The following is a 72,089-nucleotide window of genomic DNA, read 5'->3' as shown; positions in this document are numbered from 1 at the left end:
AGTATTACATGAAATTATGTCTCTCCACATTCTCAGTTCTCAGAGATAACTGTGTGTGAAAGCCGTCCTTCACTTAGCTTTTTGGAAACACCATTTTTTTTTCAGTGGGAAATTACAGTACACACTTATATACAGGTAGGTACAAGTTCCAACACGGATTTTCAGTGAAAAAGGCAGGAAATACAAACCGGCAAAAGGAAACATAATTAGATACCAGAGAAAGTGTTTCTACTGCAACCCATTCACTTTGTGCTAGATGAATTAACGTCACTCCACATGCTCAGTTCTGACACAAAACTGTGTGTGAAAGACAAACTTCACGTAGATTGTTGGGAACACAAAGTATCTTTTCAGTTGCAACTTGCAGTAAAAACATATAAATGGGGAGGTACTAGCCCCAACTACATTTTCCAGTGAAAATTGCAGGAACTTCCTACCGGCACTAGGAAACAGACTGTGAAACCAAAGTAAGTGTTTCTCTTGCAAACGGTTCCGTTTGTGCTAGGTGAACGAACATCTCTCCACATTCTCATTTCTCAGAGAAAATTGTTTGTGAATGCCGTACTTCACTTAGCTTGTAAGGAAAACAAAGTTTATTTTATGTTGCAAATTATAATAATTACATATATATGGTGAGGACATGCTTCAACAATTTTTACAATTAAAACTGCTGGAACTTCAAATCGGCACTCAGAAACAGACCGAGAAAACAGAGAAATTGTTTCTCCTGCATCCCATTCCCACTGTGCTAGATGAAGGAAAATCTCTCCACATGCTAAGTTCTGAGAGATAAGTGTGTGTGAAATCGGTCCTTTAAATAGCTTGTTGGGAACACAAAGTTTCTTTTCAGTTGCAAACTACACTTCATACATATATAAGGAGAGGTACTAGTTCCAACAAGTATTTACAGTGAAAACTGCAGGAGATTCAATCAAGCACTAGGAAACTGACTAAGAATGCAGACAAAATTTTTCACCTGCTATACGTTACCTTTGTACTAGATGAACGAATATCTATCCACATGCTCAGTTCTCAGAGGTAAGTGTGTGTGAAAGCCGTACTTCACATAAATTGTTCGGAACACAAAGTTTCATTTCAGTTGCAAACTAAATTACATACATATATTTGCGAAGGTGGTAACTCCAAATCGGTTTTACAGTGAAAACTGCAGGAAATTAAAACAGGCACTGGGAAACAGACTGAGAAACCAGAGTCTAAGTTTCTTCTGCAATCCATTCCCTTTGTGCTAGTTGAACGAAAGTCTCTGCACATGCTCAGTTCTGAGTGATATTTGTGTTTCAAAGCCGTTCTTTAGCTAGCTTTTTGGGGAAAGAAAGTCTCTTTTCATCTGCAAACAACTCTTCATACATTTGTATGGGGAGGTACTAGCTCCAGCTCTGTTTTACAGTGAAAACTGCATGAAATTCAAAGCGACACTTGGAAACAGTCTTAGATACCAGAGTAGGTATTTATGCTGTAATCCATTCTCATTGTACTAGATGAATGAACGTCTATCCACATGCTAAGTTTTCAAAAATAAGTGTGTGTGAAAGCCATTCTTCACCTAGCTTGTAGGGAACACAAAGATTCTTATCAGTTGCTATCTATACTGCATAAATATATATATGGGTAGGTACTAGCTTCAAATCGGTTTTACATTGGAAAATTTAGGAACTTTAAACCGGCACTAAGAAACAGACTGAGAAAACAGAGTAATTGTTTTCCTGCAACCCATTCCCTTTGTGTTAGATGAACTAACATCTCTCCACATGATCAGTTCTGAGAGATAACTGTGTGTGAAATCCGTCCTTTAACTAGCTTGTTTTGAAAACAAAGTTTCTTTTCAGTTGCAAACTACTCTTCATACATATATAATGGGAGGTAATAGCTCCAATGCAACTTTTCAGTGAAAACTGCAGGAACTTCAAACCGGCACTTGGAAACAGACTGAGATAGAAGAGTATGTGTTTCTCCTGTAAACCGTTCCATTTGTCCTAGATGAAGGAACATCTCTTCCCATGCTCAGTTCTCAGATTTAAGTGTGTGTGAAAGCCGTCTTTCAACTAGCTTGTTTAGAACACAAACGTTCTTTTCAGTTGCAAAATACACTACATACATATATTTGCGGAAATAGTGGCTCCAAATAGGTTTTACAGTGAAAACTGCAGGAAATTCAAGCCGGGACTAGGAAATGGAGAAATCTGAGAAATTGTTTCTCTTGCAACCAGTTCCTTTTGTGCTAGATGAAAGAATATCTCTCCACATGCTCATTTCTGAGAGATAATTGTGTGTGAAAGCCGACGTTTTCTTATCTAGTAGGGAAAAAAAAATTTCTTTTTTGTTGCAAACTCTATTACATACATATATTTATTGTAAGATACAAGGTTCAACTCGGCTTTACAGTGAAAACTGAAGGAACTTCAAACCTCCACTTGGAAACCGACTGAGAAACCAGAGTAATTGTTTCCCATTTAACAAATTCCGTTTGTGCAAGATGAACGAACGTCTCTCCACATGCTCAGTTCAGATATAAGAGAGTGTGAAAGCCGTCCTTCATCTAGCTTTTTGGGAACACAAAGGTTCTTTTCATTTGCAAACTACAGTACATACATATATAGACAGAGGTACTTTCTCAAACTCGGATTTACAGTGAGAATTGCTGGAACTTCATACCAGCACTATGAAACAGACTGAGAAAACAGGGTACATGTTTCTCCTGCAAACCTTTCCATTTGTGCTAGATGAACGAAAGTGTCCCCACATGCTATGTTCTGAAGGTTAACTGAGTGTGAAAGCCGAACTTCACCTAGCTTGTTGGGAACACAAAGTTTATTTTGAGTTGCTAACTACAGTACATACATGTATATAGGGAGGTACATTCTCCAACTCGTATTTACCGTGAGAACTGCAGGAACTTGAATCCGGCACTGGGAAATACTCTGAGAAACCAGAGTCAAAGTTATTCCTGCAAACCATTCCTTTTGTGCTAGATGAACGAACGTCTCTCCACATGCTCAGTTCTGAGATATAAGTGTGTGTGAAAACCGTACTTCACCTTACTTGTTGGGAAGACAAAGTTTCTTTTCATTTGCAAACTACACTTCATAAACATATATGGGGAGGTAGTAGCTCCAAAACTGCTTTTCAGTGAAAACTGCAGGATCTTCAATCCGGAACTTAGAAACAGACTGAGAATCCAGAGTATGTGTTTCTCCTGTAACTCATTCCTTTTGTGCTACATAAATGAACGTCTCTCCACATGCTCATTTCTTAGAGAGAAGTGTTTGTGAAAGCCGTCCTTCACCTAGCTTATGGGAACACAAAGATTCTTTTCAGTAGCAAACTAAACTACATACATATAAATGGGTTGGTACAAGCTCCAAATCTGTTTTACAGTGAAAACTGCAGGAACAAAATACCGGCAGTAAGAAACAAACTGAGAAACCAGAGAACGGGTTTCTCCTGCAACCCGTTCCCTTAGTTTTAGATGAATGAACGTCTCTCAACATGCTCAGTTCTGAGTGATATGTGTGTGTGAAAGCGTAACTTCACATAGCTTGTTGGGAGAACAAATTATCTTTGCAGTTGCAAATTACAGTACATATATATATATCGGGAATTGCTAACTCCAACTCGGTTTTACAGTGAAAAATACAGGAACTTAAAACCGGAACTAGGAAACAGACTGAGAAAGCAGAGTAAGTATTTCTCCTGCACCCGTTCCCTTTGTGATAGATGAACGAAATTCTCCCCACATGCTCAGTTCTGAGAAATAATTTGGGTGGAATCCATTCTTCAACTATCTTGTTGGGGACACGAAGTTTCTTTTCAGTTGCAAACAACACTACATACGTATATACATGTTGGTACAAAATCCAACACGGTTTTACAGTGAAAACTGCAGGAAATTAAACCGGCACTACGAAACATACTATGAAGCCAGAGTAACTGTTTCCCTGCAACAATTTCCCTTTTTGCTAGATGAAGGAACATCTCTCCACATGCTCATTTCTGAGAGAAAAGTGTGTGTGAAATCCGCCTTTAACTAGCTTGTTGGGAACACAATGTTTCTTTTCAGTTGAAATCTACACTTCATACACATATACGGTAGGTAGTAGCTCTAAATCGACTTTGCAGTGAAATCTGCAGGAACTTCAAATCGGCACTTGGAAACAGTCTGAAATAACAGAGTAAGTGTTTTTCTTGTAAACCGTTCTCTTATTACTAAATGAAAGAACGTCTCTCCACATGCTCAGTTCTCAGAGATAAGTGAGTGTGAAAGCCGTCCTTCACAGAGCTTGTTGGGAACACAAAGATTCTTTTCAGTGGGAAATTACAGTACAAACTTATATAAGGGGAGGTACTAGCTCCAAAACTGTTTTACAGTGAAAAAGGCTGGAAATTCAAACCAGCACAAGGAAATATATTTGGATACCAGAGTAAGTGTTTATCTTTTAATCCATTCCCTTTTGTCCCAGATGAACGTACATCTCGCCACATGCTCAGGTCTCAGAGGAAATTGTGTGCAAAAGCCGTCCTTCACATAGCTTGTTGGGAACACAAAGTTTCTTATCAGTTGCAATCAACAATGCATACATATATATGGGGATGTATCAGCTTCAAATCGGTTTTACACTGAAAACTGCAGGAACTTTAAACCAGCACTATGAAACAGACTGAGAAAACAGAGTAACACTTTTCCTGGAAACCATTTCCTTTGTGTTAGATAAAGGAACATCTCTCCGCATGCTCAGATCTGAGAGATAATTGTGTGTGAATTTCGTCCTTTAACTTGCTTGTAGGGAACTCAAAGTTTCTTTTCTGTTGCAAACTAAACTTCATACATATATAAGGTTTGGTACGAGCTCCAACTCATCTTTACAGTGAAAACAGCAGGAACTTCAAACCAGCACTAGGAAACAGACTGAGAAATCAGACTAAATTTTTCACCTGCTAAACGTTACCTTTGTACTAGATGAACGAATATCTCTCCAAATGCTCAGTTCTCAGAGAAAAGTGTGTGTGAAAGCCGTAATTCACATAAATTGTCCGGAACACAAATTTTCAGTTCAGTTGCAAACTACACTACATACATATATTTGTGAAGGTACTATTTTCATCTCGGTTTTTCAGTGAAAACTGCAGGAACTTCAAACCGGCACTAGGAAACAGACTGAGAAACATGAGAAAATGTTTCTCTTGCAACCAGATAACTTTGTGATATGTGAACAAACATCTCTCCACATGCTCATTTCTGAGAAATAATTGTGTGAGAAAGCCGTACTTCACTTAGCTTGTAGGAAAAACAAAATTTCGTTTCAGTTTGAAAACTATAATACATAAAAGTATATGTTAAGGTACAAGCTCCAACTCGGCTTTACATTGAAAACAGCAGGAATTTCAAACCGCCATTTGGAAACAGACTGAGAAAAAGGAGTAAGTGTTTCTCATGTAACCATTTCCATTTGTTCTAGATGAATGAACGTCTCTCCACATGCTCAGTCCTGAGAGATAATTTGTGTGAAATCCGTCCTTTAACAAGCTTGATGGGAACACAAGGTTTCTTTCCATTTGCAAACTACAATACATATATATATTTGGGGAATTACTAGCTCCAAATCGGTTTTACATTGAAAACTGCAGGAACATCAAACCGGCATTAGAAAGTAGACTGAGAAAGCACAGAAAGATTTTCACCTGTTACTGTTCCATTTGTACTTGATGAATGAAATTCTGTCCTCATGCTCAGTTCTGAGAGAAATTTGTGTGTGAAAGCCTTCCTTTACTTAGCTTGTTGGGAACACAATGTTTCTTTTTATTTGCAAACTACATTACATACATATGTGTGGGAATTACTAGCTCCAACTCTGCTTTACCATAAAAACTGCAGGAAATTCAAACCGGCACAAGGAAACAGACTGAGAAACAAAACATGTATTATCCTTCTAATAGTTCATTTTGAGCTAGATGAACGAACGTCTCTTCACATGCTCAGTTGTGTGAGGCAAGTGTGTGTGAAAGCAATCCTTCACATAACATGTTGGGAACACAAAGTTTCTTTTCAGTTGCAAACTACAAATCATACATAGATATGCTTAGGTAGTAGGTCCAACATGGTTTTACTGTGTAAACTGCAGGAACTACAAACTGGCAATAGAAAACATACTGAGAAAACAAATTAATTGTTTCAATTGGAACCCTTTCCAATTGTGCTAGGTGAATGAATATCTCTCCACATTTTCTTTTCTGAGAAATAATTGCATGTGAAAGCCGTCCTTCATTTAACTTGTAGATAAAAAAAAAGTTTCTTTTAGTTAGCAAATTATTTTACATACGTATATATGGTGAGGTACAAGCTTCAACACGGTTTTACAATTGAATCGTCAGGAACGTCAAATAGGCACTAAGAAACAGACTGAGAAAATAGAGTAAGTGTTTCTCTTGCAAACTTTTCCGTTTGTGCTAGATAAACGAATGTCTCTGCACATGTTCAGTTCTGAGAAATAAGTATGTGTGAAAGCTGTTCTTCAACTAGCTTGTTGACTACACAAAGATTCTTTTCATTTGCAAATTACACTACATACTAATATACGGGGAGGTACTAGCTTCGACATGGTTTTACAGTGAAAACTGCAGGAACTTCAAACCGGAATTACGAAACAGACTGAGAAAGCAGAGAAATTGTTTCTCCTGCATCCCATTCCCTTTTTCTAGATGAATGAACGTCTCTCCACATGCTCAGTTCTGAAAGATAAGTGTCTGTGAAAACCGATGTTCAACTAGCTTGTTGGGAATACTAGGTTTCTTTTCGTTTGCAAACTAAAATACATAAATCTATATAGGGAGGTACATTCTCCAACCCGGTTTTGCAGTGAACACTGCAGGAATTTCCAACCTACACTAGGAAACAGACTGATAAACCAGAGTAAAAATTTCTCCTGCAAACTGTTCCTTTTTTGCCAGATAAACGAACGTCCCTACACATGCTGTAGTCTGAGAGATAAATGTGTGTGAAAGCCGAACTTCACCCAGCTTGTTGGTAACACAAAGTTTCTTTCCAGTGGCAAACTACACTTTATACATTTATATGGGGAGGTACAAGCTCCAAATCTCCTTTACAGTGAAAACTGCAGCAACTTCAACCCGGCACTTGGAAACAGACTGAGAAACCAGAGACAGTGTTTCAACTATAACCCGTTCCATTTGTGCTAGATGAACGAATGTCTGTCCACATGCTCAGTTCTCAGAGATAAGTTTTTGTGAAAGCCGTTCTTCACCTAGCTTGTTGGGAACACAAAGATTCTTTTCAGTTGTAAGCTAGACTACATAAATTAATATGGGGATGTACTACATCAAACTCGTTTGTACAGTGAAATCTGCAACAACAACAATCCGGCAATAGGAAACAGACAGAGAAACCAGAGGAATTGTTTCTCCTGCAACACATTCCCTTAGAACTACATGGATGGACGATCTCTAATTGCTCACTTCTGAAAGTTAAGCATGTGTGAAAGCCGTCCTTCACCTAACTTGTTATGAACAAAAATTTTCTTTCCAGTTTCAAACTACACTACATATATATATATGGTGTATTACTACCTCCAACTCGGTTTTACAGTAAAAACTGCAGGAACTTCAAACTGGCACTAGAAAGCAGACTGAGAAAGCAGATTAACTTTTTCACCTGCTACCATTCCATTTGTACTTGATGAACGAACATCTCTCCACATGCTCAGTTCTGACAGATAAGTGTGTGTGAAAGCCTAACTTCAATAAGCTTGTTGGGAACACAAAGTTTCTTTTCATTTGCAAACTACATTACATACATATGTATGGGGAATAACTAGCTGAAGTTCGGTTTTACAGTGAAAACTGCAGGAACTTCAAACTGGCACTAGGAAACAGACTGAGAATGCAGAGTAAATATTTCTCCTGCTACCCGTTCCCTTTGTTATAGATGAACGAATGTCTCTCCACATGCTCAGTTCTGAGAAATAATTTTGTGTGAATGCCTCCCTTCACCTAGCTTGTTGGGAAAACAAAGATATTTTTCATTGCAATCTTCACTACATACGTATATAAAGGGAGGTTCTATCTCCAACTCGGTTTTACTGTGTAATCTGCAGGAACTTCAAACCGGCTTTAGGAAACAAACTGAGAAACCACAGTAATTGTTTCTCTTGCCACCCATGCAAATTGTATTAGATGAAGATAAATTTCTCCACAAGCTCTGTTCTGAGATACATGTGTGTGTGAAATCTGCACTTTAACGAGCTTGTTGGGAACACAAAGATTCTATTCAGTTGCAAAATGCAGTTCATACATATATATGCTTAGGTAGTAGGTCCAACTCGGTTTTACAGTGTAAACTGCAGGAAATTCAAACCGGAACTTGAAAACAAACTGAGAAAACAAATTAAGTGTTTATCTTGCAACAAGTTCTATTTGTGCTAAGTGAACGAATATCTTTCCATATTATCTTTTCTGAGAGATAATTGTATGTGAAAGCCGTCCTACATTAACTTGTAAAGAACAAAATATCTTTTAAGTAGCAAATTATAATACATAGATATATATGGTGAAGTACAAGCTTCAACTCGGGTTTACAATTGAATCTGCAGGAACATCAATTAGGCACTAGGAAACAGACTGAGAAACCACAGTAAAAGTTTCTCCTGCAAACCGTTCCTTTTCTGCTAGATGAACAAACTTCCCTACACATGCTGAAATCTGAGAGATAAATGTGTGTGAAAGCCGAACTTCACCTAGCTTGTTGGTAACACAAAGTTTCTTTCAAGTGGAAAACTACACTTCATGCATATATATGGGGAGGTACAAGCTCCAACTCGCCTTTACAGAGAAAACTGCAGCAACTTCAAACCAGCACTTGGAAACTGACTGAGAATCTAGGGTCAGTGTTTCTGCTGTAATCTTTTCCATTTGTGCTAGATGAACGAACATCTCCCACATGCTCAGTTCTGAGAAATAAATATGTGTGAAAGCCGTTCTTTAGATAGCTTGTTGAATACACAAAGTTACTTTTCATTTTCAAACTACACTACATATTTATATACGGGGAGGTACTAGCTTCAACGTGTTTTTACAGTGAAAACTGCAGGAACGTCAAACCGGAACTACAAAACAGACTGAGAAAGCAGATTAAGTGTTTCCCCTGCATCCCATTCCCTTTTGGCTAGATGAATGAACGTCTCTCCACATGCTCAGTTCTGATAGATAAGTGTGTGTGAAAACCGTTCATCCCTTTGCTTGTTGGAAACACAAGGTTTCTTTTCATTTGCAAACTAAAATACATACATCTATATAGGGAGGTACATTCTCCAACTCCGTTTTACAGTGAACACTGCAGGAAATTTTAACAGACACTGTGAAACAGACTGAGAAACCAGCGTCAAATTTTCTCCTGCAAACCATTCCTTTTCTGCTAGATGACCTTAAGTCCCTACACAAGCTGAAATCTGAGAGAAAAATGTGTGTGAAAGCCGAACTTCAACTAGCTTGTTGGTAACACGAAGTTTGTTTCCAGTGGCAAAAAACAATTCATACATATATATGGGGAGGTACAATCTCCAACTCGCCTTTACTGTGAAAACTGCAGCAACTTCAAACCGGTTCATGGAAACAGAATGAGAAACCAGAGTCAGTGTTTCTCCTGTAAACCGTTCCATATTTGCTAGATGAACGAAAGTCTCTCCACAACCTCAGTTCTCAGAGATATTTGTTTCTGAAAGCCGTCCTTCACCTAGCTTGTTGGGAACACAAATTTTCTTATAAGTTGCTATCTACACTGCATAAATATATGTGAATGTACTGGCTTGAACTCGGTTTTACATTGGAAAATTTAGGAAATTTAAACCGGCACTAAGGAACAGACTGGGAAACCAGAGTAATTGTTTTCCTGCAACCCATTCCCTTTGTGTTAGATGAAGTAACATCTCTCCACATGATCATTTCTGAGACAAAACTGTGTGTGAAATCCATCCTTTAACTAGCTTGTTTTGAACACAAACTTTCTTTTCAGTTGAAAACTACTCTTCATACATATATAATGGTAGGTACTAGCTCCAACGCATCTTTTCAGTGAAAACTGCAGGAACTTCATACCTCCACTTGGAAATAGACTGAGAAACCAGAGTAATTGTTTCCCATTTAACAAATTCCGTTTCTGCTAGATGAATGAACGTCTCTCCACATGCTCACTTCATAGATAAGAGAGTGTGAAAGCCGTCCCTCTTCTAGCTTTTTGGGAGCACAAAGATTCTTTTCAGTTGCAAACTACTCTTCATAAATATATAATGGGAAGTACTAGCACCAACGCATCTTTTCAGTGAAAACTGCAGGAACTTCAAACCGGCACTTGGAAACAGACTGAGATAGAAGAGTATGTGTTTCTCCTGTAAACCTTTCCATTTGTCCTAGATGAAGGAACATCTCTTCCCATGCTCAGTTCTCAGATTTAAGTGTGTGTGAAAGCCGTCTTTCAACTAGCTTGTTTTGAACACAAACGTTCTTTTCAGTTGCAAAATACACTACATACATACATTTTCAGAAATAGTGGCTCCAACTAGGCTTTACAATGGAAACTGCAGGAAATTCAAGCCGGCACTAAGAAAATGAGAAACCTGAGAAATTGTTTCTCTTGCAACCAGTTCCCTTTGTTCTAGATGTAAGAACATCTCTCCACATGCTCATTTCTGAGAGATAATTGTGTGTGAAAGCCGACGTTTTCTTATCTAGTAGGGAAAACAAAATTTCTTTTTAGTTGCAAAATCTATTACATACGTATATTTATTGTAAGATACAAGGTTCAACTCGGCTTTACAGTGAAAACTGCAGGAACTTCAAACCTCCACTTGGAAACAGACTGAGAAACCAGAATAATTGTTTCCCATTTAACAAATTCCGTTTGTGCTAGATGAACGAACGTCTCTCCACATGCTCAGTTCAGAGATAAGAGAGTGTGAAAGCCGTCCTTCATCTAGCTTTTTGGGAACACAAAGATTGTTTTCATTTGCAAACTACAGTACATACATATATATAGAGAGGTACTTTCTCAAACTCGGATTTACATTGAGAACTGCTGGAACTTCAACCAGCACTACGAAACAGACTGAGAAAACAAAGTTCATGTTTCTCCTGCAACCCTTTACCTTTGTGCTAGATGAACGAAAGTGTCTCCACACGCTGTGTTCTGAAGGTTAACTGAGTGTGAAAGCCGACCTTCACCTAGCTTCTTGGGAAGACAAAGTTTATTTTTAGTGGCTAACTACAGTACATACACGTATATAGGGAGGTACATTCTCCAACTCGGATTTACTGTGAGAACTGCAGGAACTTGAATCCGGCACTGGGAAATACTCTGAGAAACCAGAGTCAAAGTTCCAACTGCAAACCATTCCTTTTGTGCTAGATGAACGAACGTCTCTCCACATGCTCAGTTCTGAGATATAAGTGTGTGTGAAAACCGTACTTCACCTTACTTGTTGGGAACACAAATTTCTTTTCATTTGCAAACTACACTTCATAAACATATATGGGGAGGTAATAGCTCCAACACTACTTTTCAGTGAAAACTGCAGGATTTTAAATCCGGAACTTAGAAACAGATTGAGAAACAAGAGTATATGTTTCTCCTTCAACCCGTTCCCTTAAATTTAAATGAATGAACGTCACTCAACATGCTCAGTTCTGAGTGATATGTATGTGTGAAAGCGTAACTACACATAGCTTGTTGGGAGAACAAATTATCTTTGCAGTTGCAAATTACACTACATATATATATATGGGTAATTACTAGCTCCAAATTGGTTTTACAGTGAAAACTACAGGAACTTAAATCCGGAACTAGGAAACAGACTGAGAAAGCAGAGTAAGTATTTCTCCTGCACCCGTTCCCTTTGTGATAGATGAACGAAATTCTATCCACATGCTCAGATCTGAGAAATAATTTTGGGTGGAATCCATTCTTCAAATATCTCGTTGGGGACACGAAGTTTCTTTTCAGTTGCAAACAACACTACATACGTATATACATGTTGGTACAAAATCCAACACGGTTTTACAGTGAAAACTGCAGGAAATTAAACCGGCACTATGAAACATACTGTGAAGCCAGAGTAAGTGTTTCTCCTGCAACACTTTCCCTTTTTCCTAGATGAAGGAACATCTCTCCACATGCTCATTTCTGAGAGAAAAGTGTGTGTGAAATCCGCCTTTAACTAGCTTGTTGGGAACACAATGTTTCTTTTCAGTTGATATCTACACTTCATACACATATATCGGTAGGTAGTAGCTCTAAATTGACTTTGCAGTGAAATCTGCAGGAACTTCAAATCGGCACTTGGAAACAGACTGAAATAACAGAGTAAGTGTTTTTCCTGTAAAATGTTCTCTTATTACTAGATGAAAGAATGTCTCTCCACATGCTCAGTTCTCAGAGATAAGTGAGTGTTAAAGCCGTACTTCACATAGCTTGTTGGGAACACAAAGTTTCTTAACAGTTGCAATCTACACTGCGTACATATATATGGGGATGTATCAGCTTCAAATCGTTTTTACACTGAAAACTGCAGGAACTTTAAACCAGCACGATGGAACAGACAGAGAAAACAGAGTAACTCTTTTTCTGCAAACCATTTCCTTTGTGTTAGATGAAGTAACATCTCTCCACATGTTCAGTTCTGAGAGATAACTGTGTGTGAAATCCGTCCTTTAACTAGCTTTTTTTGAACACAAATTTTCTTTTCAGTTGCAAACTACTCTTCATACATATATAATGGGAGGTACTAGCTCCAACGCATCTTTTCAATGAAAACAGAAGGAACTTCAAACGGTCACTTGGAAACAGACTGAGATAGAAGAGTATGTGTTTCTCCTGTAAACCGTTCCATTTGTCCAAGATGAAGGAATATCCCATTCACGCTCAGTTCTCAGATTTAAGTGTGTGTGAAAGCCGTCTTTCAACTAGCTTGTTTAGAAAACAAACGTTCTTTTCAGTTGCAAAATACACTACATACATATATTTGCGGAAATAGTGGCTCCAACTAGGTTTTACAGTGAAAACTGCAGGAAATTCAAACCGGTGCTAGGAAACTGAGAAACCTGAGAAATTTTTTCTCTTGCAACCAGTTCCCTTTGTGCTAGATGAAAGAACATCTCTCCACATGCTCATTTTAAGAGATAATTGTGTGTGTAAGCCGACGTTTTCTTATCTAGTAGGGAAAACAAACTCTCTTTTTAGTTGCAAACTCTATTACATTCATATATTTATTGTAAGATACAAGGTTCAACTCGGCTTTACAGTGAAAACTGCAGGAACTTCATACCTCCAATTGGAAACAGACTGAGAAACCAGAGTAATTGTTTCCCATTTAACATATTCCGTTTGTGCTAGATGAACGAACGTCTCTCCACATGCTCACTTCAGAGATAAGAGAGTGTGAAAGCCGTCCCTCTTCTAGATTTTTGGGAACACAAAGATCCTTTTCAGTTGCAAACTACTCTTCATACATATAAAATGGGAAGTACTAGCTCCAACGCATCTTTTCAGTGAAAACTGCAGGAACTTCAAACCGGCACTTGGAAACAGACTGAGATAGAAGAGTATGTTTTTCTCCCGTAAACCGTTCCATTTGTCCTAGATGAAGGAACATCTCTTCCCATGCTCAGTTTTCAGATTTAAGTGTGTGTGAAAGCCGTCTTTCAACTAGCTTGTTTTGAACACAAATGTTCTTTTCAGTTGCAAAATACACTACATATATATATTTTCGGAAATAGTGGCTCCAACTAGGTTTTACAGTGAAAACTGCAGGAAATTCAAGCCGGCACTAGGGAAATGAGAAACCTGAGAAATTGTTTCTCTTGCAACCAGTTCCCTTTGTGCTAGATGAAAGAACATCTCTCCACATGCTCATTTCTGAGAGATAATTGTGTGTGAAATCCGAAGTTTTCTTATCTAGTAGGGAAAACAAAATTTCTTTTTAGTTGCAAAATCTATTACATATGTATATTTATTGTACGATACAAGGTTCAACTCGTCTTTACAGAGAAAACTGCAGGTACTTCAAACCTCCACTTGGAAACAGACTGAGAAACCAGAGTAATTGTTTCCCATTTAACAAATTCCGTTTGTGCTAGATGAACGAACGTCTCTCCACATGCTCACTTCAGAGATAAGAGAGTGTGAAAGCCGTCCCTCTTCTAGATTTTTGGGAACACAAAGATTCTTTTCAGTTGCAAACTACTCTTCATACATATATAATGGGAGGTACTAGCTCCAACGCAACTTTTCAGTGAAAACTGCAGGAACTTCAAACCGGCACTTGGAAACAGACTGAGATAGAAGAGTATGTTTTTCTCCCGTAAACCCTTCCATTTGTCCTAGATGAAGGAACATCTCTTCCCATGCTCAGTTCTCAGATTTAAGTGTGTGTGAAAGCCGTCTTTCAACTAGCTTGTTTAGAACACAAACGTTCTTTTCAGTTGCAAAATACACTACATACATATATTTGTGGAAATAGTGGCTCCAACTAGGTTTTACAGTGAAAACTGCAGGAAATTCAAGCCGGCACTAGGAAAATGAGAAACCTGAGAAATTGTTTCTCTTGCAAACAGTTCCCTTTGTGCTAGATGAAAGAACATCACTCCACATGCTCATTTCTGAGAGATAATTGTGTGTGAAAGCCGACGTTTTCTTATCTAGTAGGGAAAACAAAATTTCTTTTTAGTTGCAAAATCTATTACATACGTATATTTATTGTAAGATACAAGGTTCAACTCGGCATTACAGTGAAAACTGCAGGAACTTGAAACCTCCACTTGGAAACAGACTGAGAAACTAGAGTAATTGTTGCCCATTTAACAAATTCCGTTTGTGCTAGATGAACGAACGTCTCTCCACATGCTCAGTTCAGAGATAAGAGAGTGTGAAAGCCGTCCTTCATCTAGCTTTTTGGGAACACAAAGATTGTTTTCATTTGCAAACTACAGTACATACATTTATATAGTGAGGTACTTTCTCAAACTCGGATTTACAGTGAGAACTGCTGGAATTTCAACCAGCACTACAAAACAGACTGAGAAAACAAGGTTCATGTTTCTCCTGCAACCTTTTCTCTTTGTGTTAGATGAATGAAAGTGTCTCCACACGCTGTGTTCTGAAGGTTAACTGAGTGTGAAAGCCGACCTTCACCTAGCTTCTTGGGAACACAAAGTTTATTTTGAGTGGCTAACTACAGTACATACACTTATATAGTGAGGTACATTCTCCAACTCGGATTTACAGTGAGAACTGCAGGAACTTGAATCCGACACTGGGAAATACTCTGAGAAACCAGAGTCAAAGTTCCACCTGCAAACCATTCCTTTTGTGCTAGATGAACGAACGTCTCTCCACATGCTCAGTTCTGAGATATAAGTGTGTGTGAAAACCGTACTTCACCTTACTTGTTGGGAAAAAAATTTCTTTTCATTTGCAAACTACACTTCATAAACATATATGGGTAGGTAGTAGCTCCAACAGTGCTTTTCAGAGAAAATTGCAGGATCTTAAATCCGGAACTTAGAAACAGAATGAGAAACCAGAGTATGTGTTTCTCCTGCAACCCGTTCCCTTAATTTTAGATGAATGAACGTCACTCAACATGCTCAGTTCTGAGTGATATGTGTGTGTGAAAGCGAAACTTCACATAGCTTGTTGGGAGAACAAATTATCTTTGCAGTTGCAAGTTACACTACATATATATATATATGGGGAATTACTAGCTCCAAATCGGTTTTACAGTGAAAATTACAGGAAATTAAAACCGGAACTAGGAAACAGACTGAGAAAGCAGAGTAAGTATTTTTTCTGCAACCGTTCCCTTTGTGATAGATGAACGAAATTCTCTCCACATGCTCAGTTCTCAGAAATAATTTTGGGTGGAAACCATTCATCAACTATCTCATTGGGGACACGAAGTTTCTTTTCAGTTGCAAACAACACTACATACGTATATACATGTTGGTACAAAATCCAACACGTTTTTACAGTGAAAACTGCAGGAAATTAAACCGGCACTACGAAACATACTGTGAAGCCAGAGTAAGTGTTTCTCCTGAAACACTTTCCCTTTTTGGTAGATGAAGGAACATCTCTCCACATGCTCATTTCTGAGAGAAAAGTGTGTGTGAAATCCGCCTTTAACTAGCTTGTTGGGAACACAATGTTTCTTTTCAGTTGAAATCTACACTTCATACACATATATCGTTAGGTAGTAGCTCTAAATCGCCTTTGCAGTGAAATCTGCAGGAACTTCAAATCGGCACTTGGAAACAGACTGAAATAACAGAGTAAGTGTTTTTCCTGTAAAACGTTCTCTTATTACTAGATGAAAGAACGTCTCTCCACATGCTCAGTTCTCAGAGATAAGTGAGTGTTAAAGCCGTCCTTCACATAGCTTGTTGGGAACACAAAGATACTTTTCAGTGGGAAATTACAGTACAAACTTATATATGGGGAGGTACTAGCTCCAACAATGTTTTACAGTGAATAAGGCAGGAAATTCAAACCGGCACAAGGAAATGTATATAGATACCAGGGTAAGTGTTTATTTTAATACATTCCCTTTTGTCCCAGATGAACGAAAGTCTCGCCATATGCTCAGGTCTCAGAGGAAATTGTGTGCAAAAGCCGTCCTTCACATAGCTTGTTGGGAACACAAAGTTTCTTATCAGTTGCAATCTACATTGCATACATATATATGGGGATTTATCAGCTTCAAATCGGTTTTACACTGAAAACTGCAGGAACTTTAAACCAGCACTATGAAACAGACTGAGAAAACAGAGTAACTGTTTTCCTGCAAACCATTTCCTTTGTGTAAGATGAAGGAACATCTCTCCACATGTTCAGTTCTGAGAGATAATTGTGTGTGAATTTCGTCCTTTAACTTACTTGTAGGGAACTCAAAGTTTCTTTTCTGTTGCAAACTACACTTGATACATATATAAGGTGTAGTACGAGCTCCAACTCATCTTTACAGTGAAAACAGCAGGAACTTCAAACCAGCACTAGGAATCAGACTGAGAAAGCAGACTAAATTTTTCACCTGCTATACGTTACTTTGTACTAGATGAACGAATATCTCTCCAAATGCTCAGTTCTCAGAGAAAAGTGTGTGTGAAAGCCGTACTTTTCATAAATTGTCGGTAACACAAAGTTTCACTTCAGTTGCAAACTACACTACATACTTATATTTGTGAAGGTAGTATCTCCATCTCGGTTTTACAATGAAAACTGCAGGAACTTCAAACCTGCACTTGGAAACAGTCTGAGATACATGAGAAAGTGTTTCTCTTGCAACCAGTTATCTTTGTGATATGTGAACAAACATCTCTCCACATGCTCATTTCTGAGAGATAATTGTGTGAGACAGCCGTACTTCACTTAGCTTGAAGGAAAAACCAAAATTCTTTTCAGTTTGATAACTATAATACATACATGTATATGTTAAGGTACAAGCTCCAACTCAGCTTTACATTGAAAACAGCAGGAATTTCAAACCGCCATTTGGAAACAGACTGAAAATAAAGAGTAAGTGTTTCTCATGTAACCATTTCCGATTTTGCTAGATGAATGAACGTCTCTCCACATGCTCAGTCCTGAGAGATAAGTTGTGTGAAATCCGTCCTTTAACAAGCTTGTTGGGAACACAAAGTTTCTTTCCATTTGCAAACTACAATACATATATATATTTGGGGAATTACTAGCTCCAAATCGGTTTTACATTGAAAACTGCAGGAACATCAAACCGGCATTAGAAAGCAGACTGAGAAAGCAGACAGTTTTTCACCTGCTACCGTTCCATTTGTACTTGATGAATGAACTTCTGTCCTCATGCTCAGTTCTGAGAGAAATGTGTGTGTGAAAGCCTTCCTTTACTTAGCTTGTTTGGAACACAAAGTTTCTTTTTATTTGCAAACAACATTACATACATATGTGTGGGAATTACTAGCTCCAACTCTGTTTTACCATAAAAACTGCAGGAAATTCAAACCGGCACAAGGAAACAGACTGAGAAACAGAATAAGTATTATCCTTCTACCCGTTCATTTTGTGCTAGGTGAACGAACGTCTCTTCACATGCTCAGTTGTGTGAGGCAAGTGTGTGTGAAAGCAATCCTTCACATAAAATGTTGGGAACACAAAGTTTCTTTTCAGTTGCACACTACAAATCATACATAGATATGCTTAAGTAGTAGGCCCAACTCGGTTTTACAGTGTAAATGGCAGGAAATTCAAACCGGAACTTGAAAACAATCTGAGAAAACAAATTAAATGTTTCTCTTGCAACCCGTTCCAATTGTGCTAGGTGAACGAATATCTCTCCGCATTCTCTTTTCTGAGAAATAATGGTATGTGAAATCCGTCCTTCAATTAACTTGTAGATAAAAAAAGTTTCTTTTAGGTAGCAAATTATTATACATATGTATATATGGTGAGGTACATGCTTCAACATGGTTTTACAATTGAATCGGCAGGAACTTCATATAGGCACTAAGAAACAGACTGAGAAAATAGAGTAAGTGTTTCTCTTGCAAACTGTTCCGTTTGTGCTAGATGAACAAATGTCTCTGCACATGCTCAGTTCTGAGAAATAAGTATGTGTGAAAGCCGTACTTCAACTAGCTTGTTGACTACACAAAGATTCTTTTCATTTGCAAATTACACTACATACTTATATACGGGAGGTACTAGCTTCGACATGGTTTTACAGTGAAAACTGCAGGATCTTCAAACCGGAACTACGAAACAGACTGAGAAAACAAATTAAGTGTTTCTCTTGAAAAAAGTTCCATTTGTGCGTGGTGAACGAATATCTCTCCACATTCTCTTTTCTGAGAGATAATTGTATGTGAAAGCCGTCCTTCACTTAACTTGTAAAGAACAAAATTTCCTTTAAGTAGCAAATTATAATAAATTCAGATATATAGTGAAGTACAAGCTTCAACTCGGGTTTACAATTGAATCTGCAGGAACATCAGATAGGCACTAGGAAACAGACTGAGAAACCACAGTAAAAGTTTCTCCTGCAAACCGTTCCTTTTCTGCTAGATGAACGAACTTCCTTACACATGCTGAAATCTGAGAGATAAATGTGTGTGAAAGCCGAACTTCACCTAGCTTGTTGGTAACACAAAGTTTCTTTCCAGTGGCAAACTACACTTCATGCATATATATGGGGAGGTACAAGCTCCAACTCGCCTTTACAGAGAAAACTGCAGCAACTTCAAACCAGCACTTGGAAACTGACTGAGAATCTAGGGTCAGTGTTTCTAATGTAACCTGTTCCATTTGTGCTAGATGAACGAACTTCTCTCCACATGCTCACTTCTGAGAAATAAGTATGTGTTAAAACTGTTCTTCAGCCAGCTTGTTGAATACACAAATTTACTTTTCATTTTCAAATTACACTACATATTTATATACGGGGAGGTACTAGTTTCAACGTGTTTTTACAGTGAAAACTGCAGGAACGACAAACCGGAACTACAAAACACACTGAGAAACAGATTAAGTGTTTCCACTGCATCCCATTCCCTTTTGGCTAGATGAATGAACGTCTCTCCACATGCTCAGTTCTGAGAGATAAGTCTGTGTGAAAACCGTTCATCACTTAGCTTGTTGGAAACACAAGTTTTCTTTTCATTTGCAAACTAAAATACATACATCTATATAGGGAGGTACATTCTCCAAAACAATTTTGCAGTGAACACTGCAGGAAATTTAACAGGCACTGTGAAACAGACTGAGTAACCAGCGTCAAAGTTTCTCCTGCAAACCGTTCCTTTTCTGCTAGATGACCGAAAGTCCCTACACATGCTGAAATCTGAGAGAAAAATGTGTGTGAAAGCCGAACTTCACCTAGCTTGTTGGTAACACGAAGTTTCTTTCCAGTGGCAAACTACAATTCATACATATATATGGGGAGATACAATCTCCAACTCACATTTACAGTGAAAACAGCAGCAACTTCAAACCGGTACTTGGAAACAGAATGAGAAACCAGAGTCATTGTTTCTCCTATAAACCGTTCCATTTTTGCTAGATGAACGAAAGTCTTTCCACAGCCTCAGTTTTCAGAGATATTTGTTTCTGAAAGCCATCCTTCACCTAGCTTGTTGGGAACACAAAGTTTCTTATAAGTTGCTATTTACACTTCATACATATATATGTGTATGTACTGGCTTGAACTCGGTTTTACATTGGAAAATTTAGGAACTTTAAACCGGCTCAAAGGAACAGACTGAGAAAATAGAGTATTTGTTTTCCTGCAACCCATTCCCTTTGTGTTAGATGAAGTAACATCTCTCCACATGATCAGTTCTGAGAGATAACTGTGTGTGAAATCCGTCCTTTAACTAGCTTGTTTTGAACACAAAGTTTCTTTTTAGTTGCAAACTACTCTTCATACATATATAATGGGAGGTACTAGCTCCAACGCAACTTTTCAGTGAAAATTGCAGGAACTTCAAACCGGCACTTGGAAACAGACTGAGGTAGAAGAGTATGTGTTTCTCCTGTAAAACATCCCATTTGTCCTAGATGAAGGAACATCTCTTCCCATGCTCAGTTCTCAGATTTAAGTGTGTGTGAAAGCCGTCTTTCAACTGGCTTGTTTAGAACACAAACGTTCTTTTCAGTTGCAAAATACTCTACATACATTTATTTGCAGAAATAGTGGCTCCAACTAGGTTTTACAGTGAAAACTGCAGGAAATTCAAGCCGGGACTAGGAAATGGAGAAATCTGAGAAATTGATACTCTTGCAACCAGTTCCCTTTGTTCTAGATGAAAGAACATCTCTCCACATGCTCATTTCTGAGAGATAATTGTGTGTGAAAGCCGACGTTTTCTTATCTAGTAGGGAAAACAAAATTCCTTTTTAGTTGCAAACACTATTACATACATATATTTATTGAAAGATACAAGGTTCAACTCGGCTTTACAGTGAAAACAGCAGGAACTTCAAACCTCCACTTGGAAACAGACTGAGAAACCAGAGTAATTGTTTCCCATTTAACAAATTCCGTTTGTGCTAGATGAACGAACGTCTCTCCACATGCTCAGTTCAGAGATAAGAGAGTGTGAAAGCCGTCCTTCATCTAGCTTTTTGGGAACACAAAGATTCTTTTCATTTGCAAACTACAGTACATACATATATATAGAGAGGTACTTTCTCAAACTCGGATTTACAGTGAGATCTGCTGGAACTTCATACCAGCACTACGAAACAGACTGAGAAAACAAGGTTCATGTTTCTCCTGCAAAACTTTTACTTTGTGCTAGATGAACGAAAGTGTCTCCACACGCTATGTTCTGAAGGTTAACTGAGTGTGAAAGCCGACCTTCACCTAGCTTGTTGGGAACACAAAGTTTATTTTGAGTTGCTAACTACAGTACATACATGTATATAGGGAGGTACATTCTCCAACTCGGATTTACAGTGAGAACTGCAGGAACTTGAATCCGGCACTGGGAAATACTCTGAGAAACCAGAATCAAAGTTACTCCTGCAAACCATTCCTTTTGTGCTAGATGAACGAAATTCTCTCCACATGCTCAGTTCGGAGATGTAAGTGTGTGTGAAAACCGTACTTCACCTTACTTGTTGGGAACACAAAGTTTCTTTTCATTTGCAAACTACACTTCATAAACATATATGGGGAGGTATTAGCTCCAACACTGCTTTTCAGTGAAAACTGCAGGATCTTCAATCCGGAACTTAGAAACAGACTGAGAATCCAGAGTATGTGTTTCTCCTGTAACTCATTCCTTTTATGCTACATAAACGAACGTCTCTCCACATGCTCATTTCTCAGAGAGAACTGTTTGTGAAAGCCGTCCTTCACCTAGCTTATGGGAACACAAAGATTCTTTTCAGTAGCAAACTAAACTACATACATATAAATGGGTTGGTACAAGCTCCAAATCTGTTTTACAGTGAAAACTGCAGGAACTAAATACCGGCAGTAAGAAACAAACTGAGAAACCAGAGAACGGGTTTCTCCTGCAACCCGTTCCCTTAGTTTTAGATGAATGAACGTCTCTCAACATGCTCAGTTCTGAGTGATATGTGTGTGTGAAAGAGTAACTTCACATAGCTTGTTGGGAGAACAAATTATATTTGCAGTTGCAAATTACACTACATATAGTTATATATATCGGGAATTACAAGTTCCAACTCGGTTTTACAGTGAAAATTACAGGAACTTAAAACCGGAATTAGGAAACAGACTGAGAAAGCAGAGTAAGTATTTCTCCTGCACCCGTTCCCTTTGTGATAGATGAACGAAATTCTTTCCACATGCTCAGTTCTGAGAAATAATTTTGGGTGGAAGCCATTCTTCAACTATCTTGTTGGGGACACGAAGTTTCTTTTCAGTTGCAAACAACACTACATACGTATATACATGTTGGTATAAAATCCAACACGGTTTTACTGTGAAAACTGCAGAAAATTAAACCGGCACTATGAAACAAACTGTGAAGCCAGAGTAAGTGTTTCTCCTGCAACAATTTCCCTTTTTGCTAGATGAAGGAACATCTCTCCACATGCTCATTTCTGAGGAAAAAGTGTGTGTGAAATCCGCCTTTAACTAGCTTGTTGGGAACCCAATGTTTCTTTTCAGTTGAAATCTACACTTCATACACATATACCGGTAGGTAGTAGCTCTAAATCGACTCTGCAGTGAAATCTGCAGGAACTTAAAATCGGCACTTGGAAACAGACTGAAATAACAGAGTAAGTGTTTTTCTTGTAAACCGTTCTCTTATTACTAGATGAAAGAACGTCTCTCCACATGCTCAGTTCTCAGAGATAAGTGAGTGTGAAAGCCGTCCTTCACATAGCTTGTTGGGAACACAAAGATTCTTTTCAGTGGGAAATTACAGTACACACTTATATATGGGGAGGTACTAGCTCCAACACTGTTTTAAAGTGAAAAAGGCTGGAAAATCAAACCGGCACAAGGAAACATATTTAGATACCAGAGTAAGTGTTTATCATTAAATACATTCCATTTTGTCCCAGATGAACGAACGTCTCGCCACATGCTCAGGTCTCAGAGAAAATTGTGTGCAAAAGCCGTCCTTCACATAGCTTGTTGAGAACACAAAAATTCTTATCAGTTGCAATCTACACTGCGTACATATATATGGGGATGTATCAGCTTCAAATCTGTTTTAAACTGAAAACTGCAGGAACTTTAAACCAGCACTACGAAACAGACTGAGAAAACAGAGTAACTGTTTTTCTGCAAACCATTTCCTTTGTGTAAGATGAAGGAACATCTCTCCACATGCTCAGTTCTGAGAGATAATTGTGTGTGAATTTCGTCCTTTAACTTGCTTGTAGGGAACTCAAAGTTTCTTTTCTGTTGCAAACTGCACTTTATACATATATAAGGTGTGGTATGAGCTCCAACTCATCTTTACAGTGAAATTAGCAGGAACTTCAAACCAGCACTAGGAAACAGACTGAGAAAGCAGACTAAATTTTTCACCTGCTATACGTTACCTTTGTACTACATGAACGAATATCTCTCCAAATGCTCAGTTCTCAGAGAAAAGTGTGTGTGAAAGCCGTACTTCACATAAATGGTCCGGAACACAAAGTTTCACTTCAGTTACACACTACACTACATACATATATTTGTGAAGGTAGTATCTCCATCTCGGTTTTACAGTGAAAACTGCAGGAACTTCAAACCGGCACTAGGAAACAGGCTGAGAAACATGAGAAAGTGTTTCTCTTGCAACCAGTTAACTTTGTGATACGTGAACAAACATCTCTCCACATGCTCATTTCTGAGAGATAATTGTGTGAGAAAGCCGTACTTCACTTAGCTTGTTGGTAACACGAAGTTTCTTTCCAGTGGCAAACTAAAATTCATACATCTATATAGGGAGGTTCATTCCCCAACTCGGTTTTGCAGTGAACACTGCAGGAAATTTAAACAGGCACTGTGAAACAGACTGAGTAACCAGCGTCAAAGTTTCTCCTGCAAACCGTTCCTTTTCTGCTAGATGACGGAAATTCCCTACACATGCTGAAACCTGAGAGAAAAATGTGTGTGAAAGCCGAACTTCACCTAGCTTGTTGGTAACACGAAGTTTCATTCCAGTGGCAAACTACAATTCATACATATATATGGGGAGGTACAATCTCCAACTCGCCTTTACAGTGAAAACTGCAGCAACTTCAAACCGGTACTTGGAAACAGAATGAGAAACCAGAGTCTGTGTTTCTCCTGTAACCCGTTCCATTTTTGCTAGATGAACGAAAGTCTCTCCACAACCTCAGTTCTCAGAGATATTTGTTTCTGAAAGCCGTCCTTCACCTACCTTGTTGGGAACACAAAGTTTCTTATAATTTGCTATCTACACTACATACATATATATGTGTATGTACTGGCTTGAACTCGGTTTTACATTGGAAAATTTAGGAACTATATACCAGCACTAAGGAACAGCCTGAGAAACCAGAGTAATTGTTTTCCTGCAACCCATTCCCTTTGTGTTAGATGAAGTAACATCTCTCCACATGATCAGTTCTGAGAGATAACTGTGTGTTAAATCCGTCCTTTAACTAGCTTGTTTTGAACACAAAGTTTCTTTTTAGTTGCAAACTACTCTTCATACATATATAATGGGAGGTACTAGCCCCAACGCAACTTTTCAGTGAAAATTTCAGGAACTTCAAACCGGCACTTGGAAACACACTGAGGTAGAAGAGTATGTGTTTCTCCTGTAAACCGTTCCATTTGCCCTAGATGAAGGATCATCTCTTCCCATGCGCAGTTCTCAGATTTAAGTGTGTGTGAAAGCCGTCTTTCAACTAGCTTGTTTTGAACACAAACGTTCTTTTCAGTTGCAATATATACTACATACATATATTTGCGGAAATAGTGGCTCTAACTAGGTTTTACAGTGAAAACTGCTGGAAATTCAAGCTGTCACTAGGAAACTGAGAAACCTGAAAAATTGTTTCACTTGCAACCAGTTCCCTTTGTGATAGATGAAAGAACATCTCTCCACATGCTCATTTCTGAGAGATAATTGTGTGTGAAAGCCGACGTTTTCTTATCTAGTAGGGAAAACAAAATGTCTTTTTAGTTGCAAATTCTATTACATACATATATTTATTGTAAGATACAAGGTTCAACTCGGCTTTACAGTGAAAACTGCAGGAACTTCAAACCTCCAATTGGAAACAGACTGAGAAAGCAGAGTAATTGTTTCCCATGTAACAAATTCCGTTTGTGCTAGATGAACGAACGTCTCTCCACATGCTCAGTTCATAGATAAGAGAGTGTGAAAGCCGTCCTTCATCTAGCTTTTTGGGAACACAAAGATTCTTTTCATTTGCAAACTAGAGTACATACATATATATAGAGAGGTACTTTCTCAAACTGGGATTTACAGTGAGAACTGCTGGAACTTCATACCAGCACCACGAAACAGACAGAGAAAACAAGGTTCATGTTTCTCCTGCAACCCTTTCCCTTTGTGCTAGATGAACGAAAGTGTCTCCACACGCTATGTTCTGAAGGTTAACTGAGTGTGAAAGAAGACCTTCACCTAGCTAGTTGGGAACACAAAGTTTATTTTGAGTTGCTAACTACAGTACATACACGTATATAGGGAGGAATTTCTCCAACTCGGATTTACAGTGTGAACAGCAGGAACTTAAATCCGGCACTGGGAAATACTCTGAGAAACCAGAGTGTGGTACGAGCTCCAACTCATCTTTACAGTGAAAACAGCAGGAACTTCAAACCAGCACTAGGAAACAAACTGAGAAAGCAGACTAAATTTTTCAACTGCTATACGTTACCTTTGTACTAGATGAACGAATATCTCTCCAAATGCTCAGTTCTCAGAGAAAATTGTGTGTGAAAGCCGTACTTCACATAAATTGTCCGGAACACAAAGTTTCACTTCATTTGCAAACTACACTTACTACATATATTTGTGAAGGTAGTATCTCCATCTCGGTTTTACAGTGAAAACTGCAGGAATTTCAAACCGCCATTTGGAAAAAGACTGAGAAAAAAGAGTAAGTGTTTCTCATGTAACCATTTCCGTTTTTGCTAGATGAATGAACGTCTCTCCACATGCTCAGTCCTGAGATATAAGTTGTGTGAAATCCGTCCTTTAACAAGCTTGTTGGGAACACAAAGTTTCTTTCCATTTGCAAAATACAATACATATATATATTTGGGGAATTACTAGCTCCAAATCGGTTTTACATTGAAAACTGCAGGAACATGAATCCGGCATTAGAAAGCAGACTGAGAAAGCAGACAATGTTTTTCACCTGCTACCGTTCCATTTGTACTTGATGAATGAACTTCTGTCCTCATGCTCAGTTCTGAGAGTAATGTGTGTGTGAAAGCTTTCCTTAAATTAGCTTGTTGGGAACACAAAGTTTCTTTTTATTTGCAAACTACATTACATACATATGTGTGGGAATTACTAGCGCCAAATCTGTTTTACCATAAAAACTTGCTGGAAATTCAAACCGGCACAAGGAAACCGACTGAGAAACAGAATAAGTATTAACCTTCTACACGTTCATTTTGTGCTAGATGAACGAACGTCTCTTCACATGCTCAGTTCTATGAGGTAAGTGTGTGTGAAAGCCGTCCTTCACATAACATGTTGGGAACACAAAGTTTCTTTTAAGTTGCAAACTACAAATCTTACATAGATATGATTAGGTAGTAGGTCCAACACGGTTTTACAGTGTAAACTGCAGGAAATACAAACCGGCAATAGAAAACATACTGAGAAAACAAATTAATTGTTTCAATTGCAACCCGTTCCAATTGTGCTAGGTGAACGAATATCTCTCCACATTCTCTTTTCTGAGAAATAATGGTATTTGAAAGCCGTCCTTCACTTAACTAGTAGATAAAAAAGTTTCTTTTAGGTAGCAAATTATTATACATACGTATATATGGTGAGGTACAAGCCTCAACACGGTTTTGCAATTGAATCGGCAGGAACTTCAAATAGGCACTAAGAAACAGACTGAGAAAATAGAGTAAGTGTTTCTCTTGCAAACTGTTCCATTTGTGCTAGATGAACGAATGTATCTGCACATGCTCATTTCTGAGAAATAAGTATGTGTGAAAGCCGTTCTTCAACTAGCTTGTTGACTACACAAAGATTCTTTTCATTTGCAAATTACACTACATAATTATATACGGGGAGGTACTAGCTTCGACATGGTTTTACAGTGAAAACTGCAAGAACTTCAAACCGGAACTACAAAACAGACTGAGAAAGCAGAGAAAGTGTTTCTCCTGCATCCCATTCCCTTTTTGCTAGATGAATGAACGTCTCTCCACATGCTCAGTTCTGAGAGACAAGTGTGTGTGAAAACCGATCTTCACCTAGCTTGTTGGGAATACTAGGTTTCTTTTCATTTGCAAACTAAAATACATAAATCTATATAGGGAGGTACATTCTCCAACTCGGTTTTGCAGTGAACACTGCAGGAAATTCAAACCGACACTAGGAAACAGACTGAGATTCCAGAGTAAAAGTTCCTCCTGCAAACTGTTCCTTTTTTGCCAGATAAACGAACGTCCCTACACATGCTGTAGTCTGAGAGATAAATGTGTGTGAAAGCCGAACTTCACCCAGCTTGTTGGTAACACAAAGTTTCTTTCCAGTGGCAAACTACACTTTATACATATATATGGGGAGGTACAAGCTCCAACTCGCCTTTACAGTGAAAACTGCAGCAACTTCAAACCGGTACTTGGAAATAGAATGAGAAACCAGAGTCAATGTTTCTCCTGTAACCCGTTCCATTTTTGCTAGATGGACGAAAGTCACTCCACAAATTCAGTTCTCAGAGATATTTGTTTCTGAAAGCAGTCTTTCACCTAGCTTGTTGGGAACACATAGTTTCTTATAATTTGCTAACTACACTGCATACATATATATGTGTTTGTACTGGCTTGAACTCGGTTTTACATTGGAAAATTTAGGAAATTTAAACCGGCACTAAGGAACAGACTGAGAAAACAGAGTAATTGTTTTCCTGCAACCCATTCCCTTTGTGTTAGATGAAGTAACATATCTCCACATGATCAGTTCTGAGAGATAACTGTGTGTGAAATCCGTCCTTTAACTAGCTTTTTTTGAAAACAAAGTTTCTTTTCAGTTGCAAACTAATCTTCATACATATATAATGGGAGGTACTAGCTCCAATGCAACTTTTCAGTGAAAACTGTAGGAAATTCAAACCGGCACTTGGAAACAGGCTGAGATAGAAGAGTATGTGTTTCTCCTGTAAACCGTTCCATTTGTCCTAGATGAAGGAACATCTCTTCACATGCTCAGGTCTCAGATTTAAGTGTGTGTGAAAGCCGTCTTTCAACTAGCTTGTTTAGAACACAAACGTTCTTTACAGTTGCAAAATACACTACATACATATATTTGCGGATATAGTGGCTCCAACTAGGTTTTACAGTGAAAAGTGAAGGAAATTCAAGCCGGAACTAGGAAAATGAGAAACCTGAGAAACTTTTTCTCTTCCAACCAGTTCCCTTTGGGCTAGATGAACGAAAGTGTCTCCACACGCTATGTTCTGAAGGTTAACTGAGTGTGAAAGCCGAACTTCACCTAGCTTGTTGGGAACACAAAGTTTATTTTGAGTTGCTAACTACAGTACATACACTTATAAAGGGAGGTACTTTCTCCAACTCGGATTTACCGTGAGAACTGCAGGTACTTGAATCCGGCACTGGGAAATAATCTGAGAAACCAGAGTCAAAGTTACTCCTGCAAACCATTCTTTTTGTGCTAGATGAACGAACGTCTCGCCACATGCTCATTCCTGAGATATAAGTGTGTGTGAAAACCGTACTTCAACTTACTTGTTGGGAACACAAAGTTTCTTTTCATTTGCAAACTATACTTCATAAAAATATATGGGGAGGTAGTAGCTCCAACACTGCTTTTCAGTGAAAACTGCAGGAACTTCAATCCAGAACTTAGAAACAGACTGAGAAACCAGAGTATGTGTTTCACCTGTAACTCATTCCTTTTGTGCTACATAAACGAACGTCTCTCCACATGCTCATTTCTCAGAGAGAACTGTTTGTGAAAGCCGTCCTTCACCTAGCTTATGGGAACACAAAGATTCTTTTCAGTAGCAAACTAAACTACATACATATAAATGGGTTGGTACAAGTTCCAAATCTGTTTTACAGTGAAAACTGCAGGAAATAAATACCGGCAGTAAGAAACAAACTGAGAAACCAGAGAACGTGTTTCTCCTGCAACCCGTTCCCTTAGTTTTAGATGAATGAACGTCTCTCAACATGCTCAGTTTTGAGTGATATGTGTGTGTGAAAGCGTAAATTCACATAGCTTGTTGGGAGAACAAATTTTCTTTGCAGTTGCAAATTACACTACATATATATATATATCGGGAATTACTAGCTCCAACTCGGTTTTAAAGTGAAATCTATAGGAACTTAAAACCGGAACTAGGAAACAGACTGAGAAAGCAGTGTAAGTATTTTTCCTGCAACTGTTCCCTTTGTGATAGATGAACGAAATTCTCTCCACATGCTCAGTTCTGAGAAATAATTTTGGGTGGAAGCCATTCTTCAACTATCTTGTTGGGGACACGAAGTTTTTTTTCAGTTGCAAACAACACTACATACGTATATACATGTTGGTACAAAATCCAACACGGTTTTACAGTGAAAACTGCAGGAAATTAAACCGGCACTACGAAACATACTGTGAAGCCAGAGTAAGTGTTTCTCCTGCAACACTTTCCCTTTTTGCTAGATGAAGGAACATCTCTCCACATGCTCATTTCTGAGGGAAAATGTGTGTGAAATCCGCCTTTAACTAGCTTGTTGGAACACAATGTTTCTTTTCAGTTGAAATCTACACTTCATACACATATATCAGTAGGTAGTAGCTCTAAATCGCCTTTGCAGTGAAATCTGCAGGAACTTCAAATCGGCACTTGGAAACAGACTGAAATAACAGAGTAAGTGTTTTTCTTGTAAACCATTCTCTTATTACTAGATGAAAGAAAGTCTCTCCACATGCTCAGTTCTCAGAGATAAGTGAGTGTGAAAGCCGTCCTTCACATAGCTTGTTGGGAACACAAAGATTCTTTTCAGTGGGAAATTACAGTACAAATTATATATGGGGAGGTACTAGCTCCAACACTGTTTTACAGTGAAAAAGGCTGGAAATTCAAACTGGCACAAGGAAATATATTTAGATACCAGAGTAAGTGTTTATCTTTTAATCCATTCCCTTTTGTCCCAGATGAACGAACGTCTCGCCACATGCTCAGATCACAGAGAAAATTGTGTGCAAAAGCCGTCCTTCACATAGCTTGTTGGGAACACAAAGTTTCTTAACAGTTGCAATCTACACTGCGTACATATATATGGGGATGTATCAGCTTCAAATTGGTTTTACACTGAAAACTGCAGGAACTTTAAACCAGCACTATGAAACAGACTGAGAAAACAGAGTAACTGTTTTCCTGCAAACCATTTCCTTTGTGTTAGATGAAGGACTATCTCTACACATGCTCAGTTCTGAGAGATAATTGTGTGTGAATTTCGTCCTTTAACTTGCTTGTAGGGAACTCAAAATTTCTTTTCTCTTGCAAACTACACTTCATACATATATAAGGTGTGGTACGAGCTCCAAATCATCTTTCCAGTGAAACAGCAGGAACTTCAAACCAGTACTAGGAAACAGACTGAGAAATCAGACTAAATTTTTCACCTGCTATATGTTAACATTGTACTAGATGAACGAATATCTCTCCAAATGCTCAGTTCTCAGAGAAAAGTGTGTGTGAAAGCCGTACTTCACATAAATGGTCCGGAACACAAAGTTTCACTTCAGTTGCAAACTACACTACATACATATATTTGTGAAGGTACTATCTCCATCTCGGTTTTACAGTGAAAACTGCAGGAACTTCAAACCGGCACTAGGAAACAGGCTGAGAAACATGAGAAAGTGTTTCTCTTGCAACCAGTTAACTTTGTGATACGTGAACAAACATCTCTCCACATGCTCATTTCTGAGAGATAATTGTGTGAGAAAGCCGTACTTCACTTTGCTTGTAGGAAAAACAAAATTTCTTTTCAGTTTGAAAACTATTATACATACATGTATATGTTAAGGTACAAACTCCAACTCGGCTTTACATTGAAACAGCAGGAATTTCAAACCGCCATTTGGAAACAGACTGAGAAAAAAGATTAAGTGTTTCTCATGAAACCATTTCCCTTTGTGCTAGATGAATGAACGTCTCTCCACATGCTCAGTCCTGAGAGATAAGTTGTGTGAAATCCGTCCTTTAACAAGCTTGTTGGGAACACAAAGTTTCTTTCCATTTGCAAACTACAATACATATATATATTTGGGGAATTACTAGCTCCAAATCGGTTTTACATTGAAAACTGCAGGAAATTCAAACCGGCAAAAGGAAACAGACTGAGAAACAAAATAAGTATTATCCTTCTACACGTTCATATTGTGCTAGATGAACGAACGTCTCTTCACAAACTCAGTTCTGTGAGATAAGTGTGTGTGAAAGCCGTCCTTCACATAACATGTTGGGGACACAAAGTTTCTTTTCAGTAGCAAACAACAAATCATACATAGATATGCTTAGGTAGTAGGTCCAACTCGGTTTTACAGTGTAAACTGCAGGAAATTCAAACCGGAACTTGAAAACAATCTGAGAAAACAAATTAAGTGTTTCTCTTGCAACAAGTTCCATTTGTGATAGGTGAACGAATATCTCTCCACATTCCCTTTTCTGAGAGATAATTGTATGTGAAAGCCATCCTTCACTTAACTTGTAAAGAGCAAAATTTCTTTTAAGTAGCAAATTATAATACATTCATATATATGGTGAAGTACATGCTTCAACTCGGGTTTACAATTGAATCTGCAGGAACATCAGATAGGCACTAGGAAACAGACTGAGAAACCACAGTAAAAGTTTCTCCTGCAAACCGTTCCTTTTCTGCTAGATGAACGAACTTCCCTACACATGCTGAAATCTGAGAGATAAATGTGTGTGAAAGTCGAACTTCACCTAGCTTGTTGGTAACACAAAGTTTCTTTCAAGTGGAAAACTACACTTCATGCATATATATGGGGAGGTACAATCTCCAACACGCCTTTACGGAGAAAACTGCAGCAACTTCAAACCAGCACTTGGAAACTGACTGAGAATCTAGGGTCAGTGTTTCTAATGTAACCTGTTCCATTTGTGCTAGATGAACGAACGTCTCTCCACATGCTCATTTCTGAGAAATAAATATGTGTGAAAGCCGTTCTTCAGCTAGCTTGTTGAATACACAAAGTTACTTTTCATTTTCAAACTACACTACATATTTATATACGGGGAGGTACTAGCTTCAACGTGTTTTTACAGTGAAAACTGCAGGAACGACAAACCGGAACTAGAAAACAGACTGAGAAAGCAGATTAAGTGTTTCCCCTGCATCCCATTCCCTTTTGGCTAGATGAATGAACGTCTCTCCACATGCTCAGTTCTGAGAGATAACTGTGTGTGAAAACCGTTCATCACTTAGCTTGTTGGAAACACAAGATTTCTTTTCATTTGCAAACTAAAATACATACATCTATATAGGGAGGTACATTCTCCAACTCGGTTTTGCAGTGAAGACTGCAGGAAATTTAAACAGGCACTGTGAAACAGACTGAGTAACCAGCGTCAAAGTTTCTCCTACAAACTGTTCCTTTTCTGCTAGATGACCGAAAGTCCCTACACATGCTGAAATCTGAGAGAAAAATGTGTGTGAAAGCCGAACTTCACCTAGCTTGTTGGTAACACGAAGTTTCTTTCCAGTGGCAAACAACAATTCATACATATATATGGGGAGGTACAATCTCCAACTCGCCTTTACAGTGAAAACTGCAGCAACTTCAAACCGGTACTTGGAAACAGAATGAGAAACCAGAGTCAGTGTTTCTCCTGTAACCCGTTCCATTTTTGCTAGATGAACCAAAGTCTCTCCACAACCTCAGTTCTCAGAGATATTTGTTTCTGAAAGCCGTCCTTCACCTAGCTTGTTGGGAAAACAAAGTTTCTTATAAGTTGCTATCTACACTGCATACCTATATATGTGTATGTACTGGCTTGAACTCGGTTTTACATTGGAAAATTTAGTAACTTTAAACCAGCACTAAGGAACAGACTGAGAAAACAGAGTAATTGTTTTCCTGAAACCCATTCCCTTTGTGTTAGATGAACTAACATCTCTCCACATGATCAGTTCTGAGAGATAACTGTGTGTAAAATCCGTCCTTTAACTAGCTTGTTTGAACACAAAGTTTCTTTTCAGTTGCAAACTACTCTTCATACATATATAATGGGAGGTACTAGCTCCAACAAAACTTTTCAGTGAAAACTGCAGGAACTTCAAACAGGCACTTGGAAACAGAATGAGAAACCCGAGTCAGTGTTTCTCCTGTAACCCGTTCCATTTTTGCTAGATGAACCAAAGTCTCTCCACAACCTCAGTTCTCAGAGATATTTGTTTCTGAAAGCCGTCCTTCACCTAGCTTGTTGGGAAAACAAAGTTTCTTATAAGTTGCTATCTACACTGCATACCTATATATGTGTATGTACTGGCTTGAACTCGGTTTTACATTGGAAAATTTAGTAACTTTAAACCAGCACTAAGGAACAGACTGAGAAAACAGAGTAATTGTTTTCCTGAAACCCATTCCCTTTGTGTTAGATGAACTAACATCTCTCCACATGATCAGTTCTGAGAGATAACTGTGTGTAAAATCCGTCCTTTAACTAGCTTGTTTGAACACAAAGTTTCTTTTCAGTTGCAAACTACTCTTCATACATATATAATGGGAGGTACTAGCTCCAACAAAACTTTTCAGTGAAAACTGCAGGAACTTCAAACAGGCACTTGGAAACAGACTGAGATAGAAGAGTATGTGTTTCTCCTGTAAACCGTTCCATTTGTCCTAGATGAAGGAACATCTCTTCCCATGCTCAGTTCTCAGATTTAAGTGTGTGAGAAAGCCGTCTTTCAACTATCTTGTTTAGAACACAAACGTCTTTTTCAGTTGCAATATACACTACATACATATATTTGCAGAAATAGTGGCTCCAACTAGGTTTTACAGTGAAAACTGCAGGAAATTCAAGCCGACACTAGGAAACTGAGAAACCTGAGAACTTGTTTCTCTTGCAACCAGTTCCCTTTGTGCTTGATGAAAGAACATCTCTCCACATGCTCATTTCTGAGAGATAATTGTGTGTGAAAGCCGACGTTTTCTTATCTAGTAGGGAAAACAAAATTTCTTTTTAGTTTCAAACTCTATTACATACATATATTTATTGTAAGATACAAGGTTCAACTCGGCTTTACAGTGAAAACTGCAGGAACTTCAAACCTCCACTTGGAAACAGACTGAGAAACCAGACTAATTGTTTCCCATTTAACAAATTCGGTTTGTGCTAGATGAACGAACGTCTCTCCACATGCTCAGTTCATAGATAAGAGAGTGTGAAAGCCGTCCTTCATCTAGCTTTTTGGGAACACAAAGATTCTTTTCATTTGCAAACTACAGTACATACATATATATAGAGAGGTACTTTCTCAAACTCGGATTTACAGTGAGATCTGCTGGAACTTCATACCAGCACTACGAAACAGACTGAGAAAACAAGGATCACGTTTCTCCTGCAAACCTTTCCTTTTGTGCTAGATGAACGAAAGTGTCTCCACACGCTATGTTCTGAAGGTTAACTGAGTGTGAAAGCCGACCTTCACCTAGCTTGTTGGGAACACAAAGTTTATTTTGAGTTGCTAACTAAAGTACATACACGTATATAGGTAGTTACTTTCTCCAACTCGGATTTACCGTGAGAACTGCAGGAACTTGAATCCGGCACTGGGAAATACTCTGAGAAACCAGAGTCAAAGTTACTCCTGCAAACCATTCCTTTTGTGCTAGATGAACGAACGTTGCTCCACATGCTCATTCCTGAGGTATAAGTGTGTGTGAAAACCGTACTTCACCTTACTTGTTGGGAACACAAAGTTTCTTTTCATTTGCAAACTTTACTTCATAAACATATATGGGGAGTTAGTAGCTCCAACACAGCTTTTCAGTGAAAACTGCAGGATCTTCAATCCGGAACTTAGAAACAGACTGAGAAACCAGAGTATGTGTTTCTCCTGCAACCCGTTCCATTAAATTTAGATGAATAAACGTCTCTCTACATGCTCAGTTCTGAGTGATATGTGTGTGTGAAAGCGTAACGTCACATTGCTTGTTGGGAGAACAAATTATCTTTGCAGTTGCAAATTACACTACATATATATATATATCGGGATTTACTAGCTCCAACTCGGTTTTACAGTGAAAACTACAGGAACTTAAACCCGGAACTAGGAAACAGACTGAGAAATCAGAATAAGTATTTCTCCTGCACACGTTCCCTTTGTGATAGATGAACGAAATTCTCTCCACATGCTCAGTTCTGAGATATAATTTTGGTTTGAAGCTATTCTTCAACTATCTTGTTGGGGACACGAAGTTTCTTCTCCGTTGCTAACAACACTACATACGTATATACATTTTGGTACAAAATCCAACAATGTTTTACAGTGAAAAATGCAGGAAATTAAACCGGCACTACGAAACATACTGTGAAGCCAGAGTAAGTGTTTCTCCTGCAACACTTTCCCTTTATGCTAGATGAAGGAACATCTCCCCACATGCTCATTTCTGAGAGAAAAGTGTGTGTGAAATCCGCCTTTAACTAGCTTGTTGGGAACACAATGTTTCTTTTCAGTTGAAATCTACACTTCATACACATATATCGGTAGGTAGTAGCTCTAAATCGACTCTGCAGTGAAATCTGCAGGAACTTCAAATCGGCACTTGGAAACAGACTGAAATAACAGATTAAGTGTTTTTCTTGTAAACCGTTCTCTTATTACTAGTTGAAAGAACGTCTCTCCACATGCTCAGTTCTTAGAGATAATTGAGTGTGAAAGCCGCCCTTCACATAGCTTGTTGGGAACACAAAAATTCTTTTCATTGGGAAATTACAGTACACTATTATATATGGGGAGGTACTAGCTCCAACACTGTTTTACAGTGAAAAAGGCTGGAAATTCAAACCGGCACAAGGAAACATATTTAGATACCAGAGTAAGTGTTTATCTTTTAATCCATTCCCTTTTGTCCCAGATGAACGAACGTCTCGCCACATGCTCAGGTCTCAGAGGAAATTGTGTGCAAAAGCCGTCCTTCACATAGCTTGTTGGGAACACAAAGTTTCTTATCAGTTGCCATCTACAATGCGTACATATATATGGGGATGTATCAGCTTCAAATCGGTTTTACACTGAAAACTGCAGGAACTTTAAACCAGCACTATGAAACAGACTGAGAAAACAGAGTAACTGTTTTCCTGCAAACCATTTCCTTTGTGTTAGATGAAGGAACATCTCTCCACATGCTCAGTTCTGAGCGATAATTGTGTGTGAATTTCGTCCTTTAACTTTCTTGTAAGGAACTCAAAGTTTCTTTTCTGTTGCAAACTAAACTTCATACATATATAAGGTGTGGTACGAGCTCCAACTCATCTTTACAGTGAAATCAGCAGGAACTTGAAACCAGCACTAGGAAATAGACTGAGAAAGCAGACTAAATTTTAACCTGCTATACGTTACCTTTGTACTAGATGAACGAATATCTCTCCAAATACTCAGTTCTCAGAGAAAAGTGTGTGTGAAAGCCGTACTTCACATAAATTGTCCGGAATACAAAGTTTCACTTCAGTTGCAAACTGCACTACATACATATATTTGTGAAGGTAGAATCTCCATCTCGATTTTACAGTGAAAACTGCAGGAACTTCAAACCGGCACTAGGAAACAGACTGAGAAATATGAGAAAGTGTTTCTCCTGCAACCAGTTAACTTTGTGATATGTGAACAAACATCTCTCCACATGCTCATCTTTGAGAGATAATTGTGTGTGAAAGCCGTACTTCACTTAGCTTGTAGGAAAAACAAAATTTCTTTTCAGTTTGAAAACTATAATACATACATATATATGTTAAGGTACAAGCTCCAACTCGGCTTTACATTGAAAACAGCAGGAATTTCAAACCACCATTTGGAAACAGACTGAGAAAAAAAAGTAAGTGTTTCTCATGTAACCATTTCCCTTTGTGCTAGATGAATGAACCTCTCTCCACATGCTCAGTCCTGAGAGATAATTTGTGTGAAATCCGTCCTTTAACAAGCTTGTTGGGAACACAAAGATTCTTTCCATTTGCAAACTACAGTACATATAATTATTTTGGGAATTACTAGCTCCAAATCGGTTTTACATTGAAAACTGCAGGAACATCAAACCGGCATTAGAAAGCAGACTGAGAAAGCAGACAAAGTTTTTCACCTGCTACCGTTCCATTTGTACTTGATGAATGAAATTCTGTCCTCATGCTCAGTTCTGAGAGAAATGTGTGTGTGAAAGCCTTCCTTTACTTAGCTTGTTGGGAACACAAAGTTTCCATTTATTTGCAAACTACATTACATATATATGTTTGGGAATTACTAGCTCCAACTCTGTTTTACCATAAAAACTGCAGGAAATTCAAACCGGCACAAGGAAACAGACTGAGAAACAGAATAAGTATTATCCTTCTACCCGTTCATTTTGTGCTAGATGAACGAACGTCTCTTCACATGCTCAGTTCTGTGAGGTATGTGTGTTAATTGCCGTCCTTCATATAACATGTTGGGAACACAAAGATTCTTTTCAGTTGAAAACTACAAATCATACATAGATATGCTTAGGTAGTAGGTCCAACACGGTTTTACAGTGTAAACTGCAGGAACTAAAAACCGGCAATAGAAAACATACTGAGAAAACAAATTAATTGTTTCACTTGCAACCCGTTCCAATTGTGCTATGTGAACGAATATCTCTCCACATTCTCTTTTCTGAGAAATAATTGTATGTGAAAGCCGTCCTTCACTTAACTTGTAGATAAATAAAAGTTTCTTTTAGGTAGCAAATTATTATAAATACGTATATATGGTGAGGTACAAGCGTCAACACGGTTTTACAATTGAATCGGCAGGAACTTCAAATAGGCACTAAGAAACAGACTGAGAAAATAGAGTAAGTGTTTGTCTTGCAAAATTTTCCATTTGGGCTAGATGAACGAAAGTCTCTCCACATGCTCAGTTCTGAGAAATAAGAATGTGTGAAAGCCGTTCTTCAACTAGCTTGTTTACTACACAAAGTTTCTTTTCATTTGCAAATTACACTACATAATTATATACGGGGAGGTACTAGGTTCGACATGGTTTTACAGTGAAAACTGCAAGAACTTCAAACTGGAACTACGAAACAGACTGAGAAAGCAGAGAAAGTGTTTCTCCTGCATCCCATTCCCTTTTTGCTAGATGAATGAACGTCTCTCCACATGCTCAGTTCTGAGAGATAAGTGTGTGTGAAAACCGATCTTCACCGAGCTTGTTGGGAATACTAGGTTTCTTTTCGTTTGCAAACTAAAATACATAAATCTATATATGGAGGTACATTCTCCAACTCGGTTTTGCAGTGAACACTGCAGGAATTTCAAACCGACACTAGGAAACAGACTGAGAAACCAGAGTAAAAGTTCCTCCTGCAAAACTTTCATTTTTTGTCCGATAAAAGAACGTCCATACACATGCTGTAGTCTGAGAGATAAATGAGTTTGAAAGCCGAACTTCACCCAGCTTGTTTGTAACACAAAGTTTCTTTCCAGTGGCAAACTACACTTTATACATATATATGGGGAGGTACAAGCTCCAACTCTCCTTTACAGTGAAAACGGCAGCAACTTCAACTCGGCACTTGGAACAGACTGAGAAACCAGAGACAGAGTTTCAACTATAACCCGTTCCATTTGTGCTAGATGAACGAATGTCTGTCCAAATGCTCAGGTCTCAGAGATAAGTTTTAGTGAAAGCCGTCCTTCACCTAGCTTGTTGGGAACACAAAATTTCTTTTCAGTTGCAAGCTAGACTACATAAATAAATATGAGGATGTACTACATCAGACTCGGTTTTATAGTGAAAACTGCAACAACAACAACCCGGCACTAGGAAACATACAGAGAAACCAGAGCAAGTGTTTCTCCTGCAACAAATTCCCTTAGAGCTACATGAATGGACGATCTCCAATTGCTCACTTCTGAAAGTTAAGCATGTGTGAAACCCGTCCTTCACCTAACTTGTTGGGAACACAAATTTTCTTTCGAGTTGAAAACTACAATACATACATATATATGGTGTATTACTAGCTCCAACTCGGTTTTACAGTGAAAACTGCAGGAACTTCAAACCGGCACTAGAAAGCAGACTGAGAAAGCAGACTAAATTTTTCACCTGCTACCATTCCATTTGTACTTGATGAACGAACATCTCTCCACATGCTCAGTTCTGACAGATAAGTGTGTGTGAAAGCATAACTTCAATAAGCTTGTTGGGAACACAAAGTTTCTTTTCATTTGCAAACTACATTACATACATATGTATGGGGAATAACTAGCTGAAGCACGGTTTTACAGTGAAAACTGCAGATACTTCAAACTGGCACTAGGAAACAGACTGAGAATGCAGAGTAAATATTTCTCCTGCTACCCGGTCAATTTGTGATACATGAAAGAATGTCTCTGCACATGCTCAGTTCTGAGAAATAATTATGTGTGAAAGCCGTTCTTCAACTAGCTTGTTGACTACACAAAGATTCTTTTCATTTGCAAATTACACTACATACTTATATACGGGGAGGTACTAGCTTCGACATGGTTTTACAGTGAAAACTGCAGGAACTTCAAACCGGAACTACGAAACAGACTGAGAAATTGAGAAAGTGTTTCTCCTGCTACCCATTCCCTTTTTGCTAGATGAACGAACGTCTCTCCACATGCTCATTTCTGAGAGATAAGTGTGGGTGAAAACAGCTCTTCACCAAACTTGTTGGGAATACTAGGATTCTTTTGGTTTGCAAACTGCAATACATAAATCTATATAGGGAGGTACATTCTCCAACTCGATTTTGCAGTGAACACTGCAGGAATTTCAAACCGACACTAGGAAGCAGACTGAAAATCCAGAGTAAAAGTTCCTCCTGCAAACCTTTCCTTTTCTGCTTGATGACCGAAAGTACCTACACATGCTGAAATGTGAGAGAAAAATGTGTGTGAAAGCTGAACTTCACCTAACTTGTTGTTAACACAAAGTTTCTTTCCAGTGGCAAACTACAATTCATACATATTTATGGGGAGGTACAATCTCCAACTCGCCTTTACAGTGAAAACTGCAGCAACTTCAAACCGGTACTTGGAAACAGAATGAGAAACCAGAGTCAATGTTTCTCCTGTAACCCGTTCCATTTTTGCTAGATGAACGAAAGTCTCTCCACAAACTCAGTTCTCAGAAATAATTGTTTCTTAAAACCGTCCTTCACCTAGCTTGTTGGGAACACAAAGTTTCTTATAATTTGCTATCTACAATGCATACATATATATGTGTTTGTACTGGTTTGAACTCGGTTTTACATTGGAAAATTTAGGAAATTTAAACCGGCACTAAGGAACAGACTGAGAAACCATAGTAATTGTTTTCCTGCAAACCATTCCCTTTGTGTTAGATGAAGTAATATCTCTCCACATGATCAGTTCTGAGAGATAACTGTGTGTGAAATTCGTCCTTTAACTAGCTTGTTTTGAACACAAAGTTTCTTTTCAGTTGCAAACTACTCTTCATACATATATAATGGGAGGTACTAGCTCCAATGCATCTTTTCAGTGAAAACTGCAGGAACTTCAAACCGGCACTTGGAAACAGACTGAGATAGAAGAGTATGTGTTTCTCCTGTAAATCGTTCCATTTGTTCTAGATGAAGGAATATCTCTTCCCATGTTCAGTTCTCAGAATTAAGTGTGTGTGAAAGCCGCCTTTCAACTAGCTTGTTTAGAACACAAAAGTTCTTTTCAGTTGCAAAATACACTACATAAATATATTTGCGGAAATAGTGGCTAAAACTAGGTTTTACAGTGAAAACTGCAGGAAATTCAAGCCGGCACTCGGAATATGAGAAACCTGAGAAACTGTTTCTCTTGCAACCAGTTCCCTTTGTGCTAGATGAACGAAAGTGTCTCCACACGCTATGTTCTGAAGGTTAACTGAGTGTGAAAGCCGACCTTCACCAGCTTGTTGGGAACACAAAGTTTATTTTGAGTTGTTCACTACAGTACATACACGAATATAGGGAGGTATTTTCTCCAACACGGATTTACAGTGAGTACTGCAGGAACTTGAATCCAGCACTGGGAAATTCTTTGAGAAACCAGAGTCAAAGTTTCACCTGCAAACCTTTCCTTTTGTGCTACATAAACGAACGTCTCTCCACATGCTCAGTTCTGAGATAAAAGTGTGTGTAAAAACCGTACTTCACCTTACTTGTTGGGAACACAAAGTTTCTTTTCATTTGCAAACTACACTTCATAAACATATATGGGGAGGTAGTAGCTCCAACACTGCTTTTCAGTGAAAACTGCAGGATATTCAATCCGGAACCTAGAAACACACTGAGAAACCAGAGTATTTGTTTCTCCTGTAACTCATTCCTTTTGCGCTACATAAAAGAACGTCTCTCCACATGCTCATTTCTCAGAGAGAAGTGTTTCTGAAAGCCGCCCTTCACCTAGCTTATGGGAACAAAAAGATTCTTTTCAATAGCAAACTAAACTACATACATATAAATGGGTTGATACTAGCTCCAAATCTGTTTTACCGTGAAAAATGCAGGAACGACAACCCGGAACTACAAAACAGACTGAGAAAGCGGATTAAGTGTTTCCCCTGCATCCCATTCCCTTTTGGCTAGATGAATGAACGTCTCTCCACATGCTCAGTTCTGAGAGATAAGTGTGTGTGAAAACCGTTCATCACTTAGCTTGTTGGAAACACAAGGTTTTTTTCATTTGCAAACTAAAATACATACATCTATATAGGGAGGTACATTCTCCAACTCGGTTTTGCAGTGAACACTGCAGGAAATTTAAACAGGCACTGTGAAAAAGACTGAGAAACCAGCGTCAAAGATTATCCTGCATACCGTTCCTTTTCTGCTAGAAGACCGAAAGTCCCTACACATGCTGAAATCTGAGAGAAAAATGTGTGTGAAAGCCGAACTTCACCTAGCTTGTTGGTAACACGAAGTTTCTTTCCAGTGGCAAACTACAATTCATACATATATATGGGGAGGTACAATCTCCAACTCGCCTTTACAGTGAAAACTGCAGCAACTTCAAACCGGTACTTGGAAACAGAATTAGAAACCAGAGTCAGTGTTTCTCCTGTAACCCGTTCCATTTTTGCTAGATGAACGAAAGTCTCTCCACAACCTCAGTTCTCAGAGATATTTGTTTCTGGAAGCCGTCTTTCACCTAGCTTGTTGGGAACACAAGGTTTCTTATAATTTGCTATTTACACTGCATACATATATATGTGTATATACTGGATTGAACTCGGTTTTACATTGGAAAATTTAGGAATTTTAAACCGGCACTATGGAACAGACTGGGAAACCAGAGTAATTGTTTTCCTGCAACCCATTCCCTTTGTGTTAGATGAAGTAACATCTCTCCACATGATCAGTTCTGAGAGATAACTGTGTGTGAAATCCGTCCTTTAACTAGCTTGTTTTGAACACAAAGTTTCTTTTCAGTTGCAAACTACTCTTCATACAATAAATTGGGAGGTACTAGCTCCAACGCATCTTTTTAGTGAAAACTGCAGGAACTTCAAACCGGCACTTGGAAACAGACTGAGATAGAAGAGTATGTGTTTCTCCTGTAAACCGTTCCATTTGTTATAGATGAAGGAACATCTCTTCCCATGCTCAGTTCTCAGATTTAAGTGTGTGTGAAAGCCGTCTTTCAACTAGCTTGTTTAGAACACAAACGTTCTTTTCAGTTGCAAAATACACTTCATACATATATTTGCGGAAATAGTGGCTCCAACTAGGTTTTACAGTGAAAACTGCAGGAAATTCAAGCCGGTACTATGAAACTGAGAAACCTGAGAACTTGTTTCTCTTGCAACCAGTTCTCTTTGTGCTAGATGAAAGAACATCTCTCCACATGCTCATTTCTGATAGATAATTGTGTGTGAAAGCCGACGTTTTCTTATCTAGTAGGGAAAACAAAATTTCTTTTTAGTTTCAAACTCTATTACATAAATATATTTATTGTAAGATACAAGGTTCAACTCGGCTTACAGTGAAAACTGCAGGAACTTCAAACCTCCACTTGGAAACAGACTGAGAAACCAGAGTAATTGTTTCCCATTTAAAAAATTCCGTTTGTGCTAGATGAACGAACGTCTCTTCACATGCTCAGTTCAGAGATAAGAGAGTGTGAAAGCCGTCCTTCATCTAGCTTTTCGGGAACACAAAGATTCTTTTCATTTGCAAACTAAAGTACATACATATATATAGAGAAGTACTTTCTCAAACTCGGATTTACAGTGAGAACTGCTGGAACTTCATACCAGCACTATGAAACAGACTGAGAAAACAAGGTTCATGTTTCTCCTGCAACCCTTTCCATTTGTGCTAGATGAACGAAAGTGTCTCCACATACTATGTTCTGAAGTTTAACTGAGTGTGAAAGCCGACCTTCACCTAGCTTGTTGGGAACACAAAGTTTATTTTGATTTGCTAACTACAGTACATAGACATATATAGGGAGGTTCTTTCTCCCACTCGGATTTACAGTGAGAACTGCAGGAACTTCAATCCGGCACTGGGAAATACTCTGAGAAGCCAGAGCCAAAGTTATTCCTGCCAACCTTTCCTTTTGTGCTAGATGAAAGAACGTCTCTTCACATGCTCTGTTCTGAGATATAAGTGTGTGTGAAAACCGTACTTCACCTTACTTGTTGGGAACACAAAGATTCTTTTCATTTGCAAACTACACTTCTTAAAATTATATGGGGAGGTAGTAGCTCCAACACTGCTTTTCAGTGAAAACTGCAGGATATTCAATCCGGAACTTAGAAACAGACTGAGAAACCAGAGTATTTGTTTCTCCTGTAACTCATTCATTTTGTGCTACATAAACGAACGTCTCTCCACATGCTCATTTCTCAGAGAGAAGTGTTTGTGAAAGCAGTCCTTCACCTAGCATATGGGAACACAAAGATTCTTTTCAATAGCAAACTAAACTACATACATATAAATGGGTTTGTACAAGCTCCAAATCTGTTTTACAGTGAAAACTGCAGGAAATAAATACCGGCAGTAAGAAACATACTGAGAAACCAGAGAATGTGTTTCTTCTGCAAACCGTTCCCTTAGTTTTAGATGAATGAACGTCTCTCAACATGCTCAGTTCTGAGTGATATGTGTGTGTGAAAGCGTAACATCACATAGCTTGTTGGGAGAACAAATTATCTTTGCAGTTGCAAATTACACTACATATATATATATATATCGGGAATTACTAGCTCCAACTCTGTTTTACAGTGAAAACTACAGGAAATTAAAACCGGAACTAGGAAACAGACTGAGAAAGCAGTGTAAGTATTTCTCCTGCACCCGTTCCCTTTCTGATAGATGAACGAAATTCTCTCCACATGCTCAGTTCTGAGTAATAATTTTGGGTGGAAGCCGTACTTCAACTATCTTGTTGGGGACACGAAGTTTCTTTTCAGTTGCAAACAACACTACATATGTATATACATGTTTGTACAAAATCTAACACGGTTTTACAGTGAAAACTGCAGGAAATTAAACCGGCACTACGAAACATACTGTGAAGCCAGAGTAAGTGTTTAACCTGCAACACTTTCCCTTTTTGCTAGATGAAGGAACATCTCTCAACATGCTCATTTCTGAGAGAAAATTGTGTGTGAAATCCGCCTTTAACTAGCTTGTTGAGAACACAATGTTTCTTTTCAGTTGAAATCTACACTTCATACACATATATCAGTAGGTAGTAACTCTAAGTCGACTTTGCAGTGAAATCTGCAGGAACTTCAATTTGGCACTTGGAAACAGACTGAAATAACAGAGTAAGTGTTTTTCTTGTAAACCGTTCTCTTATTACTAGATGAAAGAACGTCTCTCCACATGCTCAGTTCTCAGAGGTAAGTGAGTGTGAAAGCCGTACTTCACATAGCTTGTTGGGAACACAAAGATTCTTTTCAGTGGGAAATTACAGTACACACTTATATATGGGGAGGTACTAGCTCCAACATTGTTTTACAGTGAAAAAGGCTGGAAATTCAAACCGGCACAAGGAAACATATTTAGATACCAGAGTAAGTGTTTATCTTTTAATCCATTCCCTTTTGTCCCAGATGAACGAACGTCTCGCCACATGCTCAGGTCTCAGAGGAAATTGTGTGCAAAAGCCGTCCTTCACATAGCTTGTTGCGAACACAAAGTTTCTTATAAGTTGCCATCTATAATGCGTACATATATATGGGTATGTATCAGCTTCAAATCAGTTTTACACTAAAAACTGCAGGAACTTTAAACCAGCACTCTGAAACAGACTGAGAAAACAGAGTAACTGTTTTCCTGCAAACCATTTCCTTTTTGTTAGATGAAGGAACATCTCTCCACATGCTCAGTTCTGAGAGATAATTGTGTGTGAATTTCGTCCTTTAACTTGCTTGTAGGGAACTCAAAGTTTCTTTTCTCTTGCAAACTACACTTCATACATATATAACGTGTGGTACGAGCTCCAACTCATCTTTACAGTGAAAACAGCAGGAACTTCAAACCATCACTTGGAAACAAACTGAGAAAGCAGACTAAATTTTTCACCTGCTATACGTTACCTTTGTACTAGATGAACGAATATCTCTCCAAATGCTCAGTTCTCAGAGAAAAGTGTGTGTGAAAGCCGTACTTCACATAAATTGTCCGGAAAACAAAGTTTCACTTCAGTTGCCATCTACAATACATAAATATATTTGTGAATGTAGTATTTCCATCTCTGTTTTACAGTGTAAACTGCAGGAACTTCAAACCAGCACTAGGAAACAGACTGAGAAACATGAGAAAGTGTTTCCCTTGCAACCAGTTAACTTTGTGATACGTGAACAAACATCTCTCCACATGCTCATTTCTGAGAGGAATTTGTGTGAGAAAGCCGTACTTCACTTATCTTTAAGGAGAAACAAAATTTCTTTTCAGTTTGAAAACTATAATACATACATGTATATGTTAAGGTACAAGCTCCAACTCGGCTTTACATTGAAAAGAGCAGGAATTTCAAACCGCAATTTTGAAACAGAATGAGAAAAAAGAGTAAGTTTTTCTCATGTAACCATTTAGCTTTGTGCTAGATGAATGAACGTCTCTCCACATGCTCAGTCCTGAGAGATAACTTGTATGAAATCCGTCCTTTAACAAGCTTGTTGGGAACACAAAGTTTCTTTCCATTTGCAAACTACAATACATATATATATTTGGGGAATTACTAGCTCCAAATCGGTTTTACATTGAAAACTGCAGGAACATCAAACTGGCATTAGAAAGAAGACTGAGAAAGCAGACAAAGTTTTTCACCTGCTACCGTTCCATTTGTACTTGATGAATGAACTTCTGTCCTCATGCTCAGTTCTGAGAGAAATGTGTGTGTGAAAGCCTTCCTTTACTTAGCTTGTTGGGAACACAAAATTTCTTTTTATTTGAAAACTACATTACATACATATGTGTGGGAATTACTAGCTCCAACTCTGTTTACCATAAAAACTGCAGGAAATTCAAACCGGCACAAGGAAACAGACTGAGAAACAGAATTAGTATTATCCTTCAACCCGTTCATTTTGTGCTAGATGAACGAACGTCTCTTCACATGCTCAGTTCTGTGAGGTAAGTGTATGTGAAAGCCGTCCTTGACATAACATGTTGGGATCACAAAGTTTCTTTTCAGTTGCACACTACAAATCATACATAGATATGCTTAGGTAGTAGGTCCAACTCGGTTTTACAGTGTAAAATGCAGGAAATTCAAACCGACAATAGAAAACATACTGAGAAAACAAATTAATTGTTTCAATTGCAACCCGTTCCAATTGTGCTAGGTGAATGAATATCTCTCCACATTCTCTTTTCTGAGAAATAATGGTATGTGAAAGCCGTCCTTCACTTACCTTGTAAAGAACAAAATTTCTTTTAAGTAGCAAATTATAATACATAGATATATATGGTGAAGTACAAGCTTCAACACGGGTTTAAAATTGAATCTGCAGGAACATAAGATAGGCACTAGGAACAGACTGAGAAACCACAGTAAAAGTTTCTCCTGCAAACCGTTCCTTTTCTGCTAGATGAACGAACTTCCCTACACATGCTTAAATCTGAGAGATAAATGTGTGTGAAAGCCGAACTTCACCTAGCTTGTTGGTAACACAAAGTTTCTTCCAGTGGCAAACTACACGTCATGCATATATATGGGGAGGTACAATCTCCAACTCGCCTTTACGGAGAAAACTGCAGCAAGTTCAAACCAGCACTTGGAAACTGACTGAGAATCTAGGGTCAGTGTTTCTGCTGTAATCTTTTCCATTTGTGCTAGATGAACGAACGTCTCTCCACATGCTCATTTCTGAGAAATAAATATGTGTGAAAGCCGTTCTTCAGCTAGCTTGTTGAATACACAAAGTTACTTTTCATTTTCAAACTACACTACATATTTATATACGGGGAGGTACTAGCTTCAATGTGTTTTTACAGTGAAAACTGCAGGAATGACAAACCGTAACTACAAAACAGACTGAGAAAGCAGATTAAGTGTTTCCCCTGCATCCCATTCCCTTTTGGCTAGATGAATGAACGTCTCTCCACATGCTCAGTTCTGATAGATAAGTGTGTGTGAAAACCGTTCATCACTTAGCTTGTTGGAAACACAAGGTTTTTTTTATTTGCAAACTAAAATACATACATCTATATAGGGAGGTACTTTCTCCAACACCGTTTTGCAGTGAACACTGCTGGAAATTCAAACAGGCACTGTGAAACAGACTGAGAAACCTGCGTCAAAGATTCTCCTGCAAACCGTTCCTTTTCTGCTAGAAGACCGAAAGTCCTTACACATGCTGAAATCTGCGAGAAAAATGTGTGTGAAAGCCGAATTTCATCTAGCTTGTTGGTAACACGAAGTTTCTTTCCAGTGGCAAACTACAATTCATACATATATATGGGGAGGTACAATCTCTAACTCGCCTTTACATTGAAAAATGCAGCAACTTCAAACCGGTACTTGGAAACAGAATGAGAAACCAGAGTCAGTGTTTCTCCTGTAATCCGTTCCATTTTTGCTAGATGAACGAATGTCTCTCCACAACCTCAGTTCTCAGAGATATTTGTTTCTGAAAGCCGTGCTTCACCTAGCTTGTTGGGAACACAAAGTTTCTTATAAGTTGCTATCTACACTGCATACATATATATGTGTATGTACTGGCTTGAACTCTGTTTTATGTTGGAAAATTTAGGAACATTAAACCGGCACTAAGGAACAGACTGGGAAACCAGAGTAATTGTTTTCCTGCAACCCATTCCCTTTGTGTTAAATGAAGTAACATCTCTCCACATGATCAGTTCTGAGAGATAACTTTGTGTGAAATTCGTCCTTTAACTAGCTTGTTTTGAACACAAAGTTTCTTTTCAGTTGCAAACAACTCTTCATACATATATAATGGGAAGTACTAGCTCCAATGCAACTTTTCAGTGAAAACTGCAGGAACTTCAAACCGGCACTTTGAAACAGACTGAGATAGAAGAGTATGTGTTTCTCCTGTAAACCGTTCCATTTGTCCTAGATGAAGGAACATCTCTTCCCATGCTCAGTTCTCAGATTTAAGTGTGTGTGAAAGCCGTCTTTCAACTAGCTTGTTTAGAACACAAACGTTCTTTTCAGTTGCAAAATACTCTACATACATATATTTGCGGAAATAGTGGCTCCAACTAGGTTTTACAGTGAAAACTACAGGAAATTCAAGCAGGAACTAGGAGACTGAGAAACCTGAGAACTTGTTTCTCTTGCAACCAGTTCCCTCTGTGCTAGATGAAAGAACATCTCTCCACATGCTCATTTCTGAGAGATAATTGTGTGTGAAAGCCGACGTTTTCTTATCTAGTAGCGAAAACAAAATGTCTTTTTAGTTGCAAACTCTATTACATACATATATTTATTGTAAGATACAAGGTTCAACTCGGCATTACAGTGAAAACTGCAGGAACTTCAAACCTCCACTTGGAAACAGACTGAGAAACCAGACTAATTGTTTCCCATTTAACAAATTCCGTTTGTGCTAGATGAACGAACGTCTCTTCACATGCTCAGTTCAGAGATAAGAGAGTGTGAAAGCCGTCCTTCATCTAGCTTTTTGGGAACACAAAGATTCTTTTCATTTGCAAACTAAAGTACATACATATATATAGAGAGGTACTTTCTCAATCTCGGATTTACAGTGAGAACTGCTGGAACTTCATACCAGCACTACGAAACAGACTGAGAAAACAAGGTTCATGTTTCTCCTGCAACCCTTTCCATTTGTGCTAGATGAACGAAAGTGTCTCCACATGCTATGTTCTGAAGGTTAACTGAGTGTGAAAGCCGACCTTCACCTAGCTTGTTGGGAACACAAAGTTTATTTTGATTTGCTAACTACAGTACATACACGTATATAGGGAGGTACTTTCTCCCACTCGGATTTACAGTGAGAACTGCAGGAACTTGAATCCGGCACTGGGAAATACTCTGAGAAGCCAGAGCCAAAGTTATTCCTGCCAACCATTTCTTTTATGCTAGATGAACGAAAGTCTCTCCACATGCTCAGTTCTGAGATATAAGTGTGTGTGAAAACTGTACTTCACCTTACTTGTTGGGAACACAAAGATTCTTTTCATTTGCAAACTACACTTCATAAACATATATGGGGATGTAGTAGCTCCAACACTGCTTTTCAGTGAAAACTGCAGGATATTCAATCCGGAACTTAGAAACAGACTGAGAAACCAGAGTATTTGTTTCTCCTGTAACTCATTCCTTTTGTGCTACATAAACGAACGTCTCTCCACATGCTCATTTCTCAGAGAGAAGTGTTTGTGAAAGCAGTCCTTCACCTAGCATATGGGAACACAAAGATTCTTTTCAATAGCAAACTAAACTACATACATATAAATGGGTTTGTACAAGCTCCAAATCTGTTTTACAGTGAAAACTGCAGGAAATAAATACCGGCAGTAAGAAACATACTGAGAAACCAGAGAACGTGTTTCTTCTGCAACCCGTTCCCTTAGTTTTAGATGAATGAACGTCTCTCAACATGCTCAGTTCTGAGTGATATGTGTGTGTGAAAGCGTAACTTCACATAGCTTGTTGGGAGAACAAATTATCTTTGCAGTTGCAAATTACACTACATATATATATATATATCGGTAATTACTAGCTCCAACTCTGTTTTACAGTGAAAACTACAGGAACTTAAAACCGGAACTAGGAAGCAGACTGAGAAAGCAGAGTAAGTATTTCTCCTGCACCCGTTCCCTTTGTGAAAGATGAACGAAATTCTCTCCACATGCTCAGTTCTGAGTAATAATTTTGGGTGGAAGCCATTCTTCAACTATCTTGTTGGGGACACGAAGTTTCTTTTCAGTTGCAAACAATACTACATACGTATATACATGTTTGTACAAAATCTAACACGGTTTTACAGTGAAAACTGCAGGAATTTAAACCGGCACTACGAAACATATTATGAAGCCAGAGTAAGTGTTTCACCTGCAACACTTTCCCTTTTTGCTAGATGAAGGAACATCTCTCCACATGCTCATTTCTGAGAGAAAAGTGTGTGTGAAATCCGCCTTTAACTAGCTTGTTGGGAACACAATGTTTCTTTTCAGTTGAAATCTACACTTCATACACATATATCGGTAGGTAGTAACTCTAAGTCGACTTTGCAGTGAAATCTGCAGGAACTTCAATTCAGCACTTGGAAACAGACTGAAATAACAGAGTAAGTGTTTTTCTTGTAAACCGTTCTCTTATTACTAGATGAAAGAAAGTCTCTCCACATGCTCAGTTCTCAGAGGTAAGTGAGTGTGAAAGCCGTACTTCACATAGCTTGTTGGGAACACAAAGATTCTTTTCAGTGGGAAATTACAGTACACACTTATATATGGGGAGGTACTAGCTCCAACATTGTTTTACAGTGAAAAAGGCTGGAAATTCAAACCGGCACAAGGAAACATATTTAGATACCAGAGTAAGTGTTTATCTTTTAATCCATTCCCTTTTGTCCCAGATGAACGAACGTCTCGCCACATGCTCAGGTCTCAGAGGAAATTGTGTGCAAAAGCCGTCCTTCACATAGCTTGTTGGGAACACAAAGTTTCTTATCATTTGGAAACTACATTGCGTAGATATATATGGGGATGTATCAGCTTCAAATCGGTTTTACACTGAAAACTGCAGGAACTTTAAACCAGCACTATGAAACAGACTGAGAAAACAGAGTAACTGTTTTCCTGCAAACCATTTCCTTTTTGTTAGATGAAGGAACATCTCTCCACATGCTCAGTTCTGAGAGATAATTGTGTGTGAATTTCGTCCTTTAACTTGCTTGTAGGGAACTCAAAGTTTCTTTTCTCTTGCAAACTACACTTCATATATATATAAGGTGTGGTACGAGCTCTAACTCATCTTTACAGTGAAAACAGCAGGAACTTTAAACCAGCACTAGGAAACAGACTGAGAAATCAGACTAAATTTTTCACCTGCTATAAGTTACCTTTGTACTAGATGAACGAACATCTCTCCACATCCTCAGGTCTGATAGTTAAGGGTGTGTGAAAGCCTAACTTCAATAAGCTTGTTGGGAACACAAAGTTTCTTTTCATTTGCAAACTACATTACATACATATGTATGGGGAATAAGTAGCTGAAGCTCGGTTTTACAGTGAAAACTGCAGGAACTTCAAACCGGCACTAGGAAACAGACTGAGAAACATGAGAAAGTGTTTCTCTTGCAACCAGTTAACTTTGTGATACGTGAACAAACATCTCTCCACATTCTCATTTCTGAGAGATATTTGTGTGAAAAAGCCGTACTTCACTTAAATTGTAGGAAAAACAAAATTTCTTTTCAGTTTGAAAACTATAATACATACATATATATGTTAAGGTACAAGCTCCAACTCGGCTTTACCTTGAAAACAGCATGAATTTCAAACCTCCATTTGGAAACAGACTGAGAAAAAAGAGTAATTATTTCTCATGTAACCGTTTCCCTTTGTGCTAGATGAATGAACGTCTCTCCACATGCTCAGTCTTGAGACATAAGTTGTGTGAAATCCGTCCTTTAACAAGCTTGTTGGGAACACAAAATTTCTTTCCATTTGCAAACTACAATACATATATATATTTGGGGAATTACTAGCTCCAAATCGGTTTTACATTGAAAACTGCAGGAACATCAAACCGGCATTAGAAAGCAGACTGAGAAAGCAGACAAAGTTTTTCACCTGCTACCGTTCCATTTGTACTTCATGAATGAACTTCTGTCCTCATGCTCAGTTCTGAGAGAAATGTGTGTGTTAAAGCATTCCTTTACTTAGCTTGTGGGGAACACAAAGTTTCTTTTTATTTGCAAACTACATTACATATATATGTGTGGGAATTTCTAGCTCCAACTCTGTTTTACCATAAAAACTGCAGGAAATTCAAACCGGCACAACGAAACAGACTGAGAAACAGAATAAGTATTATCCTTCTACACGTTCAATTTGTGCTAGATGAACGAACGTCTCTTCACATGCTCAGTTCTGTGAGGTAAGTGTGTGTGAAAGCCGTCCTTCACATAACATGTTGGGAACACAAAGTTTCTTTTCATTTGCAAACTACAAATCATACATAGATATGCTTAGGTAGTAGGTCCAACACGGTTTTACAGTGTAAACTGCAGGAACTATAAACCGGCAATAGAAAACATACTGAGAAAACAAATTAATTGTTTCACTTGCAACCCGTTCCAATTGTGCTAGGTGAACGAATATCTCTCCACATTCTCTTTTCTGAGAAATAATGGTATGTGAAAGCAGTCCTTCACATAAGTAGTAGATAAAAAAGTTTCTTTTAGGTAGCAAATTATTACACATACGTATATATGGTGAGGTACAAGCTTAAACACGTTTTTACAATTGAATCGGCAGGAACTTCAAATAGGGACTAAGAAACAGACTGAGAAAATAGAGTAAGTGTTTCTCTTGCAAACTGTTCCGTTTGTGCTAGATGAACGAATGTCTCTGCACATGCTCATTTCTGAGAAATAAGTATGTGTGAAAGCCGTTCTTCAACTAGCTTGTTGACTACACAAAGATTCTTTTCATTTGCAAATTACACTACATACTTATTTATGGGGAGGTACAAGCTTCGACATGGTTTTACAGTGAAAACTGCAGGAACTTCAAACCGGAACTACAAAACAGACTGAGAAAGCAGAGAAAGTGTTTCTCCTGCATCCCATTCCCTTTTTGCTAGATGAATGAACGTCTCTCCACATGCTCAGTTCTGAGAGACAAGTGTGTGTGAAAACTGATCTTCACCTAGCTTGTTGGGAATACTAGGTTTCTTTTCATTTGCAAACTACACTTCATAAACATATATGGGGAGGTAGTAGCTCCAACACTGCTTTTCAGTGAAAACTGCAGGATCTTCAATCCGGAACTTAGAAACAGACTGAGAAACCAGAGTATGTGTTTCTCCTGTAACTCATTCCTTTTGTGCTACATAAAAGAACGTCTCTCCACATGCTCATTTCTCACAGAAAAGTGTTTGTGAAAGCCGTCCTTCACCTAAGTTATGGGAACACAATGATTGTTATCAGTAGCAAACTAAACTACATAAATTTAAATGGGTTGTTACAAGCTCCAAATCTGTTTTACAGTGAAAACTGCAGGAAATAAATACCGGCAGTAAGAAACAAACTGAGAAACCAGAGAACATGTTTCTCTTGCAAACCGTTCCCTTAATTTTAGATGAATGAACGTCTCTCAACATGCTCAGCTCTGAGTGATATGTGTGTGTGAAAGCGTAACTTCACATAGCTTGTTGGGAGAACAAATTATCTTTGCAGTTGCAAATTACACTACATATATATATATATATCGGGAATTACTAGCTCCAACTCGGTTTTACAGTGAAAACTACAGGAACTTAAACCCGGAACTAGGAAACAGACTGAGAAAGCAGAGTAAGTATTTCTCCTGCACCCATTCCTTTGTTATAGATGAACGAAATTCTCTCCACATGCTCAGTTCTGAGAAATAATTTTGGGTGGAAGCCATTCTTCAACTATCTTGTTGGGGACACGAAGTTTCTTTTCAGTTGCAAACAACACTTCATAAGTATATACATGTTGGTACAAAATCCAACACGGTTTTACAGTGAAAACTGCAGGAAATTAAACCGGCACTACGAAACATACTGTGAAGCCAGAGTAAGTGTTTCTCCTGCAACACTCTCCCTTTTTGCTAGATGAAGGAACATCTCTCCACATGCTCATTTCTGAGGGAAAATTGTGTGTGAAATCCGCCTTTAACTAGCTTGTTGGGAACACAATGTTTCTTTTCAGTTGAAATCTACACTTCATACACATATATCGGTAGGTAGTAGCTCTAAGTCGACTTTGCATTGAAATCTGCAGTAACTTCAAATCGGCACTTGGAAACAGACTGAAATAACAGAGTAAGTGTTTTTCTTGTAAACCGTTCTCTTATTACTAGATGAAAGAATGTCTCTCCACATTCTCAGTTCTCAGAGATAAGTGAGTGTGAAAGCCGTCCTTCACATAGCTTGTTGGGAACACAAAGATACTTTTCAGTGGGAAATTACAGTACACACTTATATATGGGGAGGTACTAGCTCCAACACTTTTTTACAGTGAAAAAGGCTGGAAATTCAAACCGGCACAAGGAAACATATTTAGATACCAGAGTAAGTGTTTATCTTTTAATCCATTCCCTTTTGTCCCAGATGAACGAACGTCTCGCCACATGCTCAGGTCTCAGAGAAAATTGTGTGCAAAAGCCGTCCTTCACATAGCTTGTTGGGAACACAAAGTTTCTTATCAGTTGCAATCTACACTGCGTACATATATATGGGGATGTATCAGCTTCAAATCAGTTTTACACTGAAAACTGCAGGAACTTTAAACCAGCACTACGAAACAGACTGAGAAAACAGTGTAACTGTTTTCCTGCAAACCAATCCCTTTGTGTTAGATGAAGTAACATCTCTCCACATGCTCAGTTCTGAGAAATATTATTTGTGAAATCAGTTCTTCAACTAGCTTGTTGAATACACAATCTTTCTTTTAATTTTCAAACTACACTACATACTTATATACGGGAAGGTAGTAGCTTCAACGTGATTTTACAGTGCAAAATGCAGGAACTTCAAACCAGCACTACGAAACAGACTGAGAAAGCAGAGTAAGTGTTTCCCCTGCAACCCATTCTTTTTGTGATTGATGAACGAACATCTCTCCAGATGCTCAGTTCTGAGATTTAATTTTGTGTGAAAGCCGAATTTCACCTTGCTTGTTGGGAACACAAAGTTTGTTTTCATTTGCAAACTACACATCATAAATATATATGGGGAGGTACTTTTTCCAACTCGACTTTACAATGAAAACTGCCGGAACTTGAAACCGGCACTTGGAATCTGACTGAGAATCCAGAGTATATCTTTCTACTGTAATGCTTTTTTTGTGCTATGTGAACTATTGTCTCTCCACATGCTCATTTCTCACAGATAAGTGTTTGTGAAAGCCGTCCTTCACTTAGCTTGTTGGGAACACAAACATTCTTTTCAGTTGCAAATTACAATACATACATATATATGCGGCGGTTCTAGCTCCAACTAAATTTTACAGTGAAAACTGTAGGAACTACAAACCAGACCTAGGAAACAGACTGAGAAACAAGAGAAAGTGTTTCTACTGCAAGCCGTTCCCTTAGTGCTAGATGAACGTTCGTCTCTCCACATGCTCAGATGTCAGAAATAAGTGTGTATAAAAGCCGACCTTCACATAACTTGTTGGGAACACAAAGGTTCTTTTCAGTTGTGAACTACACTACTTACGTATATACGGGTTGGTACTATCTCCAACTCGGTTTTACTCTGAAAACTGCAGGAACTTCAACCCGGTGCTAGGAAACATAGTGAGAAATTAGAGTAAATATTTCTCCTGCATCCATTTCCATTTGTGCTAGATGAAGGATCATCTCTCCACATGCTCAGTTCTGAGAGATAAGTGTGTGTAAAATCCGTCAATTAACAAGCTTGTTGGGAACACAAAGATTCTTTTCAGTTGCAAATTTCACTTCATACATGTATATTGGGATGTACTATCTCCAAATCGTCTTTACAGTGAAAATTGAAGGAACTTCATACCGGCACTTGGAAACAGCCTGAAAACCAGATTGTTTTTCCTGTAACCGTTACTTTCTGCTAGATGAACGATAGTCTCTCCACATTCTCAGTTCTCATAGATAAGTGTGTGTGAAACCCGTCCTTCACCTAGCCTGTTGGGAAAAGAAAGACTCTTTTCAGTTCCTAGCTACAATACATACATATATGTGGGTAGGTATCTGCTCCAACATGGTTATACTGTGAAAATTATGGGAACATAAAACCGTCACTTGGAAACAGACTGAGAAACCAGAGTAAGTGTTTCTCCTGTACAGCGATCCATTGTGCTTGATGAAAGTAAGTCTCTCCACATGCTCAGTTCTGAGATATAAGTGTGTATGAAAGCCTTCCTTCACTTATCTTGTTGGGAAAACAAAGTTTCCTTTCAGTTGCAAACTTCACTACATACATATATATGGCGAGGTAATAGATTCAACATGGTTTTATACAGAAAACTGCAGGAAATTCAAACAGACACTAGGAAACAGACTGAGAATTCAGAGTAATTGTTTCTCTTGCAAACCTATCCCTTTGTGCTAGATGAAATAACATCTTTGCACATCCTAAATTCTGAGAAATATATATGTGTGAAAGCCGTCCTTCACCTAGCTTGTTGGGAACACAAAGTTTCTTTTCAGTTGCAGTTTACACTACATATATATATATGGGGAGGTACTAGTTCCAACTCGGTTTTACACTGAAAACTGCAGGAAGTTCAACGCGGCATGAGGAAACAGACTGAGAAACCAGAGTATGTGTTTCTCCTGCAAACCATTCCCTAAGTGCTAGAACAACGGACGTCTCTCCACATGCTCATTTCTGAGAGTTAATTATGTGTGAAAGCCGTCCTTCACCTAGCTTGTTGGGAACAAAAAGTTTCTTTACAGTTGCCAACTACACTCAATACACATATATGGGGAGGTACTAGCTCCAACTCGGTTTTACAGTGAAAACTGCAGGAACTTCAAAACGGCAAGAAAGCAGACTGAGAAAGCAGAATAAGTTTTCCAACTGCTACCGTTCCATTAGTACTTGATGAATGAACGTGTCTCCACATGCTCAGTTCTGAGTGATAAGTGTGTGTGAAAACCTTCCTTCACTAAGCTTGTTAGGAACACAAAGTTTCTTTTCATTTGCAAACTACACTACATACATATGTATGGGGAATTACTAGCTCCTACATGGTTTTAAAGTGAAAACTGCAGTAACTTCAAACCGGCACTATGAAACAGACTGAGATAGCAGAGTAAATATTTCTCCTGCTATCCGTTCCCTTTTTGTTATATGAACGAAAGTCTCTCCACATGCTCAGTTCTGAGAAATAATTTTGTGTGAAAGCCAACCTTCACCTAACTTGTTGGGAACACAAAGTTTCTTTTCAGTTGAAACTACACTACATACACATAGACGGGCAGGTACTATCACCAAAGCAGTTTTACAGTGAAAACTGCAGGAATATCAAACCAAAACTAGGAAACATACTGAGAAACCAGAGAAAGTGTTTCTCCTGCAACCCTTTATATTTGTGCTAGTTGAAGGAACTTCTCTCCGCATGCTCAGTTCTGAGAGATAAGTGTGTGTGAAATCCGTCCTTTAACTGGCTTGTTGGGAACACAAAATTATTTCAGTTGCAAACTACACTTCCTAAATATATATTGGGAGGTACAAGCCCCAACTTGCTTTTACAGTGAAAACGGCTGAAAGTTAAAACCGGTAAAGGGAAACCTACTGAGAATCCAGAGCAATTATTTCTCCTGCAACCCATTCCATTTGTGCTATATGAATGAACGACCCTTCACATGATTATTACTGAACGTAAAGTGAGGGTGAAAGCCATCCTTCACCTAGCTTGTTGGGAACACAAAGTTTCTTTTAAGTTGCAAACTACACTACATACATTCATATAGGGAGGTACATTCTCAAACTTGATTTTACAGTGAAACCTGCGGGAACTTGAAAAAGGCACTTGGAAATAGACTGAGAAACCAGAGACAAAGTTACTCCTGCAAACCATTCCTTTTGTTCTAGATGAACAAATGTCTCTCCACAATCTCAGTTCTGAGAAATAAATGTGTGGCAAAGCCATCCTTCACCTTACTTGTTGGGAACACAAAGATTCTTTTCAGTTACAAACTCCACTTCATACATATATATGGGGAGGTAGAAGCTCCAACACAGCTTTACAATGAATACTGCAGGAACTTCAAATCGGCACTAGGAAACAGACTGAGAAAACAGAGTGTTTCTCTTGCAAAAAGTTCAGTTTGTGCTAGATGAACGAACGTTTCTGCATATGCTCAATTCTGAGAAATAAGTATGTGTGAAAGCCGTTCTTCAAATAGCTTGTTGAGAACACAAAGTTTGTTTTCATTTGCAAACAACATTACATACTTATATATGGGGAGGTTCTAATTCCAACATGGTTTTACCGGGAAAACTGCAGGAAATTCAATCCGGAACTACGAAACCATCTGAGAAAGCAGAGTAAGTGTTTCCCTTGCATCCCATTCCCTTTGTGCTACTTGAATGAAAGTCTCTCTGCATGCTCAGTTCTGAGAGACAAGTGTGTGTGAAAACCGATCTTCACCTAGCTTGTTGGGAATACTAGGTTTCTTTTCATTTGCAAACTAAAATACATAAATCTATATAGGGAGGTACATTCTCCAACTCGGTTTTGCAGTGAACACTGCAGGAAATTCAAACCGACACTAGGAAACAGACTGAGATTCCAGAGTAAAAGTTCCTCCTGCAAACTGTTCCTTTTTTGCCAGATAAACGAACGTCCCTACACATGCTGTAGTCTGAGAGATAAATGTGTGTGAAAGCCGAACTTCACCCAGCTTGTTGGTAACACAAAGTTTCTTTCCAGTGGCAAACTACACTTTATACATATATATGGGGAGGTACAAGCTCCAACTCGCCTTTACAGTGAAAACTGCAGCAACTTCAAACCGGTACTTGGAAATAGAATGAGAAACCAGAGTCAATGTTTCTCCTGTAACCCGTTCCATTTTTGCTAGATGGACGAAAGTCACTCCACAAATTCAGTTCTCAGAGATATTTGTTTCTGAAAGCAGTCTTTCACCTAGCTTGTTGGGAACACATAGTTTCTTATAATTTGCTAACTACACTGCATACATATATATGTGTTTGTACTGGCTTGAACTCGGTTTTACATTGGAAAATTTAGGAAATTTAAACCGGCACTAAGGAACAGACTGAGAAAACAGAGTAATTGTTTTCCTGCAACCCATTCCCTTTGTGTTAGATGAAGTAACATATCTCCACATGATCAGTTCTGAGAGATAACTGTGTGTGAAATCCGTCCTTTAACTAGCTTTTTTTGAAAACAAAGTTTCTTTTCAGTTGCAAACTAATCTTCATACATATATAATGGGAGGTACTAGCTCCAATGCAACTTTTCAGTGAAAACTGTAGGAAATTCAAACCGGCACTTGGAAACAGGCTGAGATAGAAGAGTATGTGTTTCTCCTGTAAACCGTTCCATTTGTCCTAGATGAAGGAACATCTCTTCACATGCTCAGGTCTCAGATTTAAGTGTGTGTGAAAGCCGTCTTTCAACTAGCTTGTTTAGAACACAAACGTTCTTTACAGTTGCAAAATACACTACATACATATATTTGCGGATATAGTGGCTCCAACTAGGTTTTACAGTGAAAAGTGAAGGAAATTCAAGCCGGAACTAGGAAAATGAGAAACCTGAGAAACTTTTTCTCTTCCAACCAGTTCCCTTTGGGCTAGATGAACGAAAGTGTCTCCACACGCTATGTTCTGAAGGTTAACTGAGTGTGAAAGCCGAACTTCACCTAGCTTGTTGGGAACACAAAGTTTATTTTGAGTTGCTAACTACAGTACATACACTTATAAAGGGAGGTACTTTCTCCAACTCGGATTTACCGTGAGAACTGCAGGTACTTGAATCCGGCACTGGGAAATAATCTGAGAAACCAGAGTCAAAGTTACTCCTGCAAACCATTCTTTTTGTGCTAGATGAACGAACGTCTCGCCACATGCTCATTCCTGAGATATAAGTGTGTGTGAAAACCGTACTTCAACTTACTTGTTGGGAACACAAAGTTTCTTTTCATTTGCAAACTATACTTCATAAAAATATATGGGGAGGTAGTAGCTCCAACACTGCTTTTCAGTGAAAACTGCAGGAACTTCAATCCAGAACTTAGAAACAGACTGAGAAACCAGAGTATGTGTTTCACCTGTAACTCATTCCTTTTGTGCTACATAAACGAACGTCTCTCCACATGCTCATTTCTCAGAGAGAACTGTTTGTGAAAGCCGTCCTTCACCTAGCTTATGGGAACACAAAGATTCTTTTCAGTAGCAAACTAAACTACATACATATAAATGGGTTGGTACAAGTTCCAAATCTGTTTTACAGTGAAAACTGCAGGAAATAAATACCGGCAGTAAGAAACAAACTGAGAAACCAGAGAACGTGTTTCTCCTGCAACCCGTTCCCTTAGTTTTAGATGAATGAACGTCTCTCAACATGCTCAGTTTTGAGTGATATGTGTGTGTGAAAGCGTAAATTCACATAGCTTGTTGGGAGAACAAATTTTCTTTGCAGTTGCAAATTACACTACATATATATATATATCGGGAATTACTAGCTCCAACTCGGTTTTAAAGTGAAATCTATAGGAACTTAAAACCGGAACTAGGAAACAGACTGAGAAAGCAGTGTAAGTATTTTTCCTGCAACTGTTCCCTTTGTGATAGATGAACGAAATTCTCTCCACATGCTCAGTTCTGAGAAATAATTTTGGGTGGAAGCCATTCTTCAACTATCTTGTTGGGGACACGAAGTTTTTTTTCAGTTGCAAACAACACTACATACGTATATACATGTTGGTACAAAATCCAACACGGTTTTACAGTGAAAACTGCAGGAAATTAAACCGGCACTACGAAACATACTGTGAAGCCAGAGTAAGTGTTTCTCCTGCAACACTTTCCCTTTTTGCTAGATGAAGGAACATCTCTCCACATGCTCATTTCTGAGGGAAAATGTGTGTGAAATCCGCCTTTAACTAGCTTGTTGGAACACAATGTTTCTTTTCAGTTGAAATCTACACTTCATACACATATATCAGTAGGTAGTAGCTCTAAATCGCCTTTGCAGTGAAATCTGCAGGAACTTCAAATCGGCACTTGGAAACAGACTGAAATAACAGAGTAAGTGTTTTTCTTGTAAACCATTCTCTTATTACTAGATGAAAGAAAGTCTCTCCACATGCTCAGTTCTCAGAGATAAGTGAGTGTGAAAGCCGTCCTTCACATAGCTTGTTGGGAACACAAAGATTCTTTTCAGTGGGAAATTACAGTACAAATTATATATGGGGAGGTACTAGCTCCAACACTGTTTTACAGTGAAAAAGGCTGGAAATTCAAACTGGCACAAGGAAATATATTTAGATACCAGAGTAAGTGTTTATCTTTTAATCCATTCCCTTTTGTCCCAGATGAACGAACGTCTCGCCACATGCTCAGATCACAGAGAAAATTGTGTGCAAAAGCCGTCCTTCACATAGCTTGTTGGGAACACAAAGTTTCTTAACAGTTGCAATCTACACTGCGTACATATATATGGGGATGTATCAGCTTCAAATTGGTTTTACACTGAAAACTGCAGGAACTTTAAACCAGCACTATGAAACAGACTGAGAAAACAGAGTAACTGTTTTCCTGCAAACCATTTCCTTTGTGTTAGATGAAGGACTATCTCTACACATGCTCAGTTCTGAGAGATAATTGTGTGTGAATTTCGTCCTTTAACTTGCTTGTAGGGAACTCAAAATTTCTTTTCTCTTGCAAACTACACTTCATACATATATAAGGTGTGGTACGAGCTCCAAATCATCTTTCCAGTGAAACAGCAGGAACTTCAAACCAGTACTAGGAAACAGACTGAGAAATCAGACTAAATTTTTCACCTGCTATATGTTAACATTGTACTAGATGAACGAATATCTCTCCAAATGCTCAGTTCTCAGAGAAAAGTGTGTGTGAAAGCCGTACTTCACATAAATGGTCCGGAACACAAAGTTTCACTTCAGTTGCAAACTACACTACATACATATATTTGTGAAGGTACTATCTCCATCTCGGTTTTACAGTGAAAACTGCAGGAACTTCAAACCGGCACTAGGAAACAGGCTGAGAAACATGAGAAAGTGTTTCTCTTGCAACCAGTTAACTTTGTGATACGTGAACAAACATCTCTCCACATGCTCATTTCTGAGAGATAATTGTGTGAGAAAGCCGTACTTCACTTTGCTTGTAGGAAAAACAAAATTTCTTTTCAGTTTGAAAACTATTATACATACATGTATATGTTAAGGTACAAACTCCAACTCGGCTTTACATTGAAACAGCAGGAATTTCAAACCGCCATTTGGAAACAGACTGAGAAAAAAGATTAAGTGTTTCTCATGAAACCATTTCCCTTTGTGCTAGATGAATGAACGTCTCTCCACATGCTCAGTCCTGAGAGATAAGTTGTGTGAAATCCGTCCTTTAACAAGCTTGTTGGGAACACAAAGTTTCTTTCCATTTGCAAACTACAATACATATATATATTTGGGGAATTACTAGCTCCAAATCGGTTTTACATTGAAAACTGCAGGAAATTCAAACCGGCAAAAGGAAACAGACTGAGAAACAAAATAAGTATTATCCTTCTACACGTTCATATTGTGCTAGATGAACGAACGTCTCTTCACAAACTCAGTTCTGTGAGATAAGTGTGTGTGAAAGCCGTCCTTCACATAACATGTTGGGGACACAAAGTTTCTTTTCAGTAGCAAACAACAAATCATACATAGATATGCTTAGGTAGTAGGTCCAACTCGGTTTTACAGTGTAAACTGCAGGAAATTCAAACCGGAACTTGAAAACAATCTGAGAAAACAAATTAAGTGTTTCTCTTGCAACAAGTTCCATTTGTGATAGGTGAACGAATATCTCTCCACATTCCCTTTTCTGAGAGATAATTGTATGTGAAAGCCATCCTTCACTTAACTTGTAAAGAGCAAAATTTCTTTTAAGTAGCAAATTATAATACATTCATATATATGGTGAAGTACATGCTTCAACTCGGGTTTACAATTGAATCTGCAGGAACATCAGATAGGCACTAGGAAACAGACTGAGAAACCACAGTAAAAGTTTCTCCTGCAAACCGTTCCTTTTCTGCTAGATGAACGAACTTCCCTACACATGCTGAAATCTGAGAGATAAATGTGTGTGAAAGTCGAACTTCACCTAGCTTGTTGGTAACACAAAGTTTCTTTCAAGTGGAAAACTACACTTCATGCATATATATGGGGAGGTACAATCTCCAACACGCCTTTACGGAGAAAACTGCAGCAACTTCAAACCAGCACTTGGAAACTGACTGAGAATCTAGGGTCAGTGTTTCTAATGTAACCTGTTCCATTTGTGCTAGATGAACGAACGTCTCTCCACATGCTCATTTCTGAGAAATAAATATGTGTGAAAGCCGTTCTTCAGCTAGCTTGTTGAATACACAAAGTTACTTTTCATTTTCAAACTACACTACATATTTATATACGGGGAGGTACTAGCTTCAACGTGTTTTTACAGTGAAAACTGCAGGAACGACAAACCGGAACTAGAAAACAGACTGAGAAAGCAGATTAAGTGTTTCCCCTGCATCCCATTCCCTTTTGGCTAGATGAATGAACGTCTCTCCACATGCTCAGTTCTGAGAGATAACTGTGTGTGAAAACCGTTCATCACTTAGCTTGTTGGAAACACAAGATTTCTTTTCATTTGCAAACTAAAATACATACATCTATATAGGGAGGTACATTCTCCAACTCGGTTTTGCAGTGAAGACTGCAGGAAATTTAAACAGGCACTGTGAAACAGACTGAGTAACCAGCGTCAAAGTTTCTCCTACAAACTGTTCCTTTTCTGCTAGATGACCGAAAGTCCCTACACATGCTGAAATCTGAGAGAAAAATGTGTGTGAAAGCCGAACTTCACCTAGCTTGTTGGTAACACGAAGTTTCTTTCCAGTGGCAAACAACAATTCATACATATATATGGGGAGGTACAATCTCCAACTCGCCTTTACAGTGAAAACTGCAGCAACTTCAAACCGGTACTTGGAAACAGAATGAGAAACCAGAGTCAGTGTTTCTCCTGTAACCCGTTCCATTTTTGCTAGATGAACCAAAGTCTCTCCACAACCTCAGTTCTCAGAGATATTTGTTTCTGAAAGCCGTCCTTCACCTAGCTTGTTGGGAAAACAAAGTTTCTTATAAGTTGCTATCTACACTGCATACCTATATATGTGTATGTACTGGCTTGAACTCGGTTTTACATTGGAAAATTTAGTAACTTTAAACCAGCACTAAGGAACAGACTGAGAAAACAGAGTAATTGTTTTCCTGAAACCCATTCCCTTTGTGTTAGATGAACTAACATCTCTCCACATGATCAGTTCTGAGAGATAACTGTGTGTAAAATCCGTCCTTTAACTAGCTTGTTTGAACACAAAGTTTCTTTTCAGTTGCAAACTACTCTTCATACATATATAATGGGAGGTACTAGCTCCAACAAAACTTTTCAGTGAAAACTGCAGGAACTTCAAACAGGCACTTGGAAACAGAATGAGAAACCCGAGTCAGTGTTTCTCCTGTAACCCGTTCCATTTTTGCTAGATGAACCAAAGTCTCTCCACAACCTCAGTTCTCAGAGATATTTGTTTCTGAAAGCCGTCCTTCACCTAGCTTGTTGGGAAAACAAAGTTTCTTATAAGTTGCTATCTACACTGCATACCTATATATGTGTATGTACTGGCTTGAACTCGGTTTTACATTGGAAAATTTAGTAACTTTAAACCAGCACTAAGGAACAGACTGAGAAAACAGAGTAATTGTTTTCCTGAAACCCATTCCCTTTGTGTTAGATGAACTAACATCTCTCCACATGATCAGTTCTGAGAGATAACTGTGTGTAAAATCCGTCCTTTAACTAGCTTGTTTGAACACAAAGTTTCTTTTCAGTTGCAAACTACTCTTCATACATATATAATGGGAGGTACTAGCTCCAACAAAACTTTTCAGTGAAAACTGCAGGAACTTCAAACAGGCACTTGGAAACAGACTGAGATAGAAGAGTATGTGTTTCTCCTGTAAACCGTTCCATTTGTCCTAGATGAAGGAACATCTCTTCCCATGCTCAGTTCTCAGATTTAAGTGTGTGAGAAAGCCGTCTTTCAACTATCTTGTTTAGAACACAAACGTCTTTTTCAGTTGCAATATACACTACATACATATATTTGCAGAAATAGTGGCTCCAACTAGGTTTTACAGTGAAAACTGCAGGAAATTCAAGCCGACACTAGGAAACTGAGAAACCTGAGAACTTGTTTCTCTTGCAACCAGTTCCCTTTGTGCTTGATGAAAGAACATCTCTCCACATGCTCATTTCTGAGAGATAATTGTGTGTGAAAGCCGACGTTTTCTTATCTAGTAGGGAAAACAAAATTTCTTTTTAGTTTCAAACTCTATTACATACATATATTTATTGTAAGATACAAGGTTCAACTCGGCTTTACAGTGAAAACTGCAGGAACTTCAAACCTCCACTTGGAAACAGACTGAGAAACCAGACTAATTGTTTCCCATTTAACAAATTCGGTTTGTGCTAGATGAACGAACGTCTCTCCACATGCTCAGTTCATAGATAAGAGAGTGTGAAAGCCGTCCTTCATCTAGCTTTTTGGGAACACAAAGATTCTTTTCATTTGCAAACTACAGTACATACATATATATAGAGAGGTACTTTCTCAAACTCGGATTTACAGTGAGATCTGCTGGAACTTCATACCAGCACTACGAAACAGACTGAGAAAACAAGGATCACGTTTCTCCTGCAAACCTTTCCTTTTGTGCTAGATGAACGAAAGTGTCTCCACACGCTATGTTCTGAAGGTTAACTGAGTGTGAAAGCCGACCTTCACCTAGCTTGTTGGGAACACAAAGTTTATTTTGAGTTGCTAACTAAAGTACATACACGTATATAGGTAGTTACTTTCTCCAACTCGGATTTACCGTGAGAACTGCAGGAACTTGAATCCGGCACTGGGAAATACTCTGAGAAACCAGAGTCAAAGTTACTCCTGCAAACCATTCCTTTTGTGCTAGATGAACGAACGTTGCTCCACATGCTCATTCCTGAGGTATAAGTGTGTGTGAAAACCGTACTTCACCTTACTTGTTGGGAACACAAAGTTTCTTTTCATTTGCAAACTTTACTTCATAAACATATATGGGGAGTTAGTAGCTCCAACACAGCTTTTCAGTGAAAACTGCAGGATCTTCAATCCGGAACTTAGAAACAGACTGAGAAACCAGAGTATGTGTTTCTCCTGCAACCCGTTCCATTAAATTTAGATGAATAAACGTCTCTCTACATGCTCAGTTCTGAGTGATATGTGTGTGTGAAAGCGTAACGTCACATTGCTTGTTGGGAGAACAAATTATCTTTGCAGTTGCAAATTACACTACATATATATATATATCGGGATTTACTAGCTCCAACTCGGTTTTACAGTGAAAACTACAGGAACTTAAACCCGGAACTAGGAAACAGACTGAGAAATCAGAATAAGTATTTCTCCTGCACACGTTCCCTTTGTGATAGATGAACGAAATTCTCTCCACATGCTCAGTTCTGAGATATAATTTTGGTTTGAAGCTATTCTTCAACTATCTTGTTGGGGACACGAAGTTTCTTCTCCGTTGCTAACAACACTACATACGTATATACATTTTGGTACAAAATCCAACAATGTTTTACAGTGAAAAATGCAGGAAATTAAACCGGCACTACGAAACATACTGTGAAGCCAGAGTAAGTGTTTCTCCTGCAACACTTTCCCTTTATGCTAGATGAAGGAACATCTCCCCACATGCTCATTTCTGAGAGAAAAGTGTGTGTGAAATCCGCCTTTAACTAGCTTGTTGGGAACACAATGTTTCTTTTCAGTTGAAATCTACACTTCATACACATATATCGGTAGGTAGTAGCTCTAAATCGACTCTGCAGTGAAATCTGCAGGAACTTCAAATCGGCACTTGGAAACAGACTGAAATAACAGATTAAGTGTTTTTCTTGTAAACCGTTCTCTTATTACTAGTTGAAAGAACGTCTCTCCACATGCTCAGTTCTTAGAGATAATTGAGTGTGAAAGCCGCCCTTCACATAGCTTGTTGGGAACACAAAAATTCTTTTCATTGGGAAATTACAGTACACTATTATATATGGGGAGGTACTAGCTCCAACACTGTTTTACAGTGAAAAAGGCTGGAAATTCAAACCGGCACAAGGAAACATATTTAGATACCAGAGTAAGTGTTTATCTTTTAATCCATTCCCTTTTGTCCCAGATGAACGAACGTCTCGCCACATGCTCAGGTCTCAGAGGAAATTGTGTGCAAAAGCCGTCCTTCACATAGCTTGTTGGGAACACAAAGTTTCTTATCAGTTGCCATCTACAATGCGTACATATATATGGGGATGTATCAGCTTCAAATCGGTTTTACACTGAAAACTGCAGGAACTTTAAACCAGCACTATGAAACAGACTGAGAAAACAGAGTAACTGTTTTCCTGCAAACCATTTCCTTTGTGTTAGATGAAGGAACATCTCTCCACATGCTCAGTTCTGAGCGATAATTGTGTGTGAATTTCGTCCTTTAACTTTCTTGTAAGGAACTCAAAGTTTCTTTTCTGTTGCAAACTAAACTTCATACATATATAAGGTGTGGTACGAGCTCCAACTCATCTTTACAGTGAAATCAGCAGGAACTTGAAACCAGCACTAGGAAATAGACTGAGAAAGCAGACTAAATTTTAACCTGCTATACGTTACCTTTGTACTAGATGAACGAATATCTCTCCAAATACTCAGTTCTCAGAGAAAAGTGTGTGTGAAAGCCGTACTTCACATAAATTGTCCGGAATACAAAGTTTCACTTCAGTTGCAAACTGCACTACATACATATATTTGTGAAGGTAGAATCTCCATCTCGATTTTACAGTGAAAACTGCAGGAACTTCAAACCGGCACTAGGAAACAGACTGAGAAATATGAGAAAGTGTTTCTCCTGCAACCAGTTAACTTTGTGATATGTGAACAAACATCTCTCCACATGCTCATCTTTGAGAGATAATTGTGTGTGAAAGCCGTACTTCACTTAGCTTGTAGGAAAAACAAAATTTCTTTTCAGTTTGAAAACTATAATACATACATATATATGTTAAGGTACAAGCTCCAACTCGGCTTTACATTGAAAACAGCAGGAATTTCAAACCACCATTTGGAAACAGACTGAGAAAAAAAAGTAAGTGTTTCTCATGTAACCATTTCCCTTTGTGCTAGATGAATGAACCTCTCTCCACATGCTCAGTCCTGAGAGATAATTTGTGTGAAATCCGTCCTTTAACAAGCTTGTTGGGAACACAAAGATTCTTTCCATTTGCAAACTACAGTACATATAATTATTTTGGGAATTACTAGCTCCAAATCGGTTTTACATTGAAAACTGCAGGAACATCAAACCGGCATTAGAAAGCAGACTGAGAAAGCAGACAAAGTTTTTCACCTGCTACCGTTCCATTTGTACTTGATGAATGAAATTCTGTCCTCATGCTCAGTTCTGAGAGAAATGTGTGTGTGAAAGCCTTCCTTTACTTAGCTTGTTGGGAACACAAAGTTTCCATTTATTTGCAAACTACATTACATATATATGTTTGGGAATTACTAGCTCCAACTCTGTTTTACCATAAAAACTGCAGGAAATTCAAACCGGCACAAGGAAACAGACTGAGAAACAGAATAAGTATTATCCTTCTACCCGTTCATTTTGTGCTAGATGAACGAACGTCTCTTCACATGCTCAGTTCTGTGAGGTATGTGTGTTAATTGCCGTCCTTCATATAACATGTTGGGAACACAAAGATTCTTTTCAGTTGAAAACTACAAATCATACATAGATATGCTTAGGTAGTAGGTCCAACACGGTTTTACAGTGTAAACTGCAGGAACTAAAAACCGGCAATAGAAAACATACTGAGAAAACAAATTAATTGTTTCACTTGCAACCCGTTCCAATTGTGCTATGTGAACGAATATCTCTCCACATTCTCTTTTCTGAGAAATAATTGTATGTGAAAGCCGTCCTTCACTTAACTTGTAGATAAATAAAAGTTTCTTTTAGGTAGCAAATTATTATAAATACGTATATATGGTGAGGTACAAGCGTCAACACGGTTTTACAATTGAATCGGCAGGAACTTCAAATAGGCACTAAGAAACAGACTGAGAAAATAGAGTAAGTGTTTGTCTTGCAAAATTTTCCATTTGGGCTAGATGAACGAAAGTCTCTCCACATGCTCAGTTCTGAGAAATAAGAATGTGTGAAAGCCGTTCTTCAACTAGCTTGTTTACTACACAAAGTTTCTTTTCATTTGCAAATTACACTACATAATTATATACGGGGAGGTACTAGGTTCGACATGGTTTTACAGTGAAAACTGCAAGAACTTCAAACTGGAACTACGAAACAGACTGAGAAAGCAGAGAAAGTGTTTCTCCTGCATCCCATTCCCTTTTTGCTAGATGAATGAACGTCTCTCCACATGCTCAGTTCTGAGAGATAAGTGTGTGTGAAAACCGATCTTCACCGAGCTTGTTGGGAATACTAGGTTTCTTTTCGTTTGCAAACTAAAATACATAAATCTATATATGGAGGTACATTCTCCAACTCGGTTTTGCAGTGAACACTGCAGGAATTTCAAACCGACACTAGGAAACAGACTGAGAAACCAGAGTAAAAGTTCCTCCTGCAAAACTTTCATTTTTTGTCCGATAAAAGAACGTCCATACACATGCTGTAGTCTGAGAGATAAATGAGTTTGAAAGCCGAACTTCACCCAGCTTGTTTGTAACACAAAGTTTCTTTCCAGTGGCAAACTACACTTTATACATATATATGGGGAGGTACAAGCTCCAACTCTCCTTTACAGTGAAAACGGCAGCAACTTCAACTCGGCACTTGGAACAGACTGAGAAACCAGAGACAGAGTTTCAACTATAACCCGTTCCATTTGTGCTAGATGAACGAATGTCTGTCCAAATGCTCAGGTCTCAGAGATAAGTTTTAGTGAAAGCCGTCCTTCACCTAGCTTGTTGGGAACACAAAATTTCTTTTCAGTTGCAAGCTAGACTACATAAATAAATATGAGGATGTACTACATCAGACTCGGTTTTATAGTGAAAACTGCAACAACAACAACCCGGCACTAGGAAACATACAGAGAAACCAGAGCAAGTGTTTCTCCTGCAACAAATTCCCTTAGAGCTACATGAATGGACGATCTCCAATTGCTCACTTCTGAAAGTTAAGCATGTGTGAAACCCGTCCTTCACCTAACTTGTTGGGAACACAAATTTTCTTTCGAGTTGAAAACTACAATACATACATATATATGGTGTATTACTAGCTCCAACTCGGTTTTACAGTGAAAACTGCAGGAACTTCAAACCGGCACTAGAAAGCAGACTGAGAAAGCAGACTAAATTTTTCACCTGCTACCATTCCATTTGTACTTGATGAACGAACATCTCTCCACATGCTCAGTTCTGACAGATAAGTGTGTGTGAAAGCATAACTTCAATAAGCTTGTTGGGAACACAAAGTTTCTTTTCATTTGCAAACTACATTACATACATATGTATGGGGAATAACTAGCTGAAGCACGGTTTTACAGTGAAAACTGCAGATACTTCAAACTGGCACTAGGAAACAGACTGAGAATGCAGAGTAAATATTTCTCCTGCTACCCGGTCAATTTGTGATACATGAAAGAATGTCTCTGCACATGCTCAGTTCTGAGAAATAATTATGTGTGAAAGCCGTTCTTCAACTAGCTTGTTGACTACACAAAGATTCTTTTCATTTGCAAATTACACTACATACTTATATACGGGGAGGTACTAGCTTCGACATGGTTTTACAGTGAAAACTGCAGGAACTTCAAACCGGAACTACGAAACAGACTGAGAAATTGAGAAAGTGTTTCTCCTGCTACCCATTCCCTTTTTGCTAGATGAACGAACGTCTCTCCACATGCTCATTTCTGAGAGATAAGTGTGGGTGAAAACAGCTCTTCACCAAACTTGTTGGGAATACTAGGATTCTTTTGGTTTGCAAACTGCAATACATAAATCTATATAGGGAGGTACATTCTCCAACTCGATTTTGCAGTGAACACTGCAGGAATTTCAAACCGACACTAGGAAGCAGACTGAAAATCCAGAGTAAAAGTTCCTCCTGCAAACCTTTCCTTTTCTGCTTGATGA

This window comes from Camelus bactrianus, chromosome 11, assembly GCF_048773025.1.
Source record: "Camelus bactrianus isolate YW-2024 breed Bactrian camel chromosome 11, ASM4877302v1, whole genome shotgun sequence".
Classification (NCBI taxonomy): Eukaryota; Metazoa; Chordata; class Mammalia; order Artiodactyla; family Camelidae; genus Camelus; species Camelus bactrianus.
Note: the sequence above shows the minus strand (reverse complement) of the source record.